The following is a 64,570-nucleotide window of genomic DNA, read 5'->3' on the forward strand; positions in this document are numbered from 1 at the left end:
AAGAACCACTGAATATACAGGAAGCAGCTATATATGAGAAGAAAAAAAAAAAAAAACACAACCTGAAACACTTCATGTGGGTGACTTACTTCCAGTGAAATTTAATTTCATTTGCTAAAGTAGTTTGATTTTTTTTTTTTTTTTTTTTAAATTGTCTTGATGAAGAACTTTAACCACACAATCATTTCATTTCTGGATAAGGAAAGCAAATTACTGCAAAATATTTTAAACCAAATCTAAAATTCTAGCATATTTCTCTTTTGACTTTTTTGTTTTTTAGTAGGGATGTCTGCCGGCAGTGTGTTCCCATCATGGGACAACGCTTAAAGCATTTATTTGCCTAATACCAGCTTCATTTCCATCATAGGTGTGTAGTGAAGGAAAGCCTTGGTTATGTTTGAGGACTCTAAGACTATAGAAAAAGTTTGTGATAGGGTGCAAGAAAGTTACTGTTGTACTGTGTGGGGAAGTCAGGAGTGGCAGAGAAGTACATGAGGGTGTTGCGGGACATGTATCAGGACGCAGTGATGTGCTGTCAGCTCCTTGAACTTTTGTGTTGTGGATTTTTGTGCTGCCGACCCCCGGGGTGATCCCCCGAACTGCTAAATTATGGACTCCTGGACTTCTGTTTGATGGACTTTGTGCCTTGGTCTCCAGAGTTATGTTTTTGGCCTTTTGTGCTCCTGTCTGGAGATCCAGATTTTGTTTTTTGTCGTTGTTCTCAGACAAGTTTCGTGTATCTTCCGTGTTCTCCCTGCTGCCATCCTGCATGTGCCTTCGCTCCCCTTCCTTCATGTTCTGGTTTGGTGTTTTGTAGTTTAGTTCCTCCCAGTTTAGATTTTCTTTAGTTCCGTTTTGCCATTCTCTCCGCGTTTTATTTTACAATAAACCACCTTCAAATCTCAGCGAGGGCCTGCTCTTGGGTCCTCATTTATTCCTCCACACTGCTAAATGTTGAATTTTAGTAAAAACAATGCACTGCAGTTTGATACTGCCGTTACAGACAAAGTGGATGTTTAAAGCCTTTGGACATGCATTTGAAATGCTGTAAGTCTCCATATCAGCTGGAAATATTCAATCAATAAAATTACTTTTGAGAGCAGCTAAAAACTATTAAACAACAGCAACGTTGAGCCTGTTCCAAATTTTAAATGTACATGTGCTGAAGGTGTGGGTCTTGTTGAATTGTTAAACATATTTTTCTTTAATCTGCAGAGGCACACAAAAAAAAAAAAAAAAAAGTTTAATTTTCTTCTGCTTGATTATCGGCCTAGGCTTGCGCTACTTATCATTGCTGAGTCAGTTGTCTGTTTGAGCTACTTCTTTGAAGGAACAGTCGATTATTGGCAAGGGTGACTTTATGTGTTTGGTTACTTAAGTGGAAGGACTGTGGAAAGTTTAACCTTACATACATACATCTGACAGCACAGGATCTGAGGAGGTTCAGCAGGTTCTGAGGTAACTGTCTACAAGATGTTGTTTCCTGTCCAAAAGTTCTTTGCAATTTTACCTTGAGAAACATTATCCTTAACATATTTGACCCGCACTAAGTACTATGGCCATCACACTGTCATTTATAATTGTTTTAATAACTCGTGTCTTAACTCATTCCATCATGCAGAAAATAAAAAAGCTGCATGGTTCACTTTTACATCACAAAATGTTAGAAATATAAGCCGTTCATAACAACCTGAAAGGTTGGAGTTTAAAATGCAAACCAATGAAAGCAGAAGTAGGAGACTATAATGTCACAGAGCACACGGCGTCTATTATTGTGTAGACATTTATAAATAAGAGCTTAATAAAGACGCTTAATTTCTTACGAAATATGCAGATGGAGTGATTTTTATCAAAAAGTGGAAGTCACGTCTGCGGCAAAACCCTTGGACACAAGAACTTCAACAATCTATAGTGTGTGAGGCTGTTTAAGTAAAGGGTGGCTTGCACTTCTCGCCCACGTGTAACAAACCATCTGTTGGGGGTTGTGGATTTGAAACCTTAGTGTAGTAAAGTAGATTTTGGGTAGGCTTTTAAGTGATGTCTGCGAATGCAGCACTAACATCCACACCTTCCCAGCTGATAATTAGAGGCCTTATAAGAAACAGCTGCCAGCTTCTCTACTACACGGAGGCATTTGGCATTCTTTTCCCATCCAAGGTGGCCAAGCACTGCAGAGTGGTTTTATTTCTTCAAGAAAGCTGCTCATTTTAGTATTGCCCTTTAGGGAGTGGTGAGTGAGACTCTTACATGTTTGTTATAATGTGGCATATAGTAGGGTGGACCCTGACGACTGCTTCCCTCTGTTTTGTTACAGGATCGTGTCACACTGCTGCTGTCTTGTTGTAGCCTTGTTGTCATTTTACAAACGTTTATGGACTGGCCTTGACTGACTCCTGGTTTATGGTCTTTTATTCTGAATTTTTTGATATATTTTAATCATGCTTTTATAAAGAACTGCACCTTAGGGTGTATTTGATTTGTTTTGTTTATCTCTTTTACTGACTTGTTTTATGTTTTGTTGCTTTAGTGGTGATACGGCCGCTTGTTGTGGGGTAGGCACGTGAGGTGGAATCACCCCCTGATGTACGACAGTCTACACACTGGGAATAGGTAGCCTGCACCATTTAGATTGCAGTGTAAGTGACAGTGAGGTTTGCAGTGGAACTACATGGGTGAGTAATTGGTGTCTGTGGGTTTTGTCAAACTTGTGGTGAACAAAAGCAGAAAAACTGTAAAAGATGCTCTTTGTTGGATTTAATATGAACAGCCACATTCATTCTAATTTTTTTTTGCCTTGGCTTCAATTAAGATGTGTCTTTAAATCTACGATACCTTTCTTGTTCAAAAAGTTTACTGACATAGTAAAGAAGTAGCTAGAGAACTCAGTAAGTATGAACAGAAATGGCTTAGGGACTCTTTCTCAAAGAGGATTTCATCATCTGCAGCTCGTGGGAAAAAACAAAAAAGTGCCACATTAAAAAAAAAAAACAAATCAGCAGATCCACAAATTATGGATACAGACTCTTTTCAGCTATACAGGTAGAGGTACGCTTCATGTACTTATCAACACACAGTTTAAAGGCATGCATGAGAGTGCATTGGTGCACACTTGGGCATCTTTTATTTAACATGGTTACACCATTGTGAATTTTGCTATATAAATATGCTCAAGAGTCTATCATATGTTTGACATCCAGCTAAAAATTTAAAATATACATTGTTAAATCAGTAACTCTGTAAATTTAGAGGAAATGTGTTTGGACAACAAATGAGTCATGGTTTAAACACAGTTAGAATAATCAGCGCTGACAGACAGACATGTATGAAGCGCAGGCTATAACAGATATGCTTACCGTGTGTATTGTTCCTTTTCTCTTTTGCATAAGTAACGCCCGCATGTCAGAAACTCTCTGTGCGGGAAGCAAAGTCTGTTCCAACGCATGTCCAGGCGTCAACCGGTCTTTCCACCGGCTGGCTGGACCCTTAACTTTCATGCTGGGATCTGCAGCACAACCTCACACTGGCCCCTGGGCCACGGCAAAACTTGTAGGTCCTAGTTTGGGTCTTCACTGCTCCCAGAGAATTAACAATTAAAGAAAGTGATCCAACACAAAACTCAAATCAAAAAGCGCAGTTGGAATTGTCCACAACCACGCTCAGTTTCACAAATAAACAAAAAGCTTGCACCAGCCATACTGTCTATAGACAGAGGAGGGAAAAACTTCCCAGAAACTGAAATTGTAATAAATTAATCACGCTAAAGCCGCCTCTATGTCATGTTGGAAAGGTCCAGAGCCTTTATACACAGCATATGCCAAGAAGACTCAGTGGGAGATAAATATTATGTAGCCTTAGAGTTAAACATCTACAGTTTAAAGAGACACACAGGTCAGTACCTCGCTGTTGTCTCTAAACGTTAAGATCCATTAAAAAAAAAAAAATCAGTTTCATTAACAGAGGACACATGAAACAAGCAAAGCTGGCAGTTCTGAAGAGCTGTGCACGCTCTCATTTCACAAGTTGCCCTACATTTTCCAGAAAGACCACACAGTTCAAACCTGTAAAAATACTGAATTAAGAAAAAAGATTCACACTACGTTTCACCAAGTTAAAAACAAATGCAGCAAAGCTGCTTCTAACACAAACATTTATCTTTCAGATCAATGTCTAAAAAGCACCATTTAAAAAAAAAAAAAAAACCCTGATCCTGCATTTACAAAAGTAACTCCTGCAGTCAGGCTCCAGCCTCCGTTTCTACCTTTTCATGTTTCTACAGTAGAGTTGCTGTGGGCATCGCTTTAAAGTCTCTTTAAATACTAAGAGAATACACAGAGAAAGATTACATGTACTTTTTTACTTTGCTTTTTTTGTATAATGACCAAACACTGATCACAACAAAGAGGGGAAATACTCCCACAAATACTCCAACAAACATCTCACCACTCAGCATATTAGTAATTTGCATGAATATAATGTCTTTGACATGCTGCTTAGAGAGGATAGGGACCCTCAAACTGGAGCCAATAATAACAACCGATGAGGAATCGTTAAATTCTTATCAATTCGCTGACTGTTGAACAGCTAGAATACTTCATCAGACAAAACATGGGTCACAATTCTGCTTCCCAGACATTTAAGCATTGTTGTGCACATGGTTACACATGACTGCATTTTTGACTTCTGTCAAATAACAGCTGCGTTTTAAGGACTGGTAGCAGCATAAGTTTCATATTTCTCACTGGAAACTATGATTCAAGCTATTTTTGTAGCTGTCATGTGAAGGCTGTGTGCAGGCAGGAGTGGTGGTATGGAGGACCCAAAGTGCAGACATTCAGATGCAAACGTGAACTCAAACTCAGTTCTATTGCAGGATGGTAAGGCATGACAGAAAACTAAACAAACTGAGGATACAGATAATTGACTGGCAGGCAGATGGACAGAACCCACACGATAGGATGATGGAGATGGCGACACAGACAAAGAAAAAAACAAAACAAAAAAAACAAAACAAAAAAAAAAACAACAGGGCTTAAATACACAGAGGAAGCAATGGGAATGGGAAACAGGAGGGCAACACAGCTGAGACAAATCAGGGCTAACGAGACAAGGGAAGCAAAACCAGATACATTAACATGAGATACAGACTTGACAAGGGGATACAGCTGATAGGGGAGAAAGAGCAAACTAAGGAACAGAACAGAAACCAGAAGGCAGAACTCTGACAAAGAAACCAAAAGACTAGAAATGATAAATAAAGGCAAAATCAAAGTACAATAGTAAAGAAAACTTAAAAACTGGGACAACGACCCAGGTCCTCTAACAGTGGCTTGCGCTTGCCTTTTTTTCTCCACCCACTCAGTGATATATACACTCATGTTTTTCTGTTCCCTTCAATCACTGCTTGTTTTTAAGCGCTAATAATAACCATTTTATGTTTAGGCACTAACATTTGGCAGAGTGGGAAAAGAGTTAATTTAATTTTACCTTCTAGTTTTGGTTTCAGAACACCAGGATTTGGTACACTTTGAGTTTCAGTTCCACCAAAAAAATCAATTTAGCTAGTTTGTCGATGTGTCATAGCCAGTAACTGCACTCCAACAAGGCCTTAAATCCAGTTGAGCTTCATCAGCTACTGCTGAGCCGCACGTGTGTGCATGTGGGTGGAGGTCAGGTGAACCACAGGAACAAAGATGCCACCCTGGTGATTGTGGAGCCCTGTCAGAAACAGCATGACAAAGGGTTCTGATTTTTGCTTTTACTACTAGATTATTAGATAACTGTTATTAGATAACTTTACTGACAAGCCATCAGACAAACGCTTAATAAAACTCAACCTCATCATCATCACTCTCACTCCCAGCCAGCTCTGAAGTGACTCTCCTTTTGTGGGGTTGTCACACTCAGTATTCATTCTCCTTGGACACATGGATAAGGGCCATCCTTCCCTCAGGTCTTTTAGAATCCAGCACTGAAATCTGATGTAGACTCTTTTACATATTTTTCTTTATAGGAGCAGTTTAGTGCCAATATCTCTCTTGGTCAGAGGAACAGCTGGGCTCTCCAGGATCACACCAGATGAAACAATAAGCAAGGACTCTGTGGCTTCAACACTGTAAAATGTGTTTATTTGCAAATTAATATATTTAATTTTTAATTAAGATACAACAGAAACAACACTGTGATGTTAATGGTCTTGCTGCACTCCCCCCTGTCAGACTCACACCAGTACACTCCACTGTCTGATGGGTAGACACCTTTGATAATATAGGATGACCCATGTAATTGGCCCCAGGTCTCACATGAAACAGAAGACCTTGTGGAGGTGTTTCTTTTCACTGTCCAGCTGCTGAAATTACCTGGCACTGCACAGCTCAGATTTATGGTTTCATAATAAAAGAAGACTGACCTGCTGGGATGGATGCTGAGAGTAGCAGCTGCAGCTTCAAAAACATCAGATTAAACACATCAATTAACAGGCAGTCCATGCAACATTTGGAGATTAATAACATGAACATTAGAGGAGAAACCTTTAATGTGATTGTACTCATTGAAACTGTACTGAGTGATTTTCCATTAGACCAACAGATATGAAGTGATGTGAGCTACAGCGACCATTATAACTGATGTTGGATTGAGCTAGAGGATAAAGATAAACATTAGAAAAAATAATAAATGAAAATTGATGCAGTTACACAGTGAGGACAGATGATTATGATGGACTATAAATGTTCACAGTGATAAAGTGAGAAGAGACTCCATGGATTTCATATTATAGAAAAAAAAAACAAACTCCACAGTTTGTGGGAGAATAATACATTTTGGCTCCTCCTTCTATAAAGCAACACCCATTTCCCTTTTAAACCTTGAATTAAGGAAGTGTGTTTAAATAGCCAGTTTTGCTTTTAAAGGTTTTAAAGGTTACTCAGAGAAAGTCCCAAAAGTTTCTCAGTGACAGCAAAATAAGTGCTGGCTGACTTAAATTCTGGTGAAAAGCAATTCAGTGCTTGATTTATTATTATCTTTACCAGATGAGATATTAGGTCAGGGGTGGGCAATCTCAGTCCATGAGGGCCAGTGTCCCTGCAGGTTTTAGATGTGTCCTCGAACCAACACAGCTGATTAAAATGGCTAAATTACCTCCTCAACATGTCCTGAAGTTCTCCAGAGGCCTGGTAACGAACTAATCATGTGATTCAGGTGTGTTGACCAAAGGTGAGATCTAAAACCTGCAGGATACCGGCCCTCGTGGACTGAGATTGCCCACCCCTGGTCTAGCTGCTTCACGTGAGTAGTGTGGGCCTGTGGGCCTCGGCAACAGTAAAGCTAGCTGCTGCTAGTGACAGGGTGAGCTTGTGAGTCCCTGGAAGTGCCTCCTCGTGGTGTGGAGTTTTTTGTTTGGTTGTGGTGTTCTTTGTTGTTGCAACCTTTTTCCTTTTTCCAAGTGTTATTGGTAAAACGGCGTTGCCTGCTCTTTATGTTAAGATTATCTATAATAAAGACTATTTTATTTGCTAAGAACACCTGTCTGTTCTCCTTTCATTCTGTTCTGGACCCATTTGTTACTGGTCCCCTCACTTGCATGCCTAGACCCCTTCGGGGGGACGTAACACTGGTGGAAAGTTAAAATGTGTTATTTGAACAATTCTTATGCTATTCTCCAGGTTTTTCTAGACCCTTTTCATACTGCTGTTCACATAGCAGCATGAAAAAGGTCTGTTGTGTTGAACTGCAAAAGTGCAGACTTCTCTTTTTTCCTTGACTTGTTTTTGACCAATCTTAGTTCCTCACACCAGAGACGCAAGCAGAGGTGAGGGAAAGAGGAGTTCAGTCAACATTAAAGAAGTGCTGTGACATCTTTATTTTGGAGTCTCACTGTAAAGTGGTGTCAGTTAAAAGAAGTGTGACGCATCTGTATCATCTGCTTTTCACCCATTGTAGTCAAAATGTTCCCTCCAAGGCAGAAGGGGAAGAAAGAAAGCTCTTGGACCTTCATCAAATCCCAAAGAGCAGATGCTGCTGCATTGCAACAGCATTTTGCAATGCAGTACAGTATGGCCTCATGTACCGGTTGCTCGAGCAGCACACCATATTTGCTGCTACATACCTGGATGATGTCATCATCCAATTTGACACCTGGACAGAGCATGTGCAGTGTCTGACCGAGCCTCTGAGGCAGATGGGGCTCATGGCCAAGCCGAAGATGTGTGCAGTCAGACAGAGGGCGGTACAGTATCTGGGGTACGTTTGAGAGATGGACACATCCACCTGCAGATGAGCAAAACGTCAGCCACTGTATCCTGCCTGCATCCCAAGATAAAGAAAGAGGTAAATCAGTTCTTGTGGCCGGCTGGTTACTACTGTCAGTCTATGCCCAGCTCTGCGCAGCTGACTAGCCTCTTGACCGACGGTCAGTTCTCATCCAGTGGACTAAGCAGTGCTAGATGGCATTCATGCAGGTGAAGAAAGCTCTCTGTGGGGAGCCCTAACTCAACAGTTCTCTTTTCTCTCCCTTTTATCCTGCAGAGTGATGCCTTGAACAGAGGACTGGGGCCTCTTTTGTCCCTGCAGATGAGGAGAGTCCACCGTCCTGTTGTATACACTGCCCGCACACTGAAGCGAGAAGCCAGGTTGAAAAACAGTGGCAATCCTGTGGGCAGTCAGCTCTCTTCATCACTACCTGTTGGCCCATTTCACCATAATGCACAGGGAATTGCTTCAGTTGAATCCTAGTAGATTATGCCATGTGATATCCTGAATTAGTACTGCTAAACAGCATCTCTAGAAAGAGGTGGCACAGGCTCTGTTTGCAGTCATCTCCAAAGTGAGGATCCAGGAAAATATACTGACTGGCCTGGGCACATTGTTCTCGTTTCACACAAAAAGAGCTGTATGAGTAACTGGGCATTAAGTTAGTTCAGGCCAACGTGTACCATCAGGACGTTCTGGACCTGAGTGCATAGCTCCAGGTACTGGGTAGGTTATCACAGGAGAATTTGCTTCAGGCCTAGGAAGCAGCGTCTTTATAACACAGAGTCTTGACTTAGACATGTTTCACTGGGAAACAAAGTGCTTGTAATGCTTCCAAGTTAAGCTCGAAAGTTACTCCGTAAGTGGCAAGGACTCTTTGTGATCAGACAGCAAGTGGGAGACATAGACTGTGAAGTGGTGTATTCAGACACGACCTCAGTTATAAAAAATTTATCACACCAACTTCCTCAAAGCATGTGGGGGACTTGGAGAGACCTGTCTCTCTGGTGAGCTGGAGAAAGACAGAGATGAATTAAGACCTGAGGTGCGAGTTCAGGAAAAAAACAAAATTAGAAATTCCATAAATATCTTTCTTTTTGCCTGATATTCTATGACCTTTACCAAAGGTACCCAAAATACTTTTGCAGATATGCTACACAAGTTTGTACATTGAGCCTGAGGTCGTAATTTAACAGAAATGGGCACTAGGTCCAGTCAGGAGTGTGTGTAATTATACTTTTTAGACCAGTTTTTGTGCACATAGAGTAACAGGTCCCACCAGAACATGGAGCTGCTTAAGTAATTAACAAGATAACGATACATTTGTTTATTTATAAGAACACAATTGTCCGCTGACTGTGTGTTGAGCAAATAGTGGACCCAAATGCAGACAAAAAACTGAATGTAGAACGCAATTTGAATAAACAAAGAGTGAGCACTTTATTAAGGCTGATAACATAAGTCCAAAAAACAAGGTACAGTAAACAGGGACAAAAACTAAACTAAAGTCTAAACTGGAAGAAACTAAACTATGACAACTGTGACAAAAGACATGAACATAATTCAGGGCAGAAGCATGCGAGAAGCTATGAGGGAAAAACATGAACATGGAGCATGAGCATGAGCATGAGCATGAGCATGACCTGAGCTTAATGTGGCATGGAGGGAAGCAACTGAGACGACCCGTCAAAGACTGAATGAAAACACAGAATAAATACACAGGAGGGCAATGAGGGAAGAGGAAACACCTGGGGAGACACTGCTGACACAAATGAACAAAATGACGCCACAGGGGAAAAGTAAAATTAAGCACACTTAGCATAGAAACACAAGACTTTCAAAATAAAACAGGAAACATGGACAGACATAGACATGACAACACAAGCTTGACAATATGGAACACAGACAAAAAACACATGACAGACTGGACAAGAAACAAGACACATAAACCAAGAAGACAGATGACCAAAAAGTCTTTTAAACAAAAAACTCATCAAATTTAAGAATTATGCAGTTTTCAGCACAAACAGCAGATTAAATCATGAGGTAACAGTGTAAGGAAAACATCAGCTGCTAAGAAGTTAAAAAAAGTTAAAGAAGTAAATCAAAATAAGAAAATTACTTTAATCCTGGTGATACATTGATCGTTATTGTTCGTCGTTATCTTCATCCTCAGACACTCCAGTCAGAGACGATCAGACTCTCTCATTTTTGCCTCGGTTTCAGCTGCAGGAGGTGCAGTGGGACCTTTTTAAAAGCAGAATTTAATCCCATGTAAGCAGTGGCACTTTCTGTTGTTGCCTTGAGAACCAGCTCTGACCTCTGACCTCATTAACAACAATAACAATCCCTGATGATAATTGTCTGTCTTTAACTGCTGTGACATTTGTGCTGAAAACATGAATATCTGTCTTCACTTAGTGAACATCAACACACAAACATGCCTGAGATCACCTGATGAGCCACAACCAAGGGTCAGTTTCACAAAGTGTAATGAGTTGAGAAGCTCATTTTACACCACTGTGGTCAGTTGGCATCTACTGTCCAACTGGAGGAGGCTGCAAATGGAAGATGTGAATCTTTCACAGCAAGAGGTTAAAGTGTTGCTGCTGCTTTTCAGTTATTTTCTATCAGATGAATCTATCACCTGTTTTCATACTTGAATTATTGTTAGACTGACAAAATAAGTTTGAAAAACTAGTTTTATGATGGATTTTCTTTAATTTGTTTGGCAGCTAAGCTATTTGTTTGGTGTTGTATCTGACCTTTGACTCAGTATGATTTTTTTGTGTTGTACTCTTACCTTGAGTGAACTTTTGGTGCATGGATATATACAGTATCAGTATACCAGTGAACAGGATGAACAAAAAGATTGTGTACGCCAGCCTGGGAAGAGACATCAGAGGAGGAGGAGCAGTCGTAGACGGAGCTCGAGCTGTGACACAGAAACAGTTTTGTCATCATCTTTTCTGTTTAGGACCAAATGTTACATGAAAAGTAAAAGAAAATCCACAGCTCATGTAGGGGCACAAAAGATTGCTTCTACAAACTGTGAAACAGCTTTAGAATAGACGCCTGCTGCTATGTTAATTTCCTCACTCTTTTGTCGGGAGTGCAGTCTCTCCTCTTGCACTTCTCCTGTGACTGAGAGGGCCTGTAACAAGCTGTTACTGGTACTACTGTTGATGGTGCAGCAGTAGCCCTGACAGCTAAGATGTTGTTTACTTTACACATTTTTCTGCGTGTATTGTGAGTTTATTTTTATTTTCCTCCAGACCTGGCTCTCATTTGGCATTTCATTAAAAACAGGCTGTAATGGAAATGACTACACTGACTGAGGAACACTTCCAGAAATCACCTGAGTCCAAAGACAGTGCACAGTGTTTCGTTAAATGCAGGATAAAGCTCTAACATACAAAGAAGAAGCCATGATGCAAACACGATCCAGAAACATCTTCTCTGTGCTAAAGCTAATTTAAAATGGACTCAGGTAAATCCGGAAACTGTTCCTTGGTTGGATGAATCAAAATTGAATATTATTTAAGGTAAACATGGAACCTTTGACCTCTGAACTAAAGAGAAGCAGGGTGTGCATTAGTGCCCTATGGGACTGGCAGTTTGCACATCTAGAGAGGCACGATCAATGCTGGAAGATATCTACAGGTTTTAGAGCACCACAATTTGTTTGCCTTTAACAAATCAAAAGCAAACCAGGAGGTAGGGAGTAATGTTGTGTAGGTGGGTGAAATTTCTGGTTTTGAAAGGTTAATCTTACTCTGTTGTTTCAATATCTGACTGAACTATAGGCTGCTGTGGTGCATTATGGGTAATGCAGGCACCAAAAAAAGAAACAGGAGGACGACTGATTTATGGTTTTACTCCTAAACTACTACATAACTGTACTTAAAAGCCATCAGACAAAGTTTCATGAAACCTAACATCATCATCATCACCTGTCACTTCCAGCCAGATCTCCGGTGACTCTCCTTTTGTTGGATGTTCACACTTGTAGAAGCCTTCGTTCTCCTTGGACACATGGATAAAGGTAAACCTTCCTTCAGACTTATTTCCAATAAAAGCACCATTTCTGTAGAATTCAGCATTGAAATTGGACGTAGACTCCTTTGCATATTTTTCCTTATAGGAGCAGTTTAGTGTCACACTGTCTCCCTCAGTCAGAGGAACAGCAGGACCCTGCAGGATCACACCAGCTGAAATGCAGAGAGATAAACTGTGGTCTCTGACTCTGGTTTTTATCCTTAGTTACAAAATTGCAAAAATGTGTTTATTTTATTTTATCTAATATAAAACTATCTGGCATTGCAAGCTTACTTGCCACTCTGATGTTGATGGTGTTGCTGCACTCCCCGCTGTCAGACTCACACCAGTACACTCCACTGTCTGATGGGTAGACACCTTTGATGGTGCAGGATGACCCATTTAATTGGCCCCAGGTCTCACATGAAACAGAAGACCTTGTGGAGGTGTTTCTCTTCACTGTCCAGCTGCTGAAGCTGCCTGGCACTGCACAGCTCAGAGTCATAGTTTCATAATAGAAGAAGACTGACCTGCTGGGATGGATGCTGAGAGTAGCAGCTGCAGGTTCAAAAACATCAGGTCGAGACACATCAGTTGACATGCAATGCAATGTGTGGAGATTAATCACATGAACATTAGAGGAAAAACCTTTACTGGTCATACTGAGTGAAATGAATATTTTAGAAGAGCTAATAGAGAGGGGAGACTCACAAAAGATTAAAATGGCAGAATAAATATTCCATTAGACCAGCAAATATGAAGAGATGTGAGCTACAACAACCATTATAACCAACTTAATTAAGATGCACATTATTCAGCTGTACATGCATATTTATAACGGTCGCGGTCTGCTGAGCTGTATCCTTAAAGGGCAAACATGCATCCACTGTTTAGCCAACAGTACCCTGAGCTACTAGCCATACTACCCATTTTAAAACTTCATTCCCCTGATGTTTCACAGATCTGACTCCAACTAAGAACTTCTGGGAATTCCAAAAAGTACCGCAGAGTGTCAAAACACTCTAACATGTTGCAGCTGCAGAGTCAGAGCAGCACCTTCTCAATGGTCTGTGGCTTTAATAGCATTAGAAAAATAATAAATGAGAATTGATGCAGTTACACAGTGAAGACAGATGATTATGATATACTATTAATGTTCACACTGCACTGAAAAAGGCTGATGATTCACAAACCATAAACTCGTGTGTAAAAAGTTTCTAAAAGTAACATCTGTTATAGAAACATATTGATTTACCTTTAACAAAATCCAAGCAGTGGATGAGAGTCCACAGTGAGAAAATGAGAAGAGGCTCCATGGATTTCATATTATAGAAAACAAGTCCACAGTGTGTGGGAGAATAAAACATTTTGGCTCTTCCTTCTTTATATCAACATTCGTGTTTCAGTTTTAATTCTTAAATTCAGGAAGTGTTACTTTTGTTACCCAAATGAAAAGTGTTTCAGTGTTTGATTATTTAATCTTAGTAACCAGAGGAGACACTGGGTCATCTGTTATGAAAGGAACTTTCTAAACCACGATTATAAGTATGTTAATTACTTTATATAAAGTGTTCAGATTGCATTGAAACAAGCAACAAGTGTCAAAATGTCCACAAGGTGGAGACAGACAGACACACTAATGATGAGGACATTAGTGAGACTCTTTTTCCCCAGGAAGCATTTCTGATCACAGAGCTGAATTCAAGATTAAGGATATTATTCAAATTATGTAATTAAGTTTAAGAAAAATAAAAGCTAATAATTTTAAAAACCACTGAAAAGTGCTTTAACTGTAAGCTTTGTAACCTTAGTTATGCCACATGTATTTATATTTGTCCACATTTAATTTGTGTAGATTATAATATACATTTATTAATTTATGCAATATTGTTTTTTGTTTTATATTTAATTACTTCATTATCATTTATCTTACCTTGTCATTGATTTGTGTGATATAAATTATTTTTTGTGGCACCTTGTGGGAGGTAATTTTGGTTCCTACCTAACCTTTATGGCGGGAATGTTTTTGAAGTGTAACATGTGTCATGTGCATCAGGAAGATAACAGAGTAAGTTGAGTGCACACTGCCCTCCTGTGTTGGTGGTTATTATAGAGGATATTTTTCAGAGTGACTTTAGCCAGGCATACACCCAGCAAGCAAAACATTCGAAAAAGCCGTGTCTGAGAGAGATCCTAAACATTTAGAGATCCTGAAACTATCAAAGGGAATGATGCAGAAAACCCCTAACCTGTAAGGTTATTACCATATTGTCACTAGAATGCCAGAATCAGACTGGGAACCACACCAACCTAACTTCATCAACACACAAAAAGCATAGTGGATACGTTCAAGACTGACATGAGTGAAGCCTTTAACTTTGAAACGTCTTCATGAACTAGACCTAACCTGGACCTGGGACACAAATCCATGTAGTCAAAGAAAACCTGCTTTCTATCAAAGAGGCTTTTTAACACGTGACTAACATTTCCACCCACTCCAACTCGAGTCATGTTCATGCATAAAGTGAAGCAACTATGGCTGATGGTTTAAAATGATCTTTATGCATTGTACATATGGAAGACTTGAAACAAAGTCCTGCATTTTACCCATTTTTCCACCACATTATTGTAAACATAAGGTTTTGTGTCACGAAGCCATGAAGGCAGACTTCAGCACAAAATAGTTCCAGTGATGTCAAAAGGTTACAAAGGCACATCTGCCTGGTTACTGTTATTTCTTCATCCCACTTATCCCACAGATAGTTTCTATAAGGCCAGGTTACAGAGTAACACAAGAGCAATGTTTCTAAAAGTAATAATATATATTTTTGATGCATTTAGAACAGCAGTAATACAGACAGACACTGACACATAAAATGATACATTAAACCACAGCACATATTATAAATTAAAGAAGTATTTGACAAATCTCTTACAGCAGGTTTATAAAAAAAAACAATATCCTAGTTTGTATATACAATCCTAACAACAAATACAGCCTGGAGAGTGAGCTGCACTGGTGAAGGTTTGCACTCTCAGAGTGCTCCTTCATAACACTGTGACATTCAATTTGTCCTTTAAACATAAAACTCAACAAATGCAAAAATGAGACAGTTTTCTGTTCAGTTCATAGAATTTTAGATTCATACAAAATCTAACATCATTGCTGCTGAGAGGTTATTAAGGTTGAAAAGATCAGTGTAAGACTATTGCTTTAATCCCAGTGGTATGTTGATTGTTGATCATCTTCTTCACACCCTCGAGTTACAGATGATCAGGCCATTTCCTTTTAGCCTCAGCTCGAGCTGCAGGAAGAACACAAACTATTTATAGTGCGACATTTTTCAAAGGTGACATTTAGTCACGTATAAGCTGCTTCATACAATCGCAACAACAATACTTCCTATTGTTTCCAGAGAACCAGCTCTGTTGACACATCATTAACTGTAACAAGGATATCAGATAATTGTCTATCAGCTTTTCTGCCACAGAAATGATTCAACAGCAGCTGGAAACTTTGCTGTGAAATGTGATGCAAACAAGTGAACATCCATCCTCGCTGCAGGAGCATGAACATACTCAGACACAACCAGGAAGCTGCATCACATGGTATAATTTGACTTTGCACCACTGAATGCCCCGTTCCCCTTAATGTGGTTAGACTGAACCAAAGATTATAATACCTGTTTCTACTCTGTGGTTTCACTCAGTCAAACAGACGTTGCCTTCAGGTGACATGATGATCGTTATCTATGTGTTAGGTCTGATATCATTTGCTTGTTCTGGCTCCAAATACCCACCAAGAGGTGCAGCTTAAGAAGCAAAAGTAAAATGGTGAAATTATGACGGTGAAGATGTCCAGGCCTCCATGAAAAAGAGGACATTTTAGATTTAATGAAGGCAGAAGTAAGCAGTAACCTCTGCTGTAGCCTTCTGACTGGTAAATAACCTGCTCTACCACCAATGCATTCACACACACACATAAAAAAATGACATTTTGGCTCACAGCACTGCATTAAACCCATAAATACTTGGTGCCAACATGGGAAACACAACAATCAGCACTGAAATTCCATTACGATCACATAATTTCATATTTCAGAACTTAATGTGAGATTTTATTATTTTGCTCATTCTTTTCAAAGCTCTTTATTTATTTATTTTTTTAAAAGGTGAGGCCTATTCATTTCAAGCTGTAAGGTTGAGGAAACCTGCAGTCAGCTGAGACTGAAGAAGAGAGGCGCAGCATCTGCAAGTAAGGCTGCAACTAAGGTGGCACAATGCGCACAAAGGTTACTGGGTTAAAAGTCTTACATTGTGAACTTAATGTCCAGAGTGAAATTTTTGTTTTTGTAAAGTTTAATCATTAGATATGATAATAATTCATTTTTGACATTTCTTCAGCATCTATGTCCTCTGACCCCTTAAAGAAAATTGACATAAACCAACTTAATCAGGATTTTTGAAGTTTTCTTACCTTGAGCCCACTTCCGGTAGGTGTACACAGCCAGTATAAATATACAAGTGTAGAGGATGAACAGCAGGATGGTGCTCAAAAGTTTGGGCAGAGCGATCGGAGGAGTGGGATCAGGATCAGGATCAGGGGTGGCCACGGGGATATTATTCTCTGTTAGGAGATAAAGTTTTATCATCAGTTCTTCTGTTTAGAGCGAGCGTTACATAAAAAACGTTAATTTAAAATCCATATTTTGTGTTGATACATATGCAGTGTTTACTGTGCGTTTCACAAAAACATTTCAAGGAACCACATCAGGACATGAAAAAAAAAGCTTCTGTGAAATGAGTCAAAGTTTTCAGCATAAAGATATGAGATGTATGACAAACCCTATACCTGGCCTACAGTACCACTTCCTGTGGTAGAACCGTTGCATATCCAGGAAGCAGCTCATGTATGTGAAAAAATCTAACACACTTCGTGTGGGTGACACGCTTCCAGTGACATTTCATTTCATTTGCTACAGTAATTAGATTTTTCAGATTGGTTTTATAACGAAACACACAGTCATTTCATTTCTGGATAAGAAAGCAAATTACTCCATAAATATTTTAAACCAAATCTAAAATTCTAGCACATTTCTCTTTTGACCTTTTTATTTATTTTCTTTTTTAGTAGGGATGTCAGCCGGCAGTGTGTTCTCATTCTGGGACATCGATCAAAGCATTTATTTGCCAAATACCAGCTTCATTTACATCATAGTTGTGTGTTTAAGAAAAGAACTGGTTATTTCTCTAGACCCTAGGACTCTATGACACCAGAAAAAGCATGTGATAGAGTGCAAGATAGTGACTTTGTACTGTGTACTGTGTGCAGAAGTCAGGACGTCAGTGTCAGAGAAGTACACGAGAAGGGTGTTGCAGGACATGTAACAGGATGAGACAGTGATGAGGGGTGTGGTGGGAATAACAGATGGGTTTATGATGGGGTTGGGATGACATCAGAGATCAGCTCTGAGCTCCTTCTTATTTGAGATGGTGATGGACAAGCTGAAAGATGAGGAGTTTCTGTGGACTGTGATGTTTGCAGATGACACTGAAATTTGTATTTAGAGAGGAGTGGGGAACAGGTGGAAGAGAGCCTGGAGAGGTGGAGGTAAGGTCTGGAGATAAGAGGAATGAAAGTCCCTAAAAGTAAACTAGAATACATGTTTGTGAATGTGGGACACAGTGCACAAGAGAGGCGAAGAAGAGAGTGCAGGCAGGGTGCTGTGGGCAGAGATGAGTGTCATGAGTGTGAGTTATGGAGTTATGGCAAAAGGATAACAGCAAGAATGAAAGGGAGGAATTACAAAATGATAGTTACAGCTGCTGTGATATATAGTTTGGACAAGGTAACACATCACTTCTCCCACCTCACAGCTGGAGGTGGGAGAAGTGACGATAAACAGCGAGAATAAAACTGAAAACTACTTGGTTAACTTTTGATTTAGGAATATAAAACTTTAGGTTAATCAATGTCCCAGAAATGTTAAGATTCAGTTTACTCTTTAAAACTTACAGCTTTAAACCTGACTTTCACCAGGCAGCATAGAGGAGTAGACAAACTGGTGCATTATTGTGATACAGGTTTTGCTAATAGGTTGTGGTCATGTTTATTCAACAAACATCCCATTTAATCACCAAGTTATAACTGAAACTGCTTTATGTATGTAAAAGTATTTATAAGCTGTCAGACAAAAGCGTCATGAAATCTAACATCATCATCACCTCTCACTTCCAACCAAATCTCCGGTGACTGTCCTTTTGTGGGATGAACACACTTGTAGATGCCTTCGTTCTCCTTGGACACATGGATAAGGCTCAACCTTCCTTCAGGCATTTTTTCAAAAAAAGTACCATTTCTGTAGAATGCTGTACTGAAATTGGACGTAGACTCCTTTGCATATTTTTCCTTATAGGAGCAGTTTAGTGTCACACTGTCTCCCTCAGTCAGAGGAACAGCAGGACCCTGCAGGATCACACCAGCTGAAATGCAGAGAGATAAACTGTGGTCTCTGACTCTGGTTTTTGTCCTCAGTTACGAAGTTGCAAAAATGTGTTTATTTTATTTTATTTAATATAAAACTATCTGGCATTGCAAGCTTACTTGCCACTCTGATGTTGATGGTGTTGCTGCACTCCCCGCTGTCAGACTCACACCAGTACACTCCACTGTCTGATGGGTAGACACCTTTGATGGTGCAGGATGACCCATTTAATTGGCCCCAGGTCTCACATGAAACAGAAGACTTTGTGGAGGTGTTTCTCTTCACTGTCCAGGTGCTGAAGCTGCCTGGCACTGCACAGCTCAGAGTCACGGTTTCATAATAAAAGAAGACTGACCTGCTGGGATGGATGCTGAGAGTAGCAGCTGCAGGTTCAAAAACATCAGGTTAAAACACATCAGTTGACATGCAGTGTGAGAAGATCAATGACATAGATGTTGAAACCTTTTCAGCCACTGCATAGATTGAAACCAGCGACTGTTTTGGACAGAAGTTTCCACAAACTCAACATTGTCAAGAACGACATGGTAATGTTAGGCTTTTAAGCCCCACGCCCCACTATCAGGGGTAAAAAGGAGGAGCTCACGTTTAATCGGTTATAACACGGTGTGAGAAATATAAGTCCGGTAAACTACTTACGGTAGGACGTTTTGCCAAAGTAGGAGGGTTTGTCAGAACACCGGACATGTGTGGTATCCACAGAAACCTCTGAATCTCAGTTAAAATCTCATATAAACCATTTCTACAAAAACTAAACACAACGAAAACAAGCCATGATTCCACGAACAAAACCGAACAAGAAATTCTCCAGACTTTATGTAACCGGCTAAAGATAGGCGAGTTATCTTCCAGAGATATCAGCGATTCCAAGCACCAAGTTTCACCACACTCTGACCAAAATTCACTGAATGAGCCGCAAAAGAAGACCACAAAAACACACAGCGGCGCAAACGCGCTAAGACAGAAATTGGCTTACCGTCCAGATTTCGCCGTTAGCCGGTAGCCACATGATTATCAGCAGTTTCCACAGCTAACTAACCGCATCAGAGCCATTTTCCGTCAACAACCTCCAATTTAGACCCACCTACAGACACGTGACTGGACGGACGTCACACGTAGTAATTTTGGGCCCATGTTGAGTTTGGCCTTGCAAGTTCTGATTGGTTGAAGTTACGTGAACGTGGCATTGTTACTGTGATTCTACTGGCTCAAGCGATTAAAAAGAGGTGTCAATCATGCAAATTGACCAAAAGAAACCAAAGTTACAGCCCCTCAGATTTTAAAGGGCCAGAGGCCAATTAACGCTCCATGCGCACGGCAGAAAAGGGCCATTGCCATGTAAAAGTGTGGTTAATTCTTCAAAAATGTATTAAAAAACAAGCATTTTTAGGCATGTTAATAAAATGTATTAATTACTGCTCTTTAATACCTAAAAACTTCAACCGACATGGTGTCCAATGTGTGTCAAAATTTGACATTTTTGTACAACGTCTGGATATTTATTTATTGGCAGTGCTGTAATTTTTCACTGTTTCACTTTAGAAAGATAAATCTTTGCACAGATGATATTTATATGTTGGTTACTGAATTTCTGGAATGAAATGTGAACTGAGGCATATTTTTAAAAGGGTTTTAAGCTAAAAAAATAAATAATAAATTAGGCGAGGATAAAATCTACTTACTTTTTCTGTGTTCCAGTCTCAGTAACTTGGACACAGTAATATCTGCTGCAATATTTACACCTCTGATGAAATTTCACAAGTGTTAGTTTTATTTTGATACCAAGATTGTAAGCACAGAGTTTGTATTTGCAGAGAAATAATCAATTAATTTTGGGCATTTCATTTTTGAGAAAGAAGCTCAGAAACCCCTTTGGGGCTCATGGGAACAGGACAAAAAGAGAAGATGGAGAGGGCGAGAGACATGATGGGCTGTGGAGAACACACATGGATCCACATGAAGGACAGGTGAGATGAGGATGAAACACAAGGAGGAAAACCTGGGAACAACTAACGGAGACAAGACACAGAGGGAGGGGGAGCGAGACACACAGAAGGCGAGCAGACACAGACATAAGTGGGGAAAGCTGTAAACTCAATGACATTAGTAGAACCAAAACTCAAACCTAAAACTTCTTAACAAAGTAAAAAATCAAAAATATGTTAGTCTAAAAAAGTAACCTCAAAGAGCTGGCTCAAAGACCCAGAACCAAAACATTCTGCAATAAGAGAGGTCAAACTTCCCATCAGAATTATGCCAGCAGCTTGTTGTTGGCTATCACTAATATTTGTTAAATGTTAACCAAATATTTCAACCTTTTTTTGTTTTGATTTTTTAAGTCATTAAAGATGTAAGAACAGTCGAAGAAACCATTAAAAGCCCACAATTACCACAACATTCACTCCCCTGATGAGTGTATGGAAACTTCTGACCATGAATGTTCAAGAAAGGTTAATGTTAGCTTCAGGGAAAACTAATCCATGTAAATATTCCACCATGTATGAAGTGATGGGAGTTATAACAACCATGACAGCTGATGTCGCATTAACGTGTACGAGAGGAATTCAAATTCAAAATCATAAAACGCACAAAATCAGGAATCTGCCCATCTAACAGGGGCTTAGAGACAGGGTAGACCCAAGGACTCAAGTCATCAGTCCATCACAGAGCTAACAGTTCACAGACAACCATCCTTACCTGTGAACAATTTAAATAACTAGTTAACCTAACAGGCATGTATTTGGACCGTGGGAGGAAGTTAGACTACCGGGAACTCACACAGTCCAAACAAAGACGCAAACTCCACTCACAAGACCCTTTAACCCTTTGGCTCTAAGACAACACGGCTCATTTCTCAAATGATTTACAGAAGAAAAACACAAATATGCTTTCTGATGTGCACATGTAGCAAAGTGTTTTAAAGAATTTCAAAAGGTTTTTAAAACTTTAACCATCATTTAAGAATTGACTCATTGCAAATGAGAAAAACTGCATACAAGCTATAAATGTAAAAACAAACAAAGATCTGTAGTTGACAAATATGGAATAAAAAGTCAGTTTTCTTACTGATCATGAGGCAGACTGGTGCGATCATCATCCTGTTTTAAAGTTGACTTTGTTTGAAGTCTGAAAACAATCATTTAAACCACATCCTGTCAGCCTTCTCACACCGTACATAGTGTACACCCACAAAATAACATAAAATAACCGATCAAGTACCCTATGCTGGACCTGCAACACCTTTGCATTTATATGTAGAGACCCTAAAGCCTAAATGTCTTCTTTCTTTCTGTTCCTTTTGAAAAAGTAGTTGAATGTGTGGACTATAAAACAGAGTTTTACAGATGGAACATTTTCTGTATTAATATTACAAATATAAGCCACGGTTAAACTAGGCTATAAACTAGGCCTAAGGTTGTACATGTGCACAGTGGTATTTCTGCTAAAGTGTAACACTCAATTCAATTTTATTTATACAGCACCAAATCACAACAACAGTCGCCTCAAGGCTTTATATTGTAAGGTAAATCCTACAATAATACATACAGAGAAAAACCCAACAATCATATGACCCCCTATGAGCAAGCACTTTGGCGACAGTGGGAAGGAAAAACTCCCTTTTAACAGGAAGAAACTCCAGCAGAACCAGGCTCAGGGAGGGGCGGGGCCATCTGCTGCGACCGGTTGGGGTGAGAGAAGGAAGACAGGATAAAGACATGCTGTGGAAGAGAGGCAGAGATTAATAACAAGTATTAGGTGTTCTGATAACGCCTGGTGGTAAATCCCAAAGAAATCTTGCCAAAGGCTATTTGAGGCAACCAAGTCTTGAATACTTTATCTTGGCATGTTACGCCAATTTGGCATTAAAAAGTGGTCAATAAAAAGAATAGAACAAGAAAATAAAATAAAAGAAGTTGCTCATCACAACTTTGATGTCAAGTAAACATACACAGATTGTCTAAAAAGCTGCACTTCTAAGAATTCATATTAAACGTCTTGAGCTTGCATTGCACCCAAGGATTCTGTAAAGTATTTACATACTGTATAAAAGATGTCAGTACAGTGCTCAGAGGCACCAGGTTAAAAACTATTAATACCAAGATGCAGTTTACCAACATGTCTGTGCAAATTTGTGAAATAATGTAAATAGTCTAATGTGGCCTATTAAGAAAGAGATCACAAAAATGTAGTGGTTATCCCAAGCATAAAAGTATGTTTTGTTGATATAGTGCAATGTAAGCGCTAATGGAGTTTTCAGAGTCTAGACAGTCAAAAATGCTCATTGTGTACACAAAAACAGATATCAATCCGGATAGTGGTTAATTCAACAAAGACACTAATGGCGTGTCCAAAACCATGGGCTGCATCCTCCTGAGGACCCGGCCTTCGTGGTCTACGTGGGCCGGGTCCTCAGAAGGTCCGATAGGCCGGACGTAAAGGCTGGACAGTCTAGCCTTCAGATTTGCGTCACTGCTGTCTCGCTGGAGTTAAATAAACTCAGCCGTCTGCTGCTTGCTATCTAAAACATAACAGGACGATGGCGTAAATTCTCGACTGTCTCACACTTCTGTTTAATCAGTTTTCTGTTTTACGTTTATTCAGCTGTGTGAAAACCCAGAGGAACCCACCCGGGGGATTAATAAAGTTTTAATTTATCTAATCTAATTTAATAACTTTAATCCAGCCAAACCGATTTACTCAGGAACAAATCAAACACTGAAAAAAGCCAAACAATAACATAATAACATTTATAACAAGTTATCTAAGTGACTTATATATCACGTTTAACCAGAGTAGCGAAAGACCGCGTTGCTCTGAAAATGATGTGCCGGGAGTTTGCCGTTCTCGGCAGCTGTAGTGACCCTCGAGCTCCCGGCGAGCTATCGAGCTGGTGGGTAACAGACGTCTCTGAAAACATCGGAGCACTTTTGCAAATATGTGATATCTTGATCTAAGGAGCTTGGAAAGAAAAGCGTCTGGACCTCTTTAAGTTGCTTGAAGACGTTTCATCTCTCATCCGAGAAGCTTCTTCAGTTCTAAGAGTCAAATGGTGGAGAGTCCCAGATTTAAACCCAGTGGGAGTATCCAACCAAAGAGGGACAGAAGGACCCCCTGATGATCCTCTACCTAATCACATGAGCCAAGGTGTGAAAACGGGTGTGGGTCCCAATCAGTCAGGGTTTCGGGTGAGCTCATTGTGAAACCTAGCCCCACCCTATTATGTGATTTCCTGAGGTCAGATGGCCCAGGGTGTGAGTGGGCGTTAAGGTGTCACAGTGGACATAAATGGCTTCTTTGAAAGTCACAGTGGACATAAATGGCTTCTTTGAGGGAAGCCATTTATGTCCACTGTGTGAGTGGACGTTAAGGTGTCACAGTGGACATAAATGGCTTCTTTGAAAGTCACAGTGGACATAAATGGCTTCTTTGAAAGAAGCCATTTATGTCCACTGTGTGAGTGGGCGTTAAGGTGTCACAGTGGACATAAATGGCTTCTTTGAAAGTCACAGTGAGCATAAATGGCTTCTTTGAAAGAAGCCATTTATGTCCACTGTGACACCTTAACGCCCACTCACACCCTGGGCCATCTGACCTCAGGAAATCACATGATCACTGAAATCACTGTGAGCGACCATCTTTGAACAGAGGCGGTGGCCTACGAAACCAACTGTCTGCCATCTATAATCCAGTTTTGAAGGCGTCTGGGAAAGGACGTTAAATCTATACTGTAGATCTGTGCAAACACAGAATACTGATTAGCAGCAATAAAACAATTAATATAACAATTAAATAAAATAGGCTGTAATTGCATGTAGCTTGCATGTATGCTGTTTTTCTTGTTTTCATAGCTCTGGTAATATGTGTTTAAACTCAGTGAGTTGTGAAGTCTTTTCTTCTTCCTCATTATTAGTAGAAAATGCCCTTCTTTAATTATTATCAGTTCAAAGTTCAACATAACTTGTTTTTTGGCAGAAAAAAAAATACATATCACCACACAAGTGATGGGTCTGCCTGGCACAGACCCACTGCTGGAACGAGACAATTCTACTACAACAGCAAAAGCAAGACACAAGTCACCAAAGTTCTTTGTGTTACTTGTGCACGAGGGAGAGAACAGTGACGAGCGCCGTTCCTTCGCTTGACCCCACTTGCTCTCGTCTGCTCCCTCGTAGCACTTCTCTTTATTGTCGTTACATGAATATGCATACGTTCATTAACCCATGACGTCTTACATAGGGATACATGTGAACAAAGAGTACCTTGTCTGTGTGTCGTATAGGTATGTGTGTGGGTGTGTGTGTGTGTGTGTGTGGGGGGGGGGGGGGGGTCAAGATGTGACCCTGTGAAGACTCCCCGAAGCCAGTGCCAGGAGTCCAGCGGTCCACCTAAACAAAAGGCACTTGTACTTAAACAGATACAGAGTAGGTGTCTTCCTATACCATAAATCAATAAGAGAAGGTACGACCTCTCTCATGACCTTAAGATGTGTGGGTATGCCAGAGTGCTCTGGGTAGCAAGCCTCTATCATTATGCAATCGATTATAAAACTCTAAGCATTTATGAGTACATATTTCTAAGCATAAATGACAATCAACAATGTAACCCTAACAACAAGGATAAAGCAAACACCAAGGATCTATCTAGCAGTTTCAAGGTTTCACATGAGAAATACTCCATAAAATAACCCAATGAGTGTTTGTGGACACACACTCCAGTTTTGTTGTGTTACTTGTCATAAACTGCCTCATCTTTGTTTTCAGAAACATCATCAAGATTTTTTTTCATGTCCAGTTTTTAAGGACTAAAAATTCTGAAAGTAGAGGTCCAAATGGAAGAAATTTTTACACTTCAATATCTTAATTAATAACAAGTGTGTGTGTGTGTGTGTGTGTGTGTGTGTGTGTATATTTTCAGTTTTTATTTTTTATTTGCCAGGTTGTCATCTGATCATGCTGGAACTCAGAGTGCCCTGAGAAGAGCGGATCGAGGAGGCCAACGAGAGGAAACGCGCCAAGTACCAGGAACTAGTGCAGGAGTGCAGGGGAAGGGGGTGGGAGACATTCTATGAGCCCATAGTAGTGGGTTGTAGGGGCTTTGCAGGACGATCACTCTGCAAAGTCCTTGACCAGCTGGGTGTGGCTGATGCAATGAAGAAGAGGGCCATCCAGGCTGTAAGTGAAGCGGCAGGGAAAGCCACAAGGTGGCTGTGAATTAAGAGGGCTGATCCGTGGGGATCACCCCCGGCTGCGTGTATGATGTTGCAATATCCAAAATGCCTAATGACCCCAGGATACATCACTAAAGATGCATGCCAGTGCATCGAGGAGATGTTTCTTGCACAACCATATCAAATGTCTCTAAACACATATGTATTGTTAACTTAAAAAAATGTCCATGACCAAAAACCAACACACAGTTCTTTTGAGATAAATTTACATTCTGCTGTGAGACCAAGCTGTTGGACAAGCTGTCAGTTTGGCTGTTCTTGCTCTTCTCTCAGTGGAATCTCTTCTTGTTGTGGTTCTGCTTGCCCATTGTTTGGATGATTGCTTTGTCCTCTATTTTGTCTTCCTGTGCAACATAAAACAAGTTATTTGCTTCTCAAAATCGATCATTAACATTTTATGTTGTTTGGACACTCTGGTCAACATGTGGTTAAGCTAACAAACTTACATCTTAGATTGTGAAAAACAAGAAATATCTCAAATTTAAAGCAAGAAAGAGTAAAAAGAGAAAGTATTGGTATGTTAAAGAATTCTTCATGCATTATGCAGTTTTTCTTCTGAGATGAGAGGGCCGACAAAATTAACATTGAATAACTTTAAGCTATAGCAGATCACCAAGCACTCCACCCTTCAGTTATGTGAGATGTCATATATTTATATTCTTAGCACAGACTGATTTTTAAACTTTTATTTCTTGATCTTTTTGTAAATTAAAGACTCTTGTAGGTCTGATATTAGACACCTTTTGTCAAGCAGGTGTATTCATATCAATCTGATTGATTTTGTTTGATGACTGTTGGTGGCGCTGTCACTTGGTGTTCGCTCGCTTTGTGGTAGAGTATCACTTCCTGTTCCTGCTCAAACACAGTGGTGTCTCTGAGTAGCTTTTCTGCTTAGCAATTTAATTTAAATCTTTTGATACATCCCTTTTTTATAGTATAATCTTAACGTGCTTCATCTGAATCACCCTTTCTGTGTGCTCACTACCTAATTTATAGCCAAAGTATTCACTCACTGTCTCTTTACTGCTAGCTTAGCTTAGCTCGTAGCCGACTCGTTAGCACCATGGCTACTTCACCTGTCCCTCCTGCACTTTCCTGCTCATTGTGTCAGATGTTTAGTTACTCCTCGGCCTCCTTTAGCAGTAATGATACCTGTAACAAATGTAGCATATTTGCAGCTCTGGAGGCCAGGATTACTGAATTGGAGACTCGGCTTTGCACCCTTCATTCACCCGTAGCTAGCCAGGCCCCTGTAGCTGGTGCAGCCGAAGATAGCGTAGGCCCCGCTAGCTGTTCCCTGGCAGACCCCAAGCGGCTGGGGAAAGAGGGCGGCTGGGTGACGGTGAGGAGGAAGCATAGTCCTAAACAGAAGCCCCAGGTACACCACCAACCTGTTCATGTGTCTAACCGTTTTTCCCTACTCGGCGACACACCCGCCGGAGGTCAAACTCTGGTAATTGGTGATTCTGTTCTCAGACATGTGAAGCTAGAGACACCGGCAACCATAGTCAATTGTCTTCCAGGGGCCAGAGCAGGCGACATTGAAGGAAATTTAAAACTGCTGGCTAAGGGTAAACGTAAATACAGTAAGATCACAATTCACGTCGGCAGTAATGACACCTGGTTACGCCAATCGGAGGTCACTAAAATCAATATTGAATCGGTGTGTAACTTTGCCAAAACAATGTCGGACTCTGTAGTTTTCTCTGGTCCCTCCCCAATCAGACCAGGAGTGACATGTTTAGCCGCATGTTCTCCTTAAATTGCTGGCTGTCTGAGTGGTGTCCCAGAAACGATGTGGGCTTCATAGATAATTGGCAAACCTTCTGGAGGAAACCTGGTCTTGTTAGGAGAGACGGCATCCATCCCACTTTGGATGGAGCAGCTCTCATTTCTAGAAATATGGACCAATTTATTAAACCCCCAAAATATGACTATCCAGAGTTGGGACCAGGAAGCAGAGTTGCAGTCTTACACGCCTCTCTGCAGCTTCTCTCCTCCTGCTACCCCCAAAAACCCATCTCCATTGAGACTGTGTCAGCTCCCAAAAAGACAAAAACAAACTAAAAACCAGCAATAAACAACTTAAACATAAAAATCACAAAGAAAGAACAATACAGTATCCACATCTGAACCAAAGAGTAAAACAGTGAAATGTGGATTATTAAATATTAGGTCTCTCTCTCCAAGTCTCTGTTAGTATATGACTTAATAATTGATCAACAAATCGATTTACTCTGCCTTACAGAAACCTGGTTGCAGCCGGATGAGTATGTTAGTTTAAATGAATCAACACCCCGAGTCATTCTAACTACCAGAAATCTCGAAGCACAGGCCAAGGGGCGGTGTGGCAGCAATTTTTCACACCAGCCTATTAATTAACGAAAGACCAAGACAGACTTTTAATTCATTTGAAAGCCTGATGCTTAGCCTTGTCCACCCCAGCTGTAAAACTCAGAAACCAGTCTTACTTGTTATCATCTATCGTCCACCTGGGCCTTACACAGAGTTTCTCTCTGATTTCTCAGACTTTTATCTGATTTAGTGCTCAGCTCAGATAAAATAATTATTGTGGGTGATTTTAACATCCATGTAGATGCTAAAAATGACAGCCTCAACATCGCATTTAATCTGTTATTAGACTCAATTGGCTTCTCTCAAAATGTAAAAGAACCCACCCACCACTTTAATCACACTCTAGATCTTGTTTTAACATATGGCATAGAAACTGAACATTTAACAGTGTTTCCTGAAAACCCTCTGCTGTCTGATCATTTCCTGATAACATTTACATTTACAATAATTGATTACACAGCAGTGGAGAGTAGACTTTATCAAAGTAGATGTCTTTCTGAAAGTGCTGTAACTAAGTTTAAGAATATAATCCACCCACTGTTATCATCTTCAATGCCCTGTACCAACATAGAGCAGAGCAGCTATCTGAACGCTACTCCAACAGAGATCGATCATCTTGTTAATAATGTTACCTCCTCACTACGTACGACTCTGGATACTGTAGCTCCTGTGAAAACTAAGGTCTCAAACCAGAAGTACCTGACTCCGTGGTATAATTCTCAAACACGTAGCCTAAAGCAGATAACTCGTAAGCTGGAGAGGAAATGGCGTGTCACAAATTTAGAGGACCATCATTTAGCCTGGAGAAATAGTTTGCTGCTTTATAAGAAAGCCCTCCGCAAAGCCAGAACATCTTACTATTCGTCACTGATTGAAGAAAATAAGAACAACCCCAGGTTTCTCTTCAGCACTGTAGCCAGGCTGACAAAAAGTCAGAGCTCTACTGAGCCAACCATCCCTTTAACGTTAACTAGTAATGACTTCATGAACTTCTTCACTAATAAAATTCTTATCATTAGAGAAAAAATTACCAATAATCATCCCACAGATGTAATATTATCTACAGCTACTTTTAGTACCATCGATGTTAAGTTAGACTCTTTTTCTCCAATTGATCTTTCTGAGTTAACTTTAATAATTACTTCCTCCAAACCATCAACGTGTCTTTTAGACCCCATTCCTACAAAACTGCTCAAAGAAGTCCTGCCATTAATTAATTCTTCGATCTTAAGTATGATCAACCTATCTCTAATAATCGGCTATGTACCACAGGCCTTCAAGGTGGCTGTAGTTAAACCTTTACTTAAAAAGCCATCTCTAGACCCAGCTGTCTTAGCTAATTATAGGCCAATCTCCAACCTTCCTTTCATATCAAAAATCCTTGAAAGAGTAGTTGTCAAACAGCTAACAGATCATCTGCAGAGGAATGGCTTATTTGAAGAGTTTCAGTCAGGTTTCAGAGCTCATCACAGCACAGAAACAGCTTTAGTGAAGGTTACAAATGATCTTCTTATGGCCTCTGACAGTGGACTCATCTCTGTGCTTGTCCTGCTAGACCTCAGTGCTGCGTTCGATACTGTTGACCATAATATCCTATTAGAGCGATTAGAACATGCTGTAGGTATTACAGGTACTGCACTGCAGTGGTTTGTATCATATCTATCTAATAGACTCCAGTTTGTACATGTAAATGGAGAGTCCTCTTCACACACTAAGGTCAATTATGGTGTTCCACAGGGTTCAGTGCTAGGACCAATTCTATTTACATTATACACGCTTCCCTTAGGCAGCATCATTAGAAGACATAGCATAAATTTTCACTGCTATGCAGATGACACGCAGCTCTATCTATCCATGAAGCCAGGTAACACACACCAATTAGTTAAACTGCAGGAATGTCTTAAAGACATAAAGACCTGGATGGCCGCTAACTTTCTGCTTCTTAATTCAGATAAAACTGAGGTTATTGTACTCGGCCCTGAAAATCTTAGAAATATGGTATCTAACCAGATTCTTACTCTGGATGGCATTACCTTAGCCTCCAGTAATGCTGTGAGGAACCTTGAGTCATTTTTGACCAGGACATGTCCTTCAATGCACATATTAAACAAATATGTAAGACTGCTTTCTTCCATTTGCGCAACATCTCTAAAATTAGAAATATCCTGTCTCAGAGTGACACTGAAAAACTAGTTCATGCATTTATTGCTTCCAGGCTGGACTACTGTAATTCACTATTATCAGGATGTCCTAAAAACTCGCTGAAAAGCCTTCAGCTGATCCAAAATGCTGCAGCAAGGGTACTGACAGGGACTAGAAAGAGAGAGCAGATTTCTCCTGTTTTGGCTTCCTTCATTGGCTTCCTGTTAAATCCAGAATTGAATTCAAAATCCTGCTCCTCACATACAAGGTCTTAAATAATCAGGCCCCATCTTATCTTAATGACCTTGTAGTACCATATCACCCTATTAGAGCACTTCGCTCTCGCTCTGCAGGCCTACTTGCTGTTCCTAGAGTATTTAAAAGTAGAATGGGAGGAGAGCCTTCAGTTTTCAGGCCCCTCTTCTGTGGAACCAGCTTCCAGTTTGGATTCGGAGACAGACACTATCTCTACTTTCAAGATTAGGCTTAAAACTTTCCTTTTGCTAAAGCATATAGTTAGGGCTGGACCAGGTGACCCTGAATCCTCCCTTAGTTATGCTGCAATAGACGTGAGCTGCCGGGATTCCCATGATGCATTGAGTTTTTCCTTTCCAGTCACCTTTCTCACTCACTATGTGTTAATAGACCTCTCTGCATCGAATCATATCTGTTATTAACCTCTGTCTCTCTTCCACAGCATGTCTTTATCCTGTTTTCCTTCTCTCACCCCAACCGGTCGCAGCAGATAGCCGCCCCTCCCTGACCCTGGTTCTGCCGGAGGTTTCTTCCTGTTAAAGGGAGTTTTTCCTTCCCACTGTCGCCAAAGTGCTTGCTCATAGGGGTCATATGATTGTTGGGTTTTCTCTGTATTTATTATTGTGCGATCTATTGTACAATATAAAGCGCCTTGAGGCGACATTTGTTGTGATTTGGCGCTATATAAATAAAATTGAATTGAATTGAATTGAATTGATGCCCAACTTAATAAACTGGCTGCATCTAACTCAGGGGTCGGCAACCCTAGGCACGCGTGCCACCGTTGGCACGCGAAGGGTTAACTGATGGCACGCACGACCATCGCTGGACTGGCCATCGGGCATAAGGGCATTTGCTCGGTGGCCCGATTATTTATTTATTTATTTTTTGGTGGTGGACTGACCAGACGCTGGTCGGTGTGTAAAAATAACTCAGTTGTTTGGTGGTGGCTATGGGGGAGCTTCCACAGATTCAGTAAAATTAACAAGTGGTGGAGGCCAGCAGGTGGATGAGGGAAGGGGAGGCAGGAGGAGGAGAGACCCGAGGCAACCGCCGGTCGGAGCGTCAGGTGAACTGAACTTCAGGTAAGAAGTTATGACCTGCAGTCTATCTGGGTCAGATATAAACCAAGTTTAGGTGGAGTTTATTTTCGTTGTGCTGACTTTTTACAGTCAGTTACAATAACTCGTACTGCGTACTAGCTAGCATGATGGAATTTATATACTGCTGGGCGGGTGCTGTGATTTTATTGATAGTGAACTTTATTTTATTCATAAGGTTAGTTAGTAGAGTTCCCAACCGTCCCGTACAAACGGAATCGTCCCGCATTCAGAGAAATTATTACGCGTTTCGTGTTGAGCTGAGAAGGAACACAGTTTGTCCCGTACTTCAGCCAGGATGGAAAAAGACACAAAGCTGGAGTTATTGTGTCTTTGCTGCACAGCTGCATCTTCTTCTCCTCTCATTCTCTCCCCTCTCTCTCCTGTTGCTACTTCAATCGTGAAACTGATCAATGATCAGCTGATCGTCTCTCTTGTTTGTTTATCGCTCACTTTGCGCCAGAAAGAGGAAACTGCCGGATGTTGCGCTAAACAACAGCAGCACGTTTAGGCTTGGTCAGCTGTTGTTAGAATGTATTTAATATTAATTTCTAGTATCAGCTGATGTTTGCTGGAGCCACAGCTGTAAAAACTGCTGGTCATGATATCAGTTTGGATATGTGGTGAGAGGGAAACATGAAGATGAAACCAGGAGATGTCCTTACTGAATCATCAGAGCTGATGTGAACTTTCTCCATCTCCTGATGGAGAAACAGGTTTACCTTTTAGGTGACATGGATGAGTTGAAGGGAAGTTATGAACTGTTTCTGAGAGACAAATAACACCAGGATCCTTTTCTAAGTAGCTGACAGCTGGTAACTGTGCAGGGGCGGATCTAGCAAAGTGTTGCCAGGGGGGCAGGTAGGGCATTAACAGGGAAAGGGGGGCACAAAGAAATACTTTCTTATTCTCATTTAAAATGTCTGGCTGTTATTAAATAATTATCTAAAGCTTACAACCAAAGTTTTTATCTGACGTAAAATGAATAGAAATCATACATTTACCAACAAGACAGTGTACATCACTGTCACAACAGTGTTTGTTTTCATTCAAAGGCTTTATGGCTTTAATACCTGGTGGGCCGGTCTTTAGTCAAAATGCATCCATAGACTCGAGACACCAATGCATTTTTGGGACTTTCAGGTGTATGGACCAATGTTTTATTTTCTGATCAAACCAGAAATCTTTAATGAGCAGCTAGATTTGTCTCGCATTAACTGGCTGAGTTAATGCCAGTTAATGCAACATCGAAGCAGCTGGAATCTACAGCTGTGCGTGTTCATGGAGCTGCATTTTCACCTGCTGGACATCACTACCTGACAAGTTTAACTGTCTTCAGAACATTGCAGAGGCCTTATTGACAGTATTTGGCTCTACATATCTGTGTGAGCAGATTTTCTCTCACATGAGTGTCCTCAGGTAGCCGTCTGAATGTTGGACACTCGGAGACCTGTGTCTCTGAGTGGGAGACCAGAGATCACATTAACATGTGTGTCTCTGTATTAACAAACATACCATATTGGCCCAGTTTATTTTTCTTATCATTGTTGTGAGGAGACCATAAATAGCATTTGTATTTTCTGTTGTACAGTTCATTTGCTGTTATGGAGTTCTTGTTATGAATACAAAGTGTCTTTTTTTTGTTTCAAAATAGCTGATAACTATTCGCTGATAGCTGCCAACATCTGCGAACAAATATAATTCTATAAAGTGGTTCTATATAGTGTGTAACTGTTAATATAGAGCGTTATTTTTCTGGCATCGTTGTATTTTTACTCAGTTGTATATAGCATTTGTACTCTATTTTTATCTCATTGTATATTTTATTCTATTTTATTCTACTGTATATAGTATTTTATTTTATTCTATTCTGTACAGTTGTGTACTGTATTTATTCTTATTTTATTTTATTCTAATTTTTGCTTCATAACTTTTGCACTGTCCACTTCCTGCTGTGACAAAACAAATTTCCCACCTGTGGGACTAATAAAGGTTATCTTATCTTATGTTATCTTATCTTATCTTATCTTATTAAATTTATTGCTAATGCAATCATATGGCACACTGACTTCTGAGGAAATTTTAAATGGCACTCACCATCAAAAAGGTTGCCTACCCCTGATCTAACTGTTTTACTTGCTCATTTACAGATTACATTGAGTGATGTTGGCTGGACATTTTAGAAATTTTATAATACAGCAACTATAGCCATATATTTTCGATTTAGTATGAAGAAATATGGAGGTTTTTGTTTCTATATTGCATGAGAATAACACTGCTGATAACACTGATATTACCACTTGATTACATGTGGTAGTTTCTGTGTAATAAGCAGGAAGTTATTACCATATTCATGATAACTGATTGAAACAAGCATCAGGAAGTCTTGAAAGAACTGGAATTAATTATTAGCATTTTGCCTAAGTCAATTTAAAGGAATAATACATATTAATACATTAGATTCGCATATGAGTGTAGAGGATCCTCTTTCACAGTATAGTTTATATCTGGATGACAATACTTGATATGCTAAAAATATTTCAGGCAGGAAAGAAAGTGGAAGACATGTTTAAAATGTCCAGTACACACAAATTCAATGCCATCCATGTTCTCGCACTTGTCCAATTCAGGGTTGTGGGTTGCGCAATACCACCATCCTGTGCAGCATTCATCTAAGCAACCAAAGATCCTGTCAGGGTACCTCGGTTGACCCAGTGTTTTATATTTATAGTTTTTGAGTGTTGTTTATTTATTATTGTTTATTCTCTGACTGATGTTCTCTCCTAGTTTAATTTCTACCACTCTTGAGTTCATCTTATTGTTTGGGTTGTCTTGTGTGTTTTATGGTTCCCTTTATGTCATTGCTTCATCTGTGTGCCTTTACTCAGTGTGTCCCAGTTAAGTCAGGCTTGTCTTCATGTTGGTTTTGTCATTTTGTCTCTCTAGCCATGTCTCTCCTTCCCTCTCTCTCCCCTCATGTTTCTTCCTCTCTGCGTCCCTCGCCCTCTTGCTCATGTGTTTGTTTCATTTCCTTACCTGTTCCCATGTTCTTCTCCTTGTGGTTCATCCTTTGTCTCCCCAGTCTGTCATGTGCGTCTGTTACTGTCTGTCTTTCCTTTGTTCTATTGTCAAGTGTACTTGTCTGGGTTTCAGTCTGCATTCCACTTCCTGTTTTTATTTTCATGATACCTTATCTCATGTGCATTGTGTTCAGTTTGCTTCCGCTGTCTCGTTATGTTTAATTTCTTCCTGCTGTGCTCCCATGTGTTTCCACTTTCCTTATCATCCCTTTGTGTAGAGGTTGTCTCAGTCTGTCCTTGTACCTTGTCTAAGTCTCTTCTCCCCTCCCCTCATGTTTCATGGTTTCCTAGTAGTTTTCCCAGTTCAAGTTATTTTTACATTCTGATTTTTACTTATTTCTTATCTGTATCTGTGCTTGGATCTGCACCTCACCTCACATGATCTGCAACAGCAGGTCCTGACAGATCTAGCCTCCTTCAGCAAGCAGCACCAAGCCGCTGTTTGGAAGGTCTTTGAACAACAATTTCACAGAAACAGACTGTCATATATGGATGATCTGATATTGTCGTGTTGGTGTTGTTCCCAGATTAACATAGTAAATGTTGTTCCAGGATCAACATTGCAAGTGACCAATCACATTGTTGTGACGTTCTTCATTTGCGCGCCAAGCCATTCGTGCATTTATGAAATTCCAATGTTGCAAGGACAATATCAATTCTGCTTACTGTTTATTAAAGGGTTAGGGTCAGGGTCCGTTGATCGGTGGACAGAGGTGGTTTCTCGCAGCTTAAGTACAGTTTTTTGTTTTACGGCGGTTTTTCCCGAAGTCGCAAAAGTATGACGTCACAACATTCTGATTGGTCACTTGCAATGTTGATCCTGGAACAACATTTACTATGTTGATCTGGGAACAACACCAACACGACGATATCAGATCGTGCGTCATATATATAAAAAAAATACACCATTATAATTTGTGTGTAAAGTAAAATTATTAATTTACCTGAATTTACCTAAAATAGCATATTTGAATGCACTGGAATATTTTAATTATATTATTAGAAATAAACCACTACAAAAATCACTGGGTGGAGCTATATTCTGAGGACACCACACCTCCGAGCCATTGACCTATGCTGTTGAAGTTGGAGTTGAAACCAGTCCATTGGTTTATGTAAACATGGATCTAGGATGCAAGTCCTCATAACATAGCGATCCACTCACAATGAATTTCTGAGTGGCTCTTTTCTAATGATAGACATTAAATATTCCAATATGATATTTTAGGCAGAAAAAGCAAAAGATTAGATATTATTTTACTTTGTACACAAATTATAACAGTGCCTTTTTTAATAGGACACTCTGTATCTGTAAAATTGTTGCTCAAAAAACTGCCAGTTACATTGTTTTTTCTTTCGGATTTTGGATTTTTCTATATGCAAGTGGATGGCTTGGTGTTACTTGCTGCAGGAGAGGCTGGATCTTTGGATGGTTAGAGGTCAATCAATGACGAACGTGGCACAGGCCTGTGGTGTTTCGACCCACAACCCTGAACTGGACAAACAGGAGGATATGGATGGCATCTTATTTTTCTGTACTGGACATTTTAAACATGTAATTTACCATATTATTAATTATCATCCAGATATAAACTCTGCTGTGTAAGAGGATCCTCCCATACTCATATGTTAGTCTAATGTATTCATATGTATTATTCTTTTAAACTTAATTATTAGCTTTTTGCATGCAAGTGTTTCCAGTTCATTACAGACTTCCTGATGCTTTTTTAATCAGTTATTATGACCATGGTATTAAATTCCTGCTACTTACAGAAACTGCCACAGCTGTTCTCTGTGGTCATCACTATTCTTAAGTTTGTTTTGGTTATTTATGTGGTTATCTATATGTTATTAAATAAAATTTGTTGCAATTTGCAACACTGCCTGATTACACAGAAACTCTTATTACACAGAAACTACCACAGGTAATTGAGTGGTAATAACTTGCCACATTATCAAGTTCTCCTTTAGGCCTTTTTACCAAGCTGTATTATATGAAGTGGTTTTTAGTGAAATGTTTTAGTGAAATTATACAAAAAGTGCCTTTTAGGGAAAGACTATTTCAAGTTCAGTATGCACTGTAGAGGAAGAAACATTGCTCCAGCAAAAAGTCACATGCACAATTAATAACTGTATGAAAATCTGTTCAGGTTTGTTCAGGTTTTTTCTTGTTGTTGTTGTTTGTTTGTTTTGTAAGACATTTTTTAATTAAAAGAGAAGAAAACTGTTACTTACACTTTTGCCAAAGTTTCTAGAATTTGCACCAAGCAATGAGAGCAATGACAGTGATGACAGTGATGACAACACCACCAACAATGACACCAATGGCACCGACACTAACAGGGTTGTTAGTGTTATCATTATCATCACCTGAAAAACACAGAATCAATATGTCAACTTTTTTTTTGTTTTTTTTCTAACCATAGTCTTCTAAGAACACTTATCCTCCCATCAATCTCACAACAGCAACATATTTGCCAAATCTTATTTGCTCTCTGTTTATCACAGATTTATAGTGATGATAACAGCATTCAGTCACTGTCCACAACTGTGCTGAGTCTGATCAAAGAGGAGGTGACATGTATCGGACTGAAAACCATTGATTATTTTTCAATAGGCTGATAACATCCAAAAAAACATTTTCAAGCTCAGGCAGAATGCTTTATCCCCTAACCAGTCGCCGGTTACAGTTTTTTTTCCAGCGGTTCTCTAAACTACTGTAACCGTAGCAACCCAAACAGTTTGTGCAATCTTAAAAATTCCAACAGTTCCTGAAAGCAGCAACATTGGTTACCTTAATGATTTTAGTGTCACACCAGAGTCAGTGTCAACAGAAACACTGACACTAGAGCCTGCATCACAGCAGCCCAGGGTTGAGAAAGAGTAAGTGAGTGCGAAAGAGCCATACAGAAAACTGAATCTCAGCCCAGATCAATGAGTAATGATGACAGGGTTTCATGACAACAAGAACTTTATGTGTTATGCCATGCTATTTTATTTTATAAATGACTTATCATCCATCAGCAAACAAACACTGCCCAGCCCTATTCCAACACATGGAAAAGCAGGTATAGGCTTGGAGAACATACAGGCCGAGCAGACTGGGTTTATTATCCACTCAGGAAAATGTTGTATTGAAAGGAGCACAAGTGTCAGCAGTGTATGGTCAATGTAGGTCTTTGGCTACAGCTTGAGAGGAAGTGCTTCTTGGAGCTCTACCAGGGGCACAAAATTCCTGGACCAGGGGCGTAATTTCCCCCCCCCCCAATAAAATTATGAATTATCTTGCATAAATAGGCTGTTGATTATCTTTACTTATTTCAGTTATTGCCAGCAAAATAGTTGCATTTTTAATCATCTGGGAATTTACCCAGATTTATTTTATTTATTTAGACAGAGATCTTGACCCCCCCAATGTTCAGCACAAAGTTACACCGATGGCCTGGACATATTTAGAAGAAAATAGATGCCCAAAAACAAACCACAGGGCCAAAGGTCACATACTTGTTGTTCAGTGTTTTACAGTTCATACTTGAAATCGGTCACTCTAAATCAGCTGAGTTCACACACTCACAGTTGCTTTTATGAAACTTTTACAGCTAAAACAACGAAATGATTCCAGGTGGCCTGCTTAACATTATAGGGAATAAAGGGTTAAATCACTTTCCTTCCCAATTAAAGCTCAAAGTTTTAGATTATTTCAATATGTGTACCACATACGAATGAACAGTGAGGTTAACATAGTAACTTTTCTTCAGATTTTCAGTGATAAAGGAGCATTTCATTTATCATTTTATCATTTCATTTCATAACACCTCCTGGGAGAGAGCAGCTCACTCTTCAAAATGCTCTCTCTGTGCTCCAGGATTGTCTTTTCCATCTTGTCGAAAGACCACAACGTCATTCCTATGAGTCCACTTCACTGTCTTAGATATTGCATTCACCGTATGCTTAAGGTAGCACTGGAGAAGGACACGTTCACTGGCAAGGTTCAAAGTTCTTTATTTGCCATTTGTGCATAAACCAGCTGTCAAGGCACATAGGACCTCTTGTGCAGAGCAGTTGTAGAAAGTGTGTTAGAAAAAGACGAAAATAAGCAAGACAATATCCTGATTTGCGTGAATTTACATATTAAAGCAACAACAAATGACTTGTCGCATACATGCAGGTTAATACGGTTTTAAAATGGCATCATTGTAATTTAGACAGCACTCATTTTTGTTTTGTTTTTGCTTATTTTGATTTCACATCGTGTGAAAGCCAAAACCTTTTAGCTAGAGCTCAGTGTTGCATATTCATTTCACTTTGATGGAAAGAAAATCCAGACTTTAGGTTAAATCTAGTGATGGGTCGTTCGCGAACGAAATGGCTCTTAGAGCCGGATCTTTGAAGTGAACGACGCGAGCCGGCTCCTTATCGCGAGCCGTCGGTTCTTTTTTTTTTTCTTTCTCTCCCCCACTCTCTCGCCCTTTTTTCCGCTTCACTCTGCATGCGAGCCTTGTGCTTTGCGCTGGGGGGAGGGGCGGTAATTACACTCAGTAGCAGAGGAACAGAGTGGGAGGGAGAGAGAGAGAGAGAGAGCCAGGGACAACAACGTCACATTAAAAAGGTATAGTAATCATCCACAACTATTTTCAGTTGCAGATGATAAAGGATTCAGAAAGTTTATTCATGCAGGCCCATATGACAGAGAACATGCATCTTCTTTTTCATATCTTAATTTATATTTAATTGTGTTGTGGTTTGCAGTGTTTTGTTTTGTTTCATTTTAAATTTGTTTAAAAGGAAAAGCTGAAAATTTAAATAGTTAAATGTTGAACAGTGACTAGTTGGTTTTTGTATTATATGATTTATTTATTACATTTTATGTGGAGTGACTAAATAAAAGTATATTTACGGTGGCCCCTACAGACAAAGCAGCACGTACAAACTTCAAAACACGTACAAACCCTGAAGCACGTACATACTCCAAAGCACGTAAAAACTCAGAATCACGTAAAAACTCCAAAACACATAAAAACTCAGGCTACATCCACACGTACCCGGGTATTTTTGGAAACGGAGATTTCTAAAAAAAAATGCCTGTCAGGATGGATATTTTCTAAAACTAAAACGGAGAAAACGCAGCGTCAAAGATGTGCGCCTTTTTTGAAGTCACACTGTGAGCCACATTTTGTTTCGGTGAAATGAATTTCTGCAATACTGTTACTGTTAATTGTCCTCTCTGCAGTGTTTAAATGCTTACATATACACACACAGTTACTGTCCCTCCACACATACGACTTGGTTCTGCTTCTATGCCCCATCTTTGTTTACTATTTCCCACTGAGGCTTCTAGACTTCTGGTTGGCCAACATTTCTACACGTTTAGGAATATATCGGCACCTGTTGCTTTGGCATGCTCCTAGCAGCGTTTTCCTTTATTTCTGCATTTACATGTGGATGGGATTATTTTTAAAAGGAAAACAGAAAATATCTGTTTCAAAAATACCCGTAATGCGTGTGGACGTAGCCTCAGAAGCACGTAAAAACTCCAAAACATGTACAAAAGACAACAGAAGTGCTCCAGAATGCTAGGCGCAGTGTTGAGCTTTTGTTACCTAGAGGCTACACAAGCCAGCAAGTACCAACGACCGTGTGTGGTAGTAAGAGGTAAATGAACTTTTTTAAATTATTTGAATATATATGAGTGCTTGTGTATAAATACACAAACAATATACATATGCTTTCAATTGTGTAATTTAAGTGATCTAGGTAGCTCTGCTTTGAAGTTCAGTTAACGCTAGAAATGCGTTTTAGAGTTTATACGTGCTTTTTGGAGTTTGTACGTGTCTCTAGGGGCCACTGAATATATTTATATATAAACATATATAAATAAAACCACTGTTTTTTAAATTAGTAATTCCTTTTGTGCATAATTTTATATTATTGTAATAATAAATTGATTAAAGCAACAAAACACCCTAAAGAGCCGGTTCGGAGCCGAAAGAGCCGGCTCTTTTTAGTGAGCCGAGCCGAAAGAGCCGGCTCTCTAAAAAGAGCCGGAAATCCCATCACTAGTTAAATCTGAGCAGGATGACAATATTACATTTAATTTTTTTTTAACACAGGTAGCATGTATGGATCTTTTTGTGTTTAATTTTCTTTCATTAAAAGACCTAAATATGTTCACCTGAAGCTTCCATGACAAACAGGGAACAGCCGTCATGATCCTGGATCTGGTCACCCAGTGTTTATGTGTTAATCATTAACATTCTGTATATTTGTGGTTCTTGTGGTTTAGTTTTTTGTATTTATAGCTTCCTAAGTTATCTTTAGTATTTTGTGATTTGTAGTCTTTAGGTTTGGTTACTGTCCCTTCATTGGGTTCCTTGTGGTATGTCTAGTCACCCTGGTTCCTATGTTCGTGTATTTCCCATTTTACTTTGACAGTCACGTGTCTTGTGCTAGAGTATCTGGTTGGTAAGTGATGACCTATGAACCTAGCTTAGCACAAATATAGAAACATCCTCCAAAGAGCTGCTTTTTACTTTACTTTTTTACTTTTACACCTAGGGGTTAGGGTTGGAAGCCAACTCTGCTTCCTGCTGCTTCCAATAAAATAAACCCATTGCAACTCCTTATTCTGTGTGTTTCACTTCATAAGAGAATTTTTCTGACACTTTGGTCCTTTGAGCTCGATTTCAACATCTCTCCTCTCCACTTCCACCAACGCTCACCAACCCCTTGCACAGGGGAGACTACATGACTCCCAATAAAGACCTCTGCCCTATCAGGTGCAAAGTGCTGTTTGGGAAGGTAAGGCCGGCAGCAGGATGGATCTTTAAAACTTCTAGCTTTAAACCTGACTTTCACCAGGCAGCATAGAGGGACATAGAGAGCCAAACTGTGATGTACTGTGGTAACAGGCTTTGTTAATTAGTTGTGGTCAGGTTTATAGAAAAAACATCCCATTTAATCACTGAGTTATAACTGAAACTGCTTTATGTGTGCCACAGTATTTATAAGCCATCAGATGAAACCTTCATGAAACCTACCATCATGATGATCATCATCATCACCTCTCACTTCCAGCCAAATCTCTGGTGACTCTCCTTTTGTTGGATGTTCACACTTGTAGAAGCCTTCGTTCTCCTTGGACACATGGATAAAGCTAAACCTTCCTTCAGACTTATTTCCAATAAAAGCACCATTTCTGTAGAAAACAGCATTGAAATTGGACGTAGACTCCTTTGCATATTTTTCCTTATAGGAGCAGTTTAGTGTCACACTGTCTCCCTCAGTCAGAGGAACAGCAGGGCCCTGCAGGATCACACCAGCTGAAATGCAGAAAGATAAACTGTGGTCTCTGACTCTGGTTTTTGTCCTTAGTTGTTAATATAAAACTATCTGGCATTGCAAGCTTACTTGCCACTCTGATGTTGATGGTGTTGCTGCACTCCCCGCTGTCAGACTCACACCAGTACACTCCACTGTCTGATGGGTAGACACCTTTGATGGTGCAGGATGACCCATGTAATTGGCCCCAGGTCTCACATGAAAGAGAAGATCTTGTGGAGGTGTTTCTCTTCACTGTCCAGCCAGTGAAATTACCTGGCACTGCACAGCTCAGAGTCACAGTTTCATAATAAAAGAAGACTGACCTGCTGGGATGGATGCTGAGAGTAGCAGCAGCTGCAGCTTCAAAAACATCAGGTTGAGACACATCAGTTGACATGCAGTACATGCAGTGTGAGAAAATCGATGGTTTCAAAATAGATGTTGAAACCTTTTCTACCACTGCACTGATTGAAAACAGCGACTGCTTTGGACAGAAGTTTCCACAAACTCAACATTGCCAAGAATGACATGGTAATGTTAGGCTTTTAATGATTTCTTTGAAATGTTTTGTTTCCACAGTGGAATCACTTTAATCTGTAATCTTAATCTTACATCTTTATTCATTTCATAAACAGTTATTGGTTGCACAAATTTGAATTTATTTTCGATGTTCTCAAATCTGCACTGGATCAAAAGAATACTTTCAGGTTCAATATACACACACTTAATTCTTTTAGTAAGTGGTGCTTAATGACAAAGTCACCTTTTCATGTGTGAACATGATTGACTAGAACTGGTACTTTATGTCTGTCAGCACTTGTTTCACAGCGCTCATCAGATTAGCCAATATTTAAAAAAAAATGGGAAAGTCCAAAGATCTGAATGAAGATCTAAGAAGTCACATACAAAGACACAGACTAAGACACACGAGCTTGACATTGGGAAAGAGGGTGAAACTGACACGGGAACAAGACAAAAAGAAAAGATGGAGAGGGCGAGAGACATGACATGACCGTGGGAGGAAGTTAGACTACCGGGAACTCACACAGTCCAAACAAAGACAAACTCCACTCAAAAGACCCTTTAACCCTTTGGCTCTAAACCAGCACGGCTCATTTCTCAAATGATTTACAGAAGAAAAAGACAAATATGCTTTCTGATGTGCATATGTATCAAAGTGTTTTAAAGAATTTCAAAAGGTTTTTAAAACTTTAACCATTATTTAAGAATTGACACATAGCAAATGAGAAAAACTGCATGCAAGCTATAAATGTAAAAACAAACAAAGATCTGTAGTTGACAAATATGGAATAAAAAGTCAGTTTTCTTACTGATCATGAGGCAGACTGGTGGGATCTTCATCGTGTTTTAAAGATGACTTTGTTTCTCTAAGAAAACTCTAACACATTTAAACCACATCCTGACACTGCCTGCCCACACATACACAATGCACAAAAAAACCCCATCAAGTAACCTATGCTGGACATGCATAGGTTTATTTAGGCCTAAGGTTGTGCATGTTATCTGTGCTAAAGTTCAACATCAAAATGTTCTGGTGTCACCTAGTGGTAAATCACCTTACTTACAGCATATTTGCTTTGACGGTTGTTCAACAGTAAAAACATTAATCTTTTAATCCAAATTACACCAATAAAGGTTTTTCAGGGTTTCTGGGTCGTTGACCCAGTATTTTCAGTTCACGTTCACTGTTTATCTACTGCCTGTTCCACTTCCTGTTTTATTGTGTTAACCTTGGTCTGTGTGCATTATGTTCAGTCCTCTTCCCATTTATCATTAGTTCTTTATGTTCAGCTGTTCACTCAGCTGTCACCTATCAGTCATTATTCAGCCAGTATACTTAAGTCCTCAGCACTCTCCTGGTCTCTGTCGTGTCATTGATGTTATGTTGTTGTTCCCGTTAGTGCTCAGTTGTTCAGCCAGCCACTCAGTCTTTCAGTCAGCTAGTCAGTCCTACCGTTCCTGCTTTGTTCATTCACCCGCTCCAATAAACCCTCATCATTTCTGCACCGTGAGTCCTGCGTTTGGGTCATCTCTTCCACGCCTCCACACACAAAACCTGGCAAGGTTATTCACAGTAATCATTGGAGATAACTGCTGTGAGTTTTATATTTCCTGTTTCCAGTCAATGGGTTTTTGTATTCTTCAGCCTTATTTCACAGTTTAAAATGTTCAAACACAGGACACATGTGACATTTCATATTAATCTTTAACCTTGTAGAGATGAAAAGAAATCTTTCCAACACTGCATACATTAGTGTAGCTTGGATGAGTAAAGTGCTGTGAAAGAGACTTTGTTAAATCTGAATGGATGAATAAGGAGACAAAAAGCTTAATTTTGTCAGATTGGGAGAGAAGAAGTCTCTTCCCTTCACATTCATCATTCATACACAGATATGACCTTGCCAACTGACCAACAGCTGACCCTGGTGGTGATGTCATTTAAATGCATTTGATTACAAATCAATGCACCATTTAAAACCTCAATTTGTATATTGTGTGTACTGTCATCAATTTTCTTTTACTTTCTTTGAACATAGTGGACCATGAATATCACCTGCTCCTCTGATGGGGGATATTTACCAGGGGGGAGAGATCCTGCACTTTTACAAGTCAGACTGGCTCATCATGGTGGTAAACAGCAAGCAGGGACGTCACTGTCAGAGGTGACATCATGTTTTTGTCCACTGAATTTCAGTTTCTTTTCTTGATATATTGTACTGTGTTACATTTCTTGTAATTTTAACTGTGACTGAAAAAATGAGATTGACTAGATAAACAGAAAGGAGCTGCCTCATCATCAGGCAGGTAAAGGTGAGGAACTCCCTAATTTGGAAAGGATTTCCAAATTAGAGCTCCTTCACACCCATCAGAGCCAGCTGAGGTGATTTAACCAAAAAGCCTCCTAGGTGAAGTGTTTTGGGCACATCATAGGACGAGGAGGAGGTCAGGAGGTGAGGAGACCACAGAGCACATCCAGGACATGCTGGAGAGATTACATGTCTGAGCTGGCTGATTGTCTGTTCATGTTTTATTGGGGTTAGAATAACATAAATAATATTTATTAAACATTACTGATAAACTAATAAATAAAAGGATTGTGAATACGTTTTAAGTAATAATATCAAAATTTGATTCATATATATAGTTCATGTATGTTAAACATGTCGATATACGTTGTTAGGTTACATTGCACCATGATGTGAATTTGATTAAAAGTGGTTGTATAAAAATGTGATGAGTAGTGAAATAAAATACAGAATAGCTGGAGAGTAACACAACAATGTAGTTTGTTGCAGGAACTTGTGCGTGCGCAATTTGTAAAAAAAAGAGAAAGAAAGCTGAGTACTTTCCGATGGCGGTGACATCAACTTCACCCACTGATGTCACATAGCCTGAGATTTTGACTTTTTATTTCACGTGGATTAAATGTGCGAGCGCATCACTTTTCCTGTCTTTTACTCTGGATAATGTCATCTTCCACAGGGAATTCGGTTAATGTAGAGGAATTATAGTTTGGTAATAGAAACGTCTGTTGACCCACTCGTGGAAATTCAAGTGACTGAATTAGGGATACAATATGAATTGATCAGTACATCTATCGACACCCCCCCCCTTCAACTTTCCTACATTTTGTCACATTACAGCCACAAACATGAATCAATTTTATTGGAATTCCACGTGAAAGACCAATACAAAGTGGTGTACACGTGAGAAGTGGAACGAAAATCATACATGATTCCAAACATTTTTACAAATAAATAACTGCAAAGTGGGTGTGCGTAATTATTCAGCCCCTTTGGTCTGAGTGCAGTCAGTTGCCCATAGACATTGCCTGATGAGTGCTAATGACTAAATAGAGTGCACCTGTGTGTAATCTAATGTCAGTACAAATACAGCTGCTCTGTGACGGCCTCAGAGGTTGTCTAAGAGAATATTGGGAGCAACAACACCATGAAGTCCAAAGAACACACCAGACAGGTCAGGGATAAAGTTATTGAGAAATTTAAAGAAGGCTTAGGCTACAAAAGATTTCCCAAGCCTTGAACATCCCACGGAGCACTGTTCAAGCAATCATTCAGAAATGGAAGGAGTATGGCACAACTGTAAACCTACCAAGACAAGGCCGTCCACCTAAACTCACAGGCCGAACAAGGAGAGCGCTGATCAGAAATGCAGCCAAGAGGCCCATGGTGACTCTGGACGAGCTGCAGAGATCTACAGCTCAGGTGGGGAATCTGTCCATAGGACAACTATTAGTCGTGCACTGCACAAAGTTGGCCTTTATGGAAGAGTGGCAAGAAGAAAGCCATTGTTAACAGAAAACCATAAGAAGTCCTGTTTGCAGTTTGCCACAAGCCATGTGGGGACACAGCAAACATGTGGAAGAAGGTGCTCTGGTCAGATGAGACCAAATGGAACTTTTGGCCAGAATGCAAAACGCTATGTGTGGCGGAAAACTAACACTGCACATCACTCTGAACACACCATCCCCACTGTCAAATATGGTGGTGGCAGCATCATGCTCTGGGGTGCTTCTCTTCAGCAGGGACAGGGAAGCTGGTCAGAGTTGATGGGAAGATGGATGGAGCCAAATACAGGGCAATCTTGGAAGAAAACCTCTTGGAGTCTGCAAAAGACTTGAGACTGGGGCGGAGGTTCACCTTCCAGCAGGACAACGACCCTAAACATAAAGCCAGGGCAACAATGGAATGGTTTAAAACAAAACATATCCATGTGTTAGAATGGCCCAGTCAAAGTCCAGATCTAAATCCAATCGAGAATCTGTGGCAAGATCTGAAAACTGCTGTTCACAAACGCTGTCCATCTAATCTGACTGAGCTGGAGCTGTTTTGCAAAGAAGAATGGGCAATGATTTCAGTCTGTAGATGTGCAAAGCTGGTAGAGACATACCCTAAAAGACTGGCAGCTGTAATTGCAGCAAAAGGTGGTTCTACAAAGTATTGACTGAGGGGGCTGAATAATTACACACACCCCACTTTGCAGTTATTTATTTGTAGAAAATGTTTGGAATCATGTATGATTTTTGTTCCACTTCTCACGTGTACACCACTTTGTATTGGTCTTTCACCTGGAATTCCAGTAAAATTGGTGTTTGTTTGTTTGTTTTGTTTTGTTTAAATAGGTGAAATGCCTGAAGTTTAGTGTAACCACAGCAACATTTGTGTGTTTAAACCTAACCAGGGTTATGCTAGCATGGTGTGACAATGTTGCTTCCATGAATGGAGGGTTTGGATTCTTTCGTCTTCAAATATAGTAACAAATGTTCAGAGGGGCTGAGGTTGGGGATATGCTAAATTCAATTAGATAATCCTCTCCGCTGCTCCATCATGGGATTGCCCCCTTGGATCATCTGCCTCCTTCTGATTTGCATGTTTGGCTTGGCAAAGACTTTTCTCCTGTGAATTTATTATTTGATATATAGTACTGAACAAAAGTCTTGAGCCAAGCCTCAATTTTTAATAACTTGCATCCAGCTACCCATGCTTGCTTGTATTTATTCTTGTTTTTTACATGCATTATGTTGTTATTTTATGTTAAGCCATGCAACTTGAGGGATGACCCCGTGTGTGTGACCCACACAACAGGAAAATGAGCAAAGAAACAATTTGCCAATTTGTTGCTTTCAGCTTGATGCAAAAACATTATATATTTCCACTTCTTTTATTTAAAGACAGTGTCTTTAAAGTTTTTTTTAGACAATTCCATGAGTGAGCACAAAAGAAATCTAAAAATCTATCAACAGCAGACAAACATTGTCTTAAAAATCATGTCATTGAGAAACAGGAAAAAGAAATCTGGTAAAGACATGACATAGGATCTCAGAGCTACAACTACCATTTGATGATCCATCTATTGGCTGTCAAAAAGCCTTTCAAGTGGAAAAGGCCGAGATATCAGTTACTCAAGAACTGGACTGAAAATCAGTTTGAACTGGAGATGGAAATGAATTGATGAATCCACATTTGAAACTTTTGGTTCCTGTTGTCTGCTGTGTATGAAGAAGGTCAGGTTGAGAGGTGTCTACAGCCATCTGTGAAACATGATGACTCTGTTATGGTTTGGGGCTGCATTTAAGCCAGTGGTGCTGGAGATTTTGTCAAGTTGATGGAATTATGAAGATAGAAAAGTACCAGATTTTGATCCACCATGGGATACGATCTGGAGAGCATCTGATTGGCAGTGGCTTCATTTTGAGTGAACTGCATGGCAGATTTATGTATATTACTGTTCATTCTTTTTTTTTTCAGGTATCATCACTGCAGGTTACTGGATCATAAAGAAGATTTCTAAATGTGAAGAAGGTAGGTCACTTCATGTATATCTGCTTCAAAACCCTGTGACATTCAGATAATTTTCATTATATTTGTTGAATGCATATGTACATCTAGAAGGTTTAGACTTGGTACCCAAATTTAATTTACAGTCTAAAAATTTACATAGATTTTTCAAAATTTATTGCAGAATTTACAGTGTGCAATCTGAAGTGAATATGCAGTGAAATCACCATCTATACATAAAAGATGAACATAGTTCTGTCATCGCAAACGTGCTGAAGTGCAAGTAGAAATAAACATACTTAATAAACATATTTTACAGGCTGAAATTTGTTGTCACTGTGGATGGTCTCCCCATCATGGAAGCTGTAGAAAGGGTGTAATTTTTATTTCTAATAACTCTGCATACTGGAGCTAGGGGCATGGCTGTTTTGACTGACAGCTGTCTTCGGTGGCTTCACCTCCCTAATTCAATGAATAAACCAGACATTTCCATTGTTCATGCTGTTAGTGCCATTTGAAGAATTTTAATGACAAATCCTACAGTGGCAAAAAGTGATGGGGACAATACTCAAGATACTACTGACGGTCTGATGGAAAACAGCGCAGAGCCAAAACGCTGCCTCGTGACTGAAATCTCGTCTCCTCCTTCGTCCTCTGGTGCCAAACTAATGTCCACAAACCATAAGTAGTCCCCCTATAACAATGTAAATTAAGTAAATCTAAAATGAATTTAAAACAAAAATTAAATCTAAACAATCAAGAAGTGTTTGTTAATGTGAATACAATCAAAGACTTGAAGGTGAAAAGCAAAACAGTCCAGTGCCTCTCTGAAATGGCCAAGATGTCCTATTAAAGTTCAAGCATCAGAGTGAGGAGGACAGCTGATTTAAGTGAATTTGAATGTGTCATGGTTGTTGTTCCAGAAGGTATAATCTACTGGGATTTTCCCCACACAACTACAGGGTTTACAAATAATCATCTGAAAAAGAGAGCAGTAGTTCTCTGGGTGAAACTGTTGATGTCAGAAGTCAAGCCAAACTTGAGCTGATAAAGGAGTAAACAGTAACTCAAATATCCACTAATTACAGCATTTGATTGATTGATTGATTGATTGATTGATTGATTGGTCATACTTTATTCATCCTGAGGGAAATTGGGAATTTAGTACCAGCTCATTTAAACACCACAGCCTACCTGAGTATTGTTGCTGACCTTGTTCATCCCATCATGACCACAGTTTACCCATCTTCTCATTGCTGCTGCCAGCAGGGTAACACCCCATGTCACTTGGCTCAGATTATCTCAAACTTGTTTCTTGAATATCACAGTGCATTCACTGTTTTCACATGGCCTCCTCAGTCATCAGATCAGATCAGCCTTTGCATTGTGCCTGAATGGGTTTCACAGGTCAACAAATCTGCAGCAACTTTGTGAATATCAAAATTTCTGAGCAATGTTCCCAGAACCTCGTTGAATCTATACCACAGAAAAATTAAACAGCTCTGATGGAAAAAGTGGGTTAAAGTTAGTACCGGCGTGCTGTATCTAATAAAATCTCTGGGGAGTGTTTATGTCTACAAACTGCAGTGAAACTCCAATTGGTGTTCTTGGTAGCTATAACCTCTGAGTTTTTACTGAGAAAATAACACAGATAAGCTGTAATGGGTCACAGCAGTGGTACATTTACCATGCAGTGGCCAAAGGATTGTATAAATTAGCTTAGCTGTACAGTCACAGGTTCTATCCAAGTTGATTCAGGAAATGATGCATGAAAGCCACAAGTTGGTGCTACACAAAAGCTTCTAAAGGTTGCTGCGTTTCTGTTGTATTGCTGAACACTAAAGCTTTACATGTTTGGGTGCTACCAAATGTAACAACTGTGAATGCAACATTTTACTGCATATATCTTTTCATTGGCTGTTTCCTTCCTCATTTTGAATTAACATAATTCAAAATATTAATACCCAGTTGTTTTGAAGTCTAGATCTGTTTAAACTGTATGAAATGAACTAAACACACATACAGTGCTATGCTTCCCTCTTAAAACCACAAACACGTGATATTTGTTTTCTACACAGAGCCATGAACACCAGGTCTTAAAGCTCAGTACTTTAGTACTTTCCTGTAGCCTTATTTTAAAACAATACATAAATAATTGAAACCAAAAAATATGTATCAAGACACAAGTAACATCATAATCCTTGTTTTCTATATGTTGTTTTTCAACGACTAACATCAAATTATATTACGTATGCTGTATTGGTTATCTTTCTGACAGTTTTCTGCTGTATGTTTGTCTGTGAATACTGAAATATGTTATTACATGTTTATATTTCAATTACTTTCTACTCTTCCCACCAGGCAGAGAAAAAATGTCCATCAAACTAAAGCTCAGTGTTATAGTAGTTAATTAATTTATCATCGATGTGTGTGTGTGTGTTTTAAGCCTCCAAGCATGTTTCATGATCAGGTAAACATTCAATGTCCACTCCACGTCCAAAGAACAATCATTTAGAATTTAAGACTTTCATTATTTCATAGTTGTCATTATTTTACAGCTACTTTTAAAGTATTCTCCTGTTTTATTGCATGTACCATAGCAAACCTTTTAAAAACAACAATCTAAAAACTTAAAGTGATCAATTAATGTTAGAGTGTAATAACAGGTATGGGTAATTGTTACTTATTTCAGTTCCCACAGTATTGTTTTACTCCTATAGTTATTTCAGATGAATGTGTCACTATTCCAGAGAAAGTCCCACACGGATTACAGTTTTTTCTGAATGCTTAAACCCTAACTGTGATTCTTATAGCACAATTTCTAAAACTATTAATACTTATAGCAAAACCACTCACTGAGTTTGCAAAACTAAAAGCACAAACACTGCTTTGCACTCAGTTTGCCATTTTGTAACACACACTTTGCAAACCTGTAGCTACAATCCACTGCACAGCACTCTTTTTGCAGAACTGTAAACACAACTCACTGCTTTACACTCAATTTGCAAATGATCAACGCACTCCTAGCAAAACTATACACATTTATGGCCATTATTTACACTATTTTATCAACTGTCTGGCACACTGTCACATGTGAAAACTCTTTTAGATAATTAGTTCACTTTGCAATCAGCCTAAGCACTATAATACAGGTAAGCTGTCTGTGTGGAGTACAGTGGAGGGAGCAGGAAGAGTGAGAAGTAGAGGAGGGCGAGGAAGAGGACGTGGAGGTGAAGAAGTAGGACAAAGAGGACAACAACGACAAGGAGGAGCAAGAGGAGGACGAGGAGGGGGGAGAGGAAGGGTAAGAAGAGAATTGCTGATGACATCAGAGCTACAATAGTGGACCACGGAGTGACCCTGAGGCCAGCTTCGGCCAACGGGTTCAGCCTAACTTGAGCCGCTACACTGTAGCAAGCATCATAAGGACATTTTGAAATGAGAATCGGTTAGTACAGTCACTTTGCACTAAGATTTGTAGCACTGCCATATGCTAATGAGAAACACAACAATACCATAGATGTAAAAATACTGAAATTGTTGCTGTGTTTTTTATGAATGTTGAAATACTCTATTTAAATAATCCTGGTGTGAATATAAAAGCTGGTACATGATAAGATTCAGTATGAAAAAAGCTGCTCTTCATCTTTTTTTTAGGCTTTCCAGCAGGGCTCATCATGGCTGCGACTCACCAACAGAAGCTTTCCTTTTACGTCTGTCTGCAGGAAGATTAGAGGAAATATCTTTTTTAGAGGAGCCACAAGTGCCTAAAACAAATTTCTCTTGTATAATTTAAATCGGAATCTGATTCCAAACATAACAAAGACGAGGCATCCAAGAATAAGCAAAACATATCTTTGCATTTAGAAGATAAGTTAAAAAAACAGCATACAGTTTAAAGTCAGTGTGAGTCCAGGTGTACAGAGGATGCTAATTTTAAAAGCCAGACATATCATGTTTTGGATTTCAGGTGTTTGAGTGTTCTTACTTCGAGCCCACTTCCGGTAGGTGTAGATACACAATACAAGAACACAGTTGTAGAGGATGAAGAGAAGGACACTAGAAATCACTCTGGCCCAGGGTATGATAGGAGGAGGAGGATGAGGAGAAGGAGGCAGGGTGGTAGGATTTACCTTCTTGAGTTCCACTGTGTGTGAAAAAAAGAGATATTCATTAATGAAGTTTTACACATGTAATCGTGATCCAGATGATAACTTTGAAAATAAAATAAAATTTATGCTATTCAAAAATAATTTAGTCATTTAGATTTGGTATTACTTTGGCTTTCACTGTGTTTCTTGCTCATGTGTGGAAAAAATACTTTTATTGATATACAGAGATAGAAACTGAGCAACTCCAGTGTGTCGCTCACAAAATACACAAATGTAGAACAATTTATAAAAACTAAAGTCCTTTCTACAAGTTAGTCCTAACACTCATGTCTTTTCTTTTTTTCATTTGCATGTCATCATAAGTCTGTAAATCCAGTTTCAGAGCTTCATCAATATAAACAAATTTGAGAAAGAAATAGACACATTTTTCTTAGCTTCCTAGTTTTAACCCCTGTCCTACCAACATCCTGTCAGTGTTGGTTCCTAATCTGGAAGAGTTTCCACGTATTTACAACAAATGAAGAAAATCAGTGAATGATAAATGGACTCTGGTACTTATATAGCACTTTTCTACTCTACTTGGGAACTGGGGGTACTTTACACAAAATGCCTCATTCACACATTCATAAAAGCACCTTTAAAAAAATGTACATAAAAATGCTTCCAATCTCTGATGGACAGCAGCTGGGTTTCAGTGTCTTGCCCAAGGATACTTTGGCATGCAGACTAGGAGTCAGCTGAAGAGATCAAACCATGGCCTGCTCTATCTTGTGAGCTGCAGCCATGCCAAAAGATAGTGAGTGACCAAAATAAAAATGGTTGATCAATGCAGCCTACAGATTCTGTTATGATCTTCATTTCTCAGAACTCACTCCCCAACTTTTTCTTCATAATGAAATCTAATGGTGGGCTCCCAAACCTGTCACAATGATGGCTTGTTCTCAAAAGCTATCAAGGTAGAACAGACTGAGCACAATAAATAGAACTACTGTACAAAGGAAGAAAACCATCGTGTCACCTCTTACTGCGAGGAAGCTCTGACTCGACTCTCCTTTTGACGGGTGTTTACACTTATAGAAGCCTTCGTCCGACTTGGACACAGCTGGAAAGGTCATTGTCCCTGAATCGCCTTTCCCCATGAAAACACCATCTTTGTAGAATGCAGCTGAAAATTCTGACTTTGAATTGTACTCATCTTCTCCCCTGTGGGAGCAGCGAATTATCACTGTGTTGCCCTCCATCACTGGTTCTATGGGGCTCTCCAAGATCACACCATGAGCTGGAAAATTGGAGAATAAACAGCTTTAATATACTTTGATTACTTTTTTCATGTCAAGGTTAATAAAAAATATATCAGAAAGAGTTATTAACCTATTCAGTATAAAATATCCACCCATGACATTACCAATCACTGTGATGGTGATGTTATTGCTGGACTCCTTCTTTTTAGATTCACACCAGTACACTCCAGTATCTTTTGGGTAGGCATCCTCAATGACGCAGGATGACTCACTCGGGGTTCCCCAGCCAAACATGCATTCCTCAGTCTTTGAGCCAGTGTTTCTCTTCACTTTCCAGCCAGTGGAGTTTGCCACACACTTCAGTTCAATTTTGTCATACTGGAAGAACTGCAGTCTGTTGGGGGTGATGGTGAGTGTAGCTGCAGAGAGGGAGAGATCATACAGGTTCATAATGGTGACATTGGCCGGCACTGGCTGTTAAAAAAGACAAATGCGTTTGCTTTCTGTATTACTGTAATGTTGCCTATTATCTATTATCCTTTGTTGCTTTATTTATTTACTTTAATGCTAACCATATTTTTGAAAAACACTAAACAAAAATAGGCTGTACTGGGGATGAGAGGGACAACAGAAGCAAAAACTTGGGTGTGTGACGAGATCAGAGAGGCCATGGAAAAAGACTTTCGGACTGCCTTGAAGAGATTATGGCAAACCATCAGGCGACTCAGGAGGGGAAAGACGTGCTCTACAAGTCAGCAGTGCTCCATGTGCACTTTATCCAGTGCAGGTGGAGCTTTGCTGACTTCGACTGAGGATATTGTCAGTAGGTGGAAGGAATATTTTACAGACCTCCTTAATCTCACTAACACGGCTTCTATAGAGGAAGCAGAGTCTGGGGATGACTCGTCCATCACCGGGGGGTTATGTTACTGAACAACTCCTTGTTGGCTTGGTCCCTGGGATGGATAAAATTTGCCCTGAGTCCCTAAAGACTTTGGATGTGATTTTTGTTCTGTTTGTGGAACAGATGATCTGATATCGTCGTGTTGGTGTTGTTCCCAGATCATCATGAAAATGTTGTTCCAGGTTCAACATTGCAAGTGACCAATCACATTGTTGTGACGTTATTCTTTTGCACACCAAGCCATTCGTGCATTTATGAAATTCCAATGTTGCAAGGACAATATCAATTCTGCTTAGCGTTTATTAAAGAGTTAGGATTAGGGTCAGGGTCCGTTGACCGGCGGACAGAGGCGGTTTCTCGCAGCTTAAGTACAGTTTTTTGTTTTACGGCGGTTTTTCCCGAAGTCGCAAAAGTGTGACGTCACAACATTCTGATTGATCACTTGCAATGTTGATCCTGGAACAACATTTAGTATGATGATCTGGGAACAACACCAACACGACGATATCAGATCGTGCTTGTGGAACACTGGACCAGCTCCTTATCCTCTATTGGAGGGTGCATGGGAGTTTGCCTAACCAGTCTCACGTTTGATCGTGTCCCTTGGGGTATCCTGTGGGGGATGTTTTAGGAGTATGGGGCGTCTAGCCCTTTTGATACAGGCCTTATGGCCCCAGTTCAACTGTAGCAAGAGCTTGCTTCGTATTCCAAGCAGTAAATTTTATGTCGAAAGTTTTATTATATGTATGTTTTGCTAAAGCGATACCAACTCAAAACTAATTTTTACATAATACCAATTTGTATCACTGTTTGATTTTTCTCTTTCTCTCTTTTTTTGAAACACACATTGAATCTCCACAGTGTCTTTGCTCTACAGACCTTATTTCTGTCAGCAGAGGCAAGTAGCTGTTTAAAAATAATAAATTCTAGTAAAGTCTAATAACGTCTAGTTGTTGTGTTGCCAGACCAGCTGTCTGCATTGCTGCTGGACTGTTTTACTGTAGATTTGATTTAAACTGGTTAATCCTTTACAACCATCTCCACTGACTAAACAGGATGTTTCTACTCTGCAGGTGCTTTTAGCACCGTGGCCTCAGTATACTTTATAAAAAAAGATGACAAAGCTGCACTGGAAAAGTTGAGCTGTTTTGACCATGTACAGAATATAACTGCAACCCAATTTTTCACTTGTCCCTGATCTCATTGGACAATCACAGTAGTCAGGTAAACAGACTGTACTTGTAGCTTCCTACATGATGTGGTGGCAAATGTTGTTGAAATATGTTACTCTGCTGTGGTGGAAAAAACCCATGTCTGATGTATGTCTGTGAAGGTTCTCAGTCATCCAGGTCATCGTAGTCTAAGGAGCTTGAAAAAAAAGCATCTGGACTTCTTTAAGTTTGTTGAAGACATTTCACCTCTCACCCCAGAAGGTTCTTCAGTTGTAATTGGTGGAGAGTCACAGATTTTTAAGTAATATGGGGCTTAAAAACACTTCTCTTTCCAAGTTCCTTAGACTTTGTCTGATGTACTCATTTTTAATTGTGTCCATTCCTGACCTCCTGTCACCCCTAATCTTCAGCATCAGACATCTTCAGCTCTGCTGTCTTTTTGTCAGTGCTACCATCCCCCAAACATACACAACAACAGTTCTCACTGCCTTCTTGTAAACCTCCGCTTTCACACATATTGCTATGATTCTGTCACAAACCACATCTCCACCCTGCCTCTGCTCTCTTCTTCACCTAACCGGTACAGTGTCTGTTACTTTGGGTAGCTAACCCCAGATATTTAAACTCATCTAAACTACCTCTACTTGTTGCAGCTTCCTTGTCTCATTCGAACGCATGTTTTCTGACTTGTTTTTACTGACTCCCCCTTTCATAATTGTTTTTCCTTTTTTTTTATTAAAAAAGGAGAAAGACAAAAGAACAAGGCAAAGTTAATCACTCAGAGCTTCAACCAAAATTATTTTCATCATCAATATATCTGATTCATTAGAAATTAATCCATGATGCAATATGTTTGATAATGTTGCCAATAAGAGCGTTTTTTGTAAAAGCATTAAAAATCTCTTTTCATGTGTGGAAAAACAGTCAAAATTTCCTACATTTTAAAGTTGTTGACATGAGGCTTTTCATAATTTCATGAGGACTCATAAAAAAGAAATCTGAAATTTGAGAGAAAAAAAGGGGAAATATTTTTTAAAGCATTAAATTACTCACAGAGCATGACGACAAGTGATGTGACTTCCATCATGTACATGTATGATTTGACTCTTAAGCTTAACATGTAGTCTACCACATCCTGTTGAATCCTAACACAGGAAAAAACTTTTTAAAAAACTTCAAGAAACACCCCCCAAGTTTTTTGCACTAATCTAATACATTGTTAATCTAGCCTAAACCCTTTAAAGTTGCCACATTTAATTTGTATGTCTTTACTAAATGCAACTGTAAGAATGTGTTACAGTTGGTTAACCTAATCAGTTCACAATGAATGCATAAAAATCAATGTTTGTCCTAAAAGACAAAAAGGCTCAATCAGAATCATTCTTAATCTTTGTTTGAATCCAATAAAAGTCTGACTTCGGAGAAACATGATATGAAACAGCCACATCCTAAGGACGGAGCAAACCAGAGAGGAACCGAGGTACTAAATGAGGACGTGACAAGGTGACAAGGTGCGTGGACAACATTGTGATCTTCCTTGTTCTTCTCCCTCCCCTTACCCCAACCAGTCGAGGCAGATTGGCTGCCCCTCCCTGAGCCTGGGTCTGCCCTGAAACGTGATTTTTGATTTTTCTATGATGTAGTTCAATGATCTAGTATGATCTAGTTTTTTTATGGTTAATGTATTTACTTTTAACAGTAACTAGACTGCAGTGAATGGAACTTATACATAAAATAAAGAAATTACAACGCACAGTATCTTTATCACTCTGCTTTGCACCTACATTATAATTAGCCCAGTTCATTTGGGTCACGTAAAGTATGCTTATATAACTGTTATGCTATATTTATTACAATATCCTGCCTTCTTGGCCAGTTCTCTCCCGAAAAACAAGTTTTTATGTCGATTAGACTTTTTACCGGGATAAATAAAGGCCATATAAGATGCCCCAAACTTATTGCAGCTTCTACTTTGTGATGGGAATGTCCTTTCTGGGTCAAAAAACCTCGATGTCATTCACGACCGATTTGTTTCACCCTTTTTTGACAGATTATAGGCCAACCAGTCCTTTCTAATAGTTTAAATTCCTTCAATCATTTTTTATCAAACACCGGAAATCGCTTTTTTGTAGACAATAACTTTTTAGCAAAACAATTCGGTGGAATCGGCCCATAATCTGTATAATTATAAAAAGAAAAAGAAATAATAATATATGTACCATCGGCCAGATTAGCAGTCCAACCCTGTTTCCTTTCCTCTCATTAGATGACATTTTTATAGCGGAGTTCGTAGGCGGGACTCGAAAACGAAAGGGAAGCTGGTATCTCTTTTTTCTTTTGTTTTCTTTCTTCTTGTTTCTTTTCACAAGTCAAGCAGCGGTTCTGTAATTCTTCTGTTCCTTAAGAACAAATAAGCCTCTTTACACAAAGTGAGCAATGACTTTGAAGGCTCTCATTTTGCTGTCAGTCTGGTTTTGCGTATTCATTACGGAAGTTACAGGTAAGTAAATGTATTTGTCTTTTTATAAAAGAAAACAACAAGCAAACAAACAAACAAAAAACATTAGTACAGGCGCTGTTTTGAAACTACCTGCCAATCGCAGAGATGGACGTCGATTTAACCACAAAATATGTCAAATGTATAAAGCTAACACGGTCAGCCTCCTCGGATTTGATCGGAGGTCGGGTTACAACGGTTACAAAGTGAAATGAATATGCAACTTGACACCCCCAAACGGTTTGGCTTTCACATAATGTGAAATCAAAATAAACAAAAACGAGGGCTGCCTAAATCACAATTTGCACACTTCTCATATTAAGAGTTTTAAAAATGATTAAAACCTTATTAACCTGCTTATATGCGACAAGTCGTTTGTAGTTGCTTTAATATGTAAATACCGGCAAATCAGTCAGTCGTGTATTGATGTGTTTGGTTAAAGATTTAAGAGTGTCAGACTTAACTAGAGTATATTATTACCGCTCACAAAGAGGAAACCATTGCTCAAGTGAGCTGGTTATTAGCTTGAGTTCCAGCTGGGGGAAGATTTTTTTTTTTTTTTTTTTTTTTTTTTTTAGTTTTAAACGTCAACAGGTCTGTTTTCTAAAAGTCTCACAAAGTCTTGTCTCACAAGTAAATATTTAATGATCACCCACAAAATAATCACCCTAATGAAAATGGTCATAATTTCCAAACAGATGAAAATTCTTTTAAAAAAACAGTGGATTTTAACTGGACATTAACCTAACCCCAAATCTTGTTTGTCCTGGTCTTAAATTTGTTTTAGATTGTTGGACAAAGATTTATCCAATCCTAATGTAACATTTGTATTTTTTTTTAACAGAACTTCAGATTATTTGCTCTTCTGAGCCAGTACAAGCAGTATACAGTGAACGTGTCCTTCTCCAGTGCTACCTTAAGCCCCCACTGGATGCAAAATCTCAGACAGTGAAGTGGACTCGTGGGAATGACATTGTGATCCTTCGTCAAGATGGAAAAGACAATGCTGGAGCACAGAGAGAGCATTTTGAAGAGCGGGCTGCTCTCTCCCAGGAGGCGTTAAGCAAAGGAAATTTGTCACTGATGCTGTCCTCACTAAAACTCACTGACACCGGGAGATACAAATGCTCCTTTATCACTGATAATGTGGAGAAAAGTTGCTATGTTAACCTCACTGTTGGTTAGTATGTGGTGCAAATACTGAAATAATCCAAACTTTGATCTTTGACTAGAAAGGAAACTGATATAAACTGTCTGAGTATTTTCTTTCAGTTAGTTTTGATGTGATCAGAACTATTTGTGGTTATCAGTCCCATACATGTCACCTCTTCTACCTTCTAGCAGAGTCAGTGCAGTTGTGGCCAGTGCCTGAAGGCTGCTATCATCACTATAATTCTGTAATAAACAGAGAGCAAATGAGATTTCTCAGTCGTTTGCCTGCTATTCAATCTGAATCAACCTAAAGGTTTTTGAACTCATTGCATTGATTGACCTAATTGTTTTAGACATATTATTGAGCTACTGTATTTTGTGTGCTATTCTTTAGAGTACTTTTTTTTTTTATCTAGATTTGGCTGCTGCTCATTTAATTATTCACAGCCATTGCTAAATTAAATCTTAATGAGTCTGATCTTTAAATGTTATTTTTCAGTCTGTGCTTTGAGTGAAAGCACATGCTTAAATTTCTGTTCACTCCATCGAATATGTTGTGGGTTTATTGTATTGTTTTGGCTAGTACATTTTATATCTGCATATCATATTTCACTCCATCCATTATTTGATTGAACGTTTGTTTTTGCAGGAGAGTCTGATGTGATTGGCTCAGATCAACCAGTCAAAGCAAATGTGGGTGAGGACGTCATTCTGCCGTGTCACCTGGAGCCCCCATTTAATGTGTCGACTCTCACAGTGGAGTGGACATGCAATAAAACTTATGTGCATGTTTATCGAAGTATGAAACATGATCCAAATCAACAGGACAGACGCTTTGTAAACAGAACATCTCTCTTCTGCGACGAAATCGGGAAAGGCAACATTTCCTTATTACTGAAAAATGTGTGCAAAGAAGATGAAGGACTCTATATATGTCATGTTCCCAAACTGCACAGTCAAGTCAGAAAGGGGAACATTACACTAAAAGTTGGCAAGTACAGCTGATGTAATGCATATTCAAAATAATTTAAAAATATATATATATTTGTCTGCATTTTAACAAAATTTAACATACTTTTCAACAGATGCAGCAAAACATGATACAAAACAACAGTTTAATGGATCAAGTAAGTAAATATTTGTTGTTTAATGAGATATCACCAGCACACTTAGCTTCTTTGTGTCCTGTCCTTACTGTTCCCTGTGATGTCTGTTCAGATACAATGTAAATAAAACAAATGACACAGTTGTTTGTGTTTATGTTATTGTTACTCTGTTCACACAAGCAGGAGAAGCAGGTGTGGAAAATTGATGGATGAGCGTTCTTTTGGAAGTCTAGACAAAGAAACCTGACATATTTATTCTGCTTTTTTTTTCAGGTAATAATAATACCGCTAAAAACACTATTGGTGTCATTGTTGGTGTCATTGTTGGTGGCATTGTCATTGCTGTCATCGCTAGGTATTGGCAAAACCGTAAGTCACAGTTTCTTTTCACTTTTAATTTTCATTAAGAGATGTCTTAAATAACAAGATATAAAAAAAACAAACAGACAAAAGGTAACCAAATGCAATTCTAAAAAGATTATTATTATTTTTTTTTTTTAAGAGGCTACTGAGCCCGCAGATCTTAGACTCAGAGGGAGTGAGTTCCACAGTCTGGGAGCCACAGTGGCAAAAGCTCTGTCTCCCTTAGTTCTCAGCCTTGTATGCTGTATAACAAGTAGGCCCTGATCACATGACCTCAGGGACCTGCTAGGGACATAGGGCGGCAGAAATTCAATATTGTAAGTTTGTGTTTGTCCATGAAGAGCTCTAAAGATGCTCCAGGAAGTTTTTGCTTAGACATGTAAACAGTAAGTTACAGTAGTCCAAATGTAATGAAATGAATGCATGTATACCAACCTGCAGTTCAGTGCGAGATACCATAGAGCTTAATTTAGCAACCTTTCTTAAGTGATAAAAGCAGGACCAAACCAGAGATTTGACATGAACAAATCTCTATCAGTTACCCTTAGGTTCCTGATAGACGGTTTCACAAATGTTGAAAGAGGACCAAGAACATTTATTATCATAGGTACAAATTTGCCAGGAAAAGGAACAAAGAGAAAAGAGAAAGTAGATCAGATGCTCATATAGTATTGAAAGTGATGTTTCAGGTTGTGAGCTGTGTGGCATGGCTGCTTGAGCTGTAGAGCAGGGCGGTGTTTTTTGTTTGTTTGTTTGTTTGTTTTTTCTTGGTGATCTAGCCTGTTTTAACTTACTGTTAAAAAGTAAGGTGATCAGCTTCTGGGTCAAGGTGTGATTCCCTTCTTCTGCAGGTTGTCTGTCTTAGTTTAATTATGAATAAAAATAATAATAAAAGCCATTTTTAAACCTGCACACTTTTTGTTACTTTCCCCCATTCCCACAACTTTTTTGTGGAACGTAATATGTAAGTCGGGGCTTGTCTGGGGTCTGACAAAGGGGATCTGGTGTGAATTACAGTTCAGAAAGAAGATGGTGCTAAATAAAATAGAAGCTGAAATTGTCACAGTCCTGGGTCTTTGGACACAGTTTTAGTGTTTTTTGGGTTAACTTAGGTTCCTTGAATTATTTTTTGTGTTATATTGACAGTTTCGAGTTTTTGGTGTCCTGTTCTTTTTCTGTGCCCTTCCCTCTGTTCCACATCTCAGTGTCTAGTCTGTGTCCTGATGCGTGTTATGCTTCCTGTTTTCTTTTGATAGACCTGTCCTGTCTGCAGAGTGTATGGTTTTGCATTTCCCTAATCTCGTTTTGTCTCCCTGGTGTTCATGCCTGTGTATTTTAGTTCTCAGTCTTCCCCAGCTTGTTGTTGCGTCGTACCCTCATTATGCTGTGTGTTTGTTTCGTTTTACTATGTGTTTCCTCATGTGAACTTCTGGAACAGCCTTTCAACGCCTCTCTCTGTCTCTCGCTAGCAAAGTTGACCCAGACAACAAAGTAAAGCTAGTTTTCGGCTACGAGCCAGAGGTCCCTTTACTACAGTTCGGAGCCGCGGACCTGTTTTACATACGCGCTGAATAGTTTTCTATACGAGATCACTGCAAAAAGTGCACCCTACTGTTACTCATTTTATATTGAGATTTAAAAATCTAGTTGGTATTGGTTTGGCAGGTAGCCTTCAGTAATAGTAATAAATCACACAGCAATAGTACATTCATGTAGTTGTTAAAAGCATGATAATATATTAACTAGTCCAAAGTATTCAGAATACGTGACTCTCATTGAGTAACGTAACGGAATACGTCACAGAATACATTTTGGTGGCATGTATTCTGTGATCTGTAACGGAATACATTTTAAAAGTTACCTTCCCAACACTGAGGCTTTAGGACCCAGGGGATCATAAGGATGGTATAAAAGAGGTGCTGCTCTTCTCTCCTTGCGCTGATGAGTGGCTGTGAGCAATTGTGATTTGGAAAGGCAAAGAGCCTGAGGTGATTTAGCGGCGATTCACACACACTGTGGTTATGTCCCTACAGCAGAGACTCAAGGTACAGGCTGTCTTTCTCTTAGTGAGTTTAAGTTTGTTGAAATGTATTTGATGTTTTTAGTAGTGATTATAGAAGACCCTAAGCAAGTTGAGAAGCAAACATAGTAGTCTGCTGGAGGTTTGAAATTTTAATAAATTTGACATTAGAAAAGGATATTTATGCACTGAAGTGTAATTTATATTGTATTATCTCCTGCAGGACAGGCTGCACATGTGATTGTGTCACTGTTTTTTCCTTCCTCTCCTTTTTGCTGCGTTTTTCTTCTGAGTTGGTTTTAGAGTAGGGTCACATTTTAAAACTGATTTCTTTATTTGGGGTTTGATTTTATGTCTACTGGACTGGTGCAATATTATTCAGGCAATGTGTAATCCCTGGGCTGGGCTCTTACCTTAGAGCAGGGGTCGGCAACCCTAGGCACACGTGCCACAGCTGGCACGCGAAGAGTTAACTGATGGCACGACCATAGCTGGGCTGGCCATTGGGTATACCGGGCATTTGCTTGGTATATAATTATTATTAATAATAATAATAATTATTATTATTTTCTTGTAACGGTATAAACAATGAAAGGTGATGGATTGGCCAGATGCTGGCCGATGTATAAAAATAACTCAGTTGTTTGATAAAAAATGGTAAATGGCCTGTATTTGTATAGCGCTTTACTTAGTCCCTAAGGACCCCAAAGCGCTTTACACTACATTCAGTCATTCACACATTCACACACTGGTAATGGCAAGCTACATTGTAGCCACAGCTGCCCTGGGGTGCACTGACACTGACTGTTTGGTGGTGGCTATCGCGGAGCTTCCACAGATTCATTAACATTAGCAAGTGGTGGAGGCCAGCAGGTGGATGAGGGAAAGGGGAGGCAAGAGGAGGAGAGACCCGAGGCGGGGCCGGTCCGAGTGTCAGGTGAACTGAGCTTCAGGTAAGAAGTTATGACCTGCAGTCTATCTGGGTCAGATATAAACCAAGTTTAGGTGGAGTTTATTTTCGTTGTGCTGACTTTTTACAGTCAGTTACAATAACTCGCACTGCGTACTAGCTAGCATGATGGAGTTTCTATACAGCTGGGTGGGTGCTGTGATGTTATTGATAGTGAACTTTATTTTATTCATAAGGTTAGTTAGTAGAGTTGCCAACCGTCCCATAAAAAGACGGAATGGTCCCTCATTCAGAGAAAATATTGCCCGTTTCGTGTTGAGCTGAGAAGAGTTTGTCCTGGACTTCAGCTAGAATGGAAAAAGACACAAAGCTGGAGTTATTCTGTCATTACGCTGCACAGCTGCCTCTTCTTCTCTCATTCTCACCTCCTCTCTCTCCTGTTCCTACTTTAATTATGAAACTGATCAATGATCAGCTGATCGGCTTTTCTCTCTTGTTTATTTAT

The 64,570-nt window shown here is 39.5% G+C and overlaps 4 protein-coding genes and 1 long non-coding RNA gene across 9 annotated transcripts in view; 2 read left to right on the forward strand and 3 right to left on the reverse strand.

Annotated features, from left to right (window-relative positions):
• Window positions 1-2,137: 2,137 nt before the first annotated feature.
• LOC120437712 lies at window positions 2,138-2,919 on the forward strand. The gene is made up of 3 exons (XR_005611361.1): window positions 2,138-2,230; window positions 2,315-2,403; window positions 2,528-2,919. It is a non-coding gene; the product is annotated as an uncharacterized LOC120437712 (long non-coding RNA).
• A 6,610-nt stretch (window positions 2,920-9,529) lies between these two features.
• LOC116316826 (Fc receptor-like protein 5) lies at window positions 9,530-13,661 on the reverse strand. The gene is made up of 5 exons (XM_039609652.1): window positions 13,541-13,661; window positions 12,580-12,843; window positions 12,201-12,458; window positions 11,051-11,182; window positions 9,530-10,494 (listed from the first exon to the last, which is right to left on the reverse strand). Exons 1-5 carry the CDS (start codon window positions 13,650-13,652, stop codon window positions 10,433-10,435), a joined length of 828 nt encoding a protein of 275 aa, XP_039465586.1. The 5' UTR covers window positions 13,653-13,661; the 3' UTR covers window positions 9,530-10,432.
• Window positions 13,662-14,924: 1,263 nt separating this feature from the next.
• Window positions 14,925-43,717, reverse strand: LOC116311784 (Fc receptor-like protein 5). Of its 5 annotated transcripts, XR_005608320.1 has the most exons (7): window positions 37,184-37,290; window positions 21,855-21,914; window positions 18,890-19,153; window positions 18,511-18,768; window positions 16,763-16,912; window positions 15,969-16,097; window positions 14,925-15,590 (listed from the first exon to the last, which is right to left on the reverse strand). XR_005608320.1 is itself a non-coding variant. In XM_039598684.1 (6 exons), the coding sequence occupies exons 2-6, from the start codon at window positions 21,883-21,885 to the stop codon at window positions 15,550-15,552; spliced, it is 744 nt and encodes a 247-aa protein (XP_039454618.1). In that variant the 5' UTR covers window positions 21,886-21,914; window positions 37,184-37,266; the 3' UTR covers window positions 14,925-15,549. The 5 variants fall into 5 exon arrangements, 4 of the variants coding, with proteins under 4 accessions (XP_039454618.1, XP_039454628.1, XP_039454633.1 ...); XM_039598684.1 differs by lacking the exon at window positions 15,969-16,097 and having other exon boundaries at window positions 37,184-37,266; XM_039598699.1 differs by lacking the exons at window positions 14,925-15,590; window positions 15,969-16,097; window positions 16,763-16,912; ... (1 more) ...; window positions 18,890-19,153; window positions 21,855-21,914 and adding exons at window positions 24,880-26,360; window positions 41,986-42,267; window positions 42,356-42,628; window positions 43,600-43,717 and having other exon boundaries at window positions 37,184-37,318.
• Window positions 43,718-51,824: 8,107 nt separating this feature from the next.
• Window positions 51,825-58,666, reverse strand: LOC120433099. Its single transcript, XM_039598669.1, has 6 exons — window positions 58,608-58,666; window positions 57,071-57,162; window positions 54,106-54,360; window positions 53,719-53,979; window positions 52,577-52,735; window positions 51,825-52,307 (listed from the first exon to the last, which is right to left on the reverse strand). Exons 2-6 carry the CDS (start codon window positions 57,135-57,137, stop codon window positions 52,264-52,266), a joined length of 786 nt encoding a protein of 261 aa, XP_039454603.1. The 5' UTR covers window positions 57,138-57,162; window positions 58,608-58,666; the 3' UTR covers window positions 51,825-52,263.
• LOC116332341 overlaps window positions 58,284-64,570 on the forward strand; it is a 14,330-nt gene continuing 8,043 nt past the window's right edge. The window contains exons 1-5 of the mRNA XM_031755255.2: window positions 58,284-58,517; window positions 59,359-59,694; window positions 60,316-60,657; window positions 60,752-60,793; window positions 61,046-61,141. Of these exons, the coding sequence (XP_031611115.2) occupies window positions 58,454-58,517; window positions 59,359-59,694; window positions 60,316-60,657; window positions 60,752-60,793; window positions 61,046-61,141 (880 nt within the window). The 5' untranslated portion in view covers window positions 58,284-58,453. The remainder of the gene's footprint in view (window positions 58,518-59,358; window positions 59,695-60,315; window positions 60,658-60,751; window positions 60,794-61,045; window positions 61,142-64,570) is intronic.

This window comes from Oreochromis aureus, linkage group 3 (assembly GCF_013358895.1).
Source record: "Oreochromis aureus strain Israel breed Guangdong linkage group 3, ZZ_aureus, whole genome shotgun sequence".
Classification (NCBI taxonomy): domain Eukaryota; kingdom Metazoa; phylum Chordata; class Actinopteri; order Cichliformes; family Cichlidae; genus Oreochromis; species Oreochromis aureus.

Excerpts from the sequence above, each read along its gene's own strand:
- LOC116316826 (XM_039609652.1), bottom strand. The coding sequence starts at position 13,652 with ATGTTTTATTCTCCCACACACTGTGGACTTGTTTTCTATAATATGAAA. Across the intron at positions 11,183-12,200 it reads GATCTGGCTGGAAGTGACAG|CTCGAGCTCCGTCTACGACT; the intron begins GTGATGATGATG and ends TCTGTGTCACAG. Across the intron at positions 10,495-11,050 it reads GCACCAAAAGTTCACTCAAG|GTCCCACTGCACCTCCTGCA; the intron begins GTAAGAGTACAA and ends GCTTTTAAAAAG.
- LOC116311784 (XM_039598684.1), bottom strand. The coding sequence starts at position 21,885 with ATGATGATCGCACCAGTCTGCCTCATGATCA. Across the intron at positions 18,769-18,889 it reads CATCAACATCAGAGTGGCAA|CTGGTGTGATCCTGCAGGGT; the intron begins GTAAGCTTGCAA and ends TCTGCATTTCAG. Across the intron at positions 16,913-18,510 it reads GATTTGGTTGGAAGTGAGAG|AGAATAATATCCCCGTGGCC; the intron begins GTGATGATGATG and ends ATCTCCTAACAG.
- LOC120433099 (XM_039598669.1), bottom strand. The coding sequence starts at position 57,137 with ATGTTAAGCTTAAGAGTCAAATCATACATGTACATGATGGAAGTCACA. Across the intron at positions 54,361-57,070 it reads ATCACTTGTCGTCATGCTCT|CTACACTCACCATCACCCCC; the intron begins GTGAGTAATTTA and ends CCCTCTCTGCAG. Across the intron at positions 52,308-52,576 it reads CTACCGGAAGTGGGCTCGAA|ACAGACGTAAAAGGAAAGCT; the intron begins GTAAGAACACTC and ends ATCTTCCTGCAG.